Here is a 72,089-nt window from a genome sequence, read left to right on the forward strand (position 1 = left end):
TGATACATGGTGCAATGCAATTTAAAGGACTCATCCGTGTAGACAAATTCTTCTTCAAACTTATGCATATATGCATTAGCATAGGCTGGTGCTACATTAGAGCCCATTGCTGTACCACGTTCCTGTACAAAGAATTCATCCCTGAACAGAAAGAAATTTTCATGGAGAACAAGGGAGAATAATTCTAAGCAGAACTGAATCGATGGAGGTGATAGGTCAGATTGTGAAAGGAGATATGAGGTGGCCTCCAGTTCCATCCTGTGGGTTATAAAGGTGTAAAGGCTGTTAACATCCATAGTGACTAATATGCTTTCTGGTGGGAGGTAGGGGATGTTTATAATGATTTCTAGGAAGGATCTCGTGTCGAGTAGAAAGGCTCGTGTTTTCTTAGCCAGAGGTGTTAATATTTTCTCTAGATAAACTGCCAGAGGGGAAAGGATGGAGTCTGTAGAGGCCACGATCGGTCGGCCGGATGGGTTGGTTATTGATTTGTGAATCTTGGGTAGTGTATAAAATGCAGGAGTTATTGGATGGGAGTTGATCAGAAATGTGACTGTTTTGGAATCAATGGTTTTGAGGTTGAGGTATCTAGTAAGGACTGATTGGATTTTGGAATGGATTGTGCCAGTAGGGTCATGGGTGATATGTCTATAAGTGTTTCTGTCAGCTAGCTGGCGGTAGATCTCGTCAGTGTAAGATGTCTGGTCCATAACGACAGTAGCACCCCCTTGTTGGTTGGTTTGATCACTATGTGTTTGTTGTTTTGCAGGTTTCTGAGAGCCTGTTTTTCTTCATTGGTAAGGTTTTGGTGGGTGGGGAAGAAGCCCAGGCGTTGTTGATGCAAGAGGATCTTAACCTCCCTGTCAATAAGGGCTATTGTGGTTTCTGTTGCATGGTTAGATTGTGGGGGACTAAAGGGGCTCATATTACGTAGACCTAAGATGGTAATGGAGAGCTCCGGGACAGGGTCACCCCCGGGTGGAGGTACCCTGTTCATAGAGGTCTCAGTGAGTAGTCCAAAGTGGGTCTTGAGGCGTATAGACTGGTAGAAATGCTGAAGGTCCTTTTCCAACTGGAACGAGTCCCAGTTTGGCGTCAGACAGAAAGACAAGCCTGTCTGTAGGACTGAGAGTTCTGTAGGAGCGAGGGTGTAGCTTGAGATGTTTCTCACCAGTTTTGGTGTCTTACTTGGGAACGGGTCATCATCCTTTCGCCTCCTCGATCTCCTGGTAGGTCTGCGTTTCATCATCCTCCCTTCTGATTGTATAAAAAACGTGGTTTGTTCTACCCGGTGGAGTCACTGCCTGTACTGTAGGAATTTAGGTTGCGCTGTCCTGGGTGTTGACAGAGTGAGTAGAAGCCTGTAGATGCGTTCCATCGGTAGACCCGGTTATTGATGTAGTCCTTGTTGTCTCTGGAATTTCTGTCTCTTACACTCTTGGAGGATTTTCTGATGGTTCAGGAGTATTTTTTTGGCTTTGCTCTTGAGAGTGCTCCACTCAGTTGAGAATAGATTTGCAGAGAGTTGGGCCTCGGTGGCGGCAATGATCTCCTCGCTCTCTTTTATGGCTTTCTGTAAAAAATCAACCGTGAGGACAATAATATCAAGAGAACACTTATTTAGAATATTTTTAAACTTTTCACAATAGTGCAAGTTATCAGCAAATAAGGTGGGACGGAGGTGACTCCATTGCGCAGACGCCAGGAAGTGACAGTGATTCCCTGGCATCTGCGCAATAGAACCCTGCAACGCAGTGTACAGAGAGACGGGGGCCGGGATGAAGCAAAGCGCGCTCTATGTGAGCGGTGCTTTGCGCATGTTCGGGACGTCAAGGAGCACAGTGCACATCACAGGGCCCTATGACATGCAGGAGAGGGGGGGAATATGGTAACTAAGCATATAGGTGAGGATTTCGGGGAATAATAAACAGTTAGGCGGGGATTTCTTGGCGCTCGGGGGACGCCAAGCCTGTGCAAAACGGAGTTTATAAAAACACTTTTTTCTGCCATCAAACCTCTACTATGAGCCATACAGATATGTATAGATTTGCATTTCTATAACCTGTATGCCAATAGTAGAGGTCTGATATCTCCCAAGGGGTGACAGATTCCCTTTAAAGGCAAAATACTCCCACAGATATGGGTTGCTGAATACACACAGCTGCTTAAAGGCTAAATACTCCCACAGATATGGGTTTCAGAATACACACAGATGCTTAAAGGCAAAATACCTTGTATATATATATTTTGCTACTTTTGTACAACAAATACAGTTTGGAAAAAAACATTTGTTTTTGTCCCACTATATTCAGAGAGCCATGCACGGAGGCATAACAATCGCGGTTGAAGAGGGAGAGACTGTAACAGGACCCATGGAGTCAGGGGGCCTGCTGACGCCACCCCTTTGTCAGATGACTGTGCTTCCTTGGTTACACATTCAGCTCAAATGTATTGTGGCAAAGAGATCCACTAGCTCCCTGAGCCATAGAAGCTATAGTGGCCACCCGCCAATTAGATGCTGGCAGCTGACATCGGAATGCCCATCGCTAGTGGCGCATGAGGAAAATTAATAGGAATCATTTATTATTCTTGTGTTTAAATGTGTTTAATGAAAGCACCAGGTGGGATAACATTATTACAGGAAGGGATACGGATGGATGACATTATTAAAAAAAGACACAGGACAGAGGGCATTATTACGGAATTTGGCCAGGTTGGGGAACATTATTACAGGAAGAGGTTAGGATGCGGAACATTATTACAGGAATAGGCTTGGATGCGGAACATTATTACAGGATGGAGCGCATTACGACAGGAAAGGGCCAGAATGGGGGACATTATTACAGGATGGAGGACATTATTAAGTAAAGGGCCCAGGATAGGTGACATTAATACAAGACGAGGGACATTAATTACAGAATAGTGGACATTAATTCAGGATAGGGGTTAGGACAAAGGAAATTATTACAGGATGAGGGACATTATTACAGGGGCACATAGATCTGCCCAACATGTTGTTGCGAGCCCCGGTCAAAATTTTGCATTGGGGTCCATAGGACCCAGTCACGTCACAGGGAAAACGTTTTACAATCTTCTCTTAAAGGAGGTGTGTGAAGACTTATTTTTTGCGTGAAAAGATATAATTTTCTGTGCCAGCATTTTCTAGTATATTAGAGTTTTTGATTCTTTTTGATTACTTTGCATTACACTATGACATTAACTTTGTTCTGCAGGTCAATATGATAGTGAGAATACAAAATTTGTATATATTTTTTCTTTTTTACTATTCTCTATTACTACTCTTAAATGAATAAATAAAAATCATTTTATTTTTCTATTTTTGGGGGGGATGGGGTCCCATAACATTTATTTTTGCTTAGACAGTTTTGTAATGAGAGCTTATTTTTGGTGGGACTGATTGTAGCTTTCAGGACTGCCATTTTTGTCTGCATACGACTTTTTAATCACATTTCATTAGTGATGAGTGAGTGTGCTCGTCACTACTCGTCACTCACCCGAGTATCACTGTTCTTGAGAAGCTCGTTACTCGGCAAGTATTTTTTTAAAGCTGGGGCAGAAGCCCCGCATGTTTGGCGCTTTTTAGACAGTCAATAAACATGCGGGGATTGGCTGCCAGTCACTGTAATGCCGTAGCCATGTTGGTAGTGGCATTACTGTGATTGGCTGGCCGCAAAGCATCGTTCGGTCTATATAAGACCCGGGAGCCTATGCTCATCATAGTCTACCTCCAAAACAGGCACAGTAGGGAGAGCTGCTGCTGAGTGAGGGAGAGAATTTTACCTGTGTTTAGGCAGGGATTCCACACCACTTTTATTTCTGAAATCTGCATCAACAGTAGTGTTGAGCCACCCCCGTAGTGTTCGGGTTCGGTTCAGTACGTCGAACACCGGGATGTTCGAGGAACTGTTCGTCGAACTGTTCGTCGAACACCTTAGAACACCGTCGAACACCGTTAAAACCAATGGCAGGCAAACAAAAACACATAGGAACACATAGAAAACACCTTCAAAGGTGTCCAAAAGCTGACAAACTGCTCAGAAGACGCTTTCTTTAAAAAAGCCGGCCGGCAATTCAGCAGCGGCATACACCGGTACCCGACAATTTAGACATGAAGGAATAGAGAATCACACATAGATTAGATAGATAGAAACATGTCAGCCACATATATACGAAGTACAGTGACAGTGTTGCTTACTGTACTTGTCATTTAGTGTAAAGGATTTATTAAAAAATATAATAGTGTTTTCGTGCACCGTCTCTTTAAAAAAGCCGGCCGGCAATTCAGCAGCGGTACCCGACAATTTATAACAGACAGAATAGAGCTTCACACATAGATTAGATAGATAGAAACATGTCAGTCACATATATATGAAGTACTGTGACAGTGTTGCTTACTGTACTTGTCATTTACTGCAAAGGATTTATTAAAAAAATAATAGTGTTTTCATGCACCGTCTCTTTAAAAAAGCCGGCCGGCAATTCAGCATCTGTACCCGACAATTTATAACAGACAGAATAGAGCTTCACACATAGATTAGATAGATAGAAACATGTCAGTCACATATATAATAAGTACAGTGACAGTGTTGGTTACTGTACTTGTCATTTAGTATTAAAATAAAGGATTTATTATTAAAAAAAAATTGGCGTGGGGTTCCCCGTAATTTTAGTCTCTAGCGGAGGTTAAGCAGACAGCTGGGGCAGATGTTTGAAGCCTGGGAAGGGGGTAATACCCACGGAGCTTCCCAGGCTACTAATATCAGCCCCCAGCTGAATACCTAGCCTTTACTAGCTATTAAAATGGAGGACCCCCCCCCAAAAAATGACGTGGGGTCCCCCCTAATTTAATAGCTAGCAAAGGCTAGGCAGACAGCTGGGGGCTGATATTAATAGCCCAGGAAGGGAGCCATGAATATTGGCCCCCTCCCAGGCTAGAAACACCAGCCGTCAGCCGCCCCAGAAATGGCGCATCCATAGGATGAGCCAATTCTGACACTTAGCCTCGCTCTTCCACGCTGCCCTGGTGCGGTGGCAGGGGGTAATAGGGCTGGGGTTGATGTCAGCTTATAATGCCAGCTGACATCAAGCCCAGGTTAGTAATGGAGAGGCGTCTATAAGACACCCCCATTACTAACCCCATAGTCAAAGTTAAAAGAAAACACAAACACCCAGAATAAAGTCCTTTAATTGAAATAAAGACACAATTTTTTATTGTTCTAAATTAAACCATACTTACCATAACGCCCATTCCAGCTGAAGCCAACGATCTCCTGCAATAAAAGAAAAATAATAAAGCAACCTCATCCTTACCTTTCCATGGTTCCCAGGACAGCTTCAGCTCTGCTACATCGAGATGACAGGCTGGACCACAGCAGAACGCTGCCATCCAGCCTGTCATCCCGCAGACACTGAGAAGCGCAGGCATGCTTGCGCTCCTCAGTGTCTGACTGTGACGGCATCCAGATGAGCCGACAATGAACTCGGCTCACCTCATGTACGTCACTGACAGCGTGGGAAAATTCTCCTGCACTCAGCGCTTCAGCGTGAGAATTTTCCCACGCTGTCAGTGACGTGCATGAGGTGCGCCGAGTTCATTGGACATGACCTCGGCTCATCTGGATGCCGTCACAGCCAGACACTGAGTAGCGCAAGCATGCCTGCGCTTCTCAGTGTCTGCGGGATGACAGGCTGGATGGCAGCGTTCTGCTGCGGTCCAGCCTGTCATCTCGATGTAGCAGAGCTGAAGCTGTCGTGGGAGCCATGGAAAGGTAAGGATGATGTTGCTTTATTATTTTACTTTTATTGCAGGAGATCATTGGCTTCAGCTGGAATGGGCGTGGCGGTAAGTATGGTTTAATTTAGAACAATAAAGAATTGTGTGTTTATTTCAATTAAAGGACTTTTTTCTGGGTGTTTGTGTTTTTTTTAAATACTTTACTAGAAATTCATGGTGGTCATGCCTAATATTGGCGTGACCCCATGAATTAAAAAAAAATACGTGGGGCTTCGCCCTATTTTTGTGCCCAGCCAGGTACAACTAGGCAGCTGGGAGCTGGAATCCGCAGCGCAGGGAGGCCCAAGCTTTCTGCGCCCCACCCACTGCAAATTGCAGTCCGCAGCCGCCCCGGAAAATGGCGCGTTCATAGAAGCGCCGTCTTCTGGCGCTGTACCCAACTCATCCAGGGCCCTGGTGCGGTGGCTCACTGGGTAATAAAGGGGTTAAGGCCAGCTTGGCATTATCAGCTGGCCCTAAGCCCGAAATTCATGGGGTCACGCCAATATTAGACATGACCACCATGAATTTCTAGTAAAGTATTTAAAAAAACACAACACCCAGAATAAAGTCCTTTAATTGAAATAAACACACAATTCTTTATTGTTCTAAATTAAACCATACTTACCGTCACGCCCATTCCAGCTGAAGCCAATGTCTTCTGCAATAAAAGTAAAATAATTAAGCAACCTCATCCTTACCTTTCCATGGTTCCCACGACAGCTTCAGCTCTGCTACATCGAGATGACAGGCTGGACCGCAGCAGAAAGCTGCCATTCAGCCTGTCATCCCGCGGACACTCAGAAGCGCAGGCATGCTTGCGCTCCTCAGTGTCTCGCTGTGACGGCATAAAGATGAGACAAGCTCATGTCCAATGAACTCGGCGCACCTCATGCACGTCACTGACAGCGTGGGAGAATTCTCCTGCACTCAGCACTTCAGCGTGAAAATTCTCCCACGCTGTCAGTGACGTACATGAGGTCAGCTGAGTTCATTGGACATGAATGAGCTCACCTCATGCACGTCACTGACAGCGTGGGAAAATTCTCACGCTGAAGCGCTGAGTGCAGGAGAATTTTCCCACGTTGTCAGTGACGTGCATGAGGTGAGCTCATTCATGTCCAATGATCTCAGCTCACCTCATGCACGTCACTGACAGCGTGGGAAAATTCTCCTGCACTCAGCGCTACAGCGTGAGAATTCTCCCACGCTGTCAGTGACGTGCATGAGGTGAGCTCATTCATGTCCAATGAACTCAGCTGACCTCATGCACGTCACTGACAGCGTGGGAGAATTCTCACGCTGAAGTGCTGAGTGCAGGAGAATTCTCCCACGCTGTCAGTGACGTGCATGAGGTGCGCCGAGTTCATTGGACATGAACTCGTCTCATCTTTATGCCGTCACAGCCAGACACTGCAGAGCGCAAGCATGCCTGCGCTTCTCAGTGTCTGCGGGATGACAGGCTGGATGGCAGCGTTCTCCTGCGGTCCAGCCTGTTATCTCGATGTAGCAGAGCTGAAGCTGTCATGGGAACCATGGAAAGGTAAGGATGAGGTTGCTTTATTATTTTTCTTTTATTGCAGGAGATCGTTGGCTTCAGCTGGAATGGGCGTGACGGTAAGTATGGTTTAATTTAGAACAATAAAGGAATGTGTCTTTATTTCAATTAAAGGACTTTATTCTGGGTGTTTGTGTTTTCTTTTAACTTTGACTATGGGGTTAGTAATGGGGGTGTCTTATAGACGCCTCTCCATTACTAACCTGGGCTTGATGTCAGCTGGCATTATAAGCTGACATCAACCCCAACCCTATTACCCCCTGCCACCGCACCAGGGCAGCGTGGAAGAGCGAGGCTAAGTGCCAGAATTGGCGCATCCTATGGATGTGCCATTTCTGGGGCGGCTGACGGCTGGTGTTTCTAGCCTGGGAGGGGGCCAATATTCATGGCTCCCTTCCTGGGCTATTAATATCAGCCCCCAGCTGTCTGCCTAGCCTTTGCTAGCTATTAAATTAGGGGGGACCCCACGTCATTTTTTTGGGGGGGGGTCCTCCATTTTAATAGCTAGTAAAGGCTAGGTATTCAGCTGGGGGCTGATATTAGTAGCCTGGGAAGCTCCGTGGGTATTACCCCCTTCCCAGGCTTCAAACATCTGCCCCAGCTGTCTGCTTAACCTCCGCTAGAGACTAAAATTACGGGGAACCCCACGCCAATTTTTTTTAATAATAAATCCTTTATTTTAATACTAAATGACAAGTACAGTAACCAACACTGTCACTGTACTTATTATATATGTGACTGACATGTTTCTATCTATCTAATCTATGTGTGAAGCTCTATTCTGTCTGTTATAAATTGTCGGGTACAGATGCTGAATTGCAGGCCGGCTTTTTTAAAGAGACGGTGCATGAAAACACTAATATTTTTTTTAATAAATCCTTTGCAGTAAATGACAAGTACAGTAAGCAACACTGTTACAGTACTTCATATATATGTGACTGACATGTTTCTATCTACCTAATCTATGTGTGATTCTCTATTCTTTCTGTTATAAATTGTCGGGTACAGATGCTGAATTGCCAGCCGGCTTTTTTAAAGAGACGGTGCATGAAAACACTATTATTTTTTTTAATAAATCCTTTGCAGTAAATGACAAGTACAGTAAGCAACACTGTCACAGTACTTCATATATATGTGACTGACATGTTTCTATCTATCTAATCTATGTGTGAAGCTCTATTCTGTCTGTTATAAATTGTCGGGTACCGCTGCTGAATTGCCGGCGGCTTTTTTAAAGAGACGGTGCACGAAAACACTATTATGTTTTTTAATAAATCCTTTACACTAAATGACAAGTACAGTAAGCAACACTGTCACTGTACTTCGTATATATGTGGCTGACATGTTTCTATCTATCTAATCTATGTGTGATTCTCTATTCCTTCTATTCTAAATTGTCTGGTACAGATGCTGAATTGCCAGCCGGCTTTTTTAAAGAGACGGTGCATGAAAACACTATTATTTTTTTTGATAAATCCTTTACACTAAATGACAAGTACAGTAAGCAACACTGTCACTGTGCTTCTTATATGTGTGACTGACATGTTTCTATCTATCAAATCTATGTGTGATGCTCTATTCTTTCTATTCTAAATTGTCGGGCACCGGTGTATGCCGCTGCTGAATTGCCGGCTTTTCATGTTTCACTGTGAGCACTGTTCCCTTCGATTTGGGCAATCACTGTAATGCCACAACCACCATGGCTGTGGCATTACAGTGAGTGGCAGACAATCCCTGCATGATTGGTGCTCTAAATAGCGCCAGACATGCAGGACATGCTTTTGGTGCACGAACAGTTATCGAACATAACCTCGAACAGCCGAATTTTTTGCAAATCGTTCGAGTTCGTCGAACAACTCGAACACCACCCAAAACAGCTCGAATTTGAGATTGGCGAACAGTTCTAGTTGAACACCGCTCATCTCTAATCAACAGCCCTTATTATGGCTTGTTCTAATGAAAATTAATACTCCTGTTAGCAGTAGTTAGGGAGAGATTGTGGAGGAGTAGAGTAGGACAGAATAGGGTTCATTGCACGTCCTTTCTCCTGCTGGAACTCATATCCATTCTGAGGGCTACTAATAATCTTTTTGCTCTTAATCCTGCAGATTGCTGTGAAAAGACATATTACACACCATTTAAACTGCTCAAGTTGTGCATTAGAAGCATACAGCCAGACTTGGTTGACTGGAATAGCATCGATATATAGTGCAAGCAGTGAAAAAACTCCATTTGAGGTGTGCGATACTGCGATACAAATACTGCAAACTTTTCTCAGCATCAAAATGTTATGTTCTACACCAAAGATACTGCTCCATTTGTGCGTTAAAATCATACAGGCAGACTTGATTGGTTGCAATAGCATCGTTATATAGTGCAGAATGAAAAGACTCCACCTGATGTGTGCTAAATTTTCTGTGATACAAATACTGCAAACTTTTCTCAGCATCAAAAAATTCTACGTTATTTAAACTGCGCCAGTTGTGCATAGAAAACATAAATCCGGACTTGGCCAGTAACCAGTAACATCACTATATTGCTATTGCAGTGTAACAAGTCCAGCTGAGGTGGGCAAATTTTACTGAGATAAAAATACAGCACAGTTTTCTCAGCATCAGAAAATTCTATGCTATTTAAATTGCACCAGTTGTGTGTTGAAAACGTACATCCAGACTTGGTCGGTGACCAGTAGCATCGCTATGTTGCTATTGCACTGTAAGAAGTCTGTCTGCGGTGGGCAAATTTTACTGCGATAAAAATAATGCACAGTTTTCTCAGCAGGGAAATATGATACATACTTTAAAATGGGTAAGGCACGTGGTAAGGGACGGGGAAGTCTACGTGATGCTGATCAAGAGCGCAGAGGCCGTGGGCAAGGTGAAACTGTGCCTGCTGTAGGAGCACAACAAAACACAAATCATGTCAACCTAGCCTCCTGTCACACTTTTTAGGGGGGAACACCACTCTTGAGGCCAGAACAGTGTGAAAAGGATGTTGGTTGGATAGCAGATAATGCTTCCAGTCAGTTTGCCAGCACCACCCTGTCTTCCACATGGTCCAGTCTCAGTAGCCATGAGTCTAGACCACATAATCCTCACCCTGATCCTCCTTCCTCTCACCATGCCAAGTGCCTGGAGACAAGTGATCCTACACTTGGACACTTCAAAGAACTGTTCACATTTCCATTTATAGATTCTAGCCTCTCGCCCTGCCCACTTCAAGCAGCAAGGGAGGAGATCGAATGTAGCGATGCCCAAATATTTGAGCAGCCAAGGTCACAAGAAGGCAAAGGTGGGAAAGTGCAATTACTGTCGCAAGAGGTGTGTAGCACTGGCATCTCTGCCTCCTGCCCGGCAGAGACGCTGACCCCCTTTTTGCTGCGGCTCTGCTCCAGCGTCCTCCGCTCCCCCGGCTGTGTGTGCCCTTGGTGCGCACACCGAGCGCAGATCCCCGAGCATTGTGCTTAGGGCGCGCGCGCTCCCTGCTTCTTAAAGGGGCCGCGCATGCCGTCCTAATATGTCTCTGGCCAATGGCCAGAGGACAGCTGATATTTTAGCCACCTCCTCCAAAATGGAGGTGCCTGTGCAATGTTGTAGTTTGTGTGCTAACATTCTCTCCAGCCCTCAGGTCCCAGTGCTGTCCGCCAGCCTGTCTATCAGCTGTGCCCGCCAGCCTGCCTATCTGCCGTGCCCGCCAGCCTGCCTATCTGCCGTGCCCGCCAGCCTGCCTATCTGCCATGCACACCAGCCTGTCTATCAGCCATGCCTGCCAATCAGCCTGCTAGCTGAGCTTGTCCGTCAGTCAGCTCCGTCCACCTGCCTACCAGCCGTGCACATCTGTCTGTCCATTTGTTGTGCCAGTCTGCTTCGTCTATCAGCCCCGTGGGAGTTGCCTGCTCTCACACGAGGTCGGTCCCAGAGTGGCACCTGGTTCACCTTCCTGGTCCCTTCTTGGTTCACGGAGTCGACTAAGCCACCATGTAGCCAGGGTCGGAACAGGTAGGCACATAGTTACTCCCCTCTGGTCCCTCATTGCACCACGGCACAGTGGTTCCACTATCCGGACCCGTAACAGTGTGGATGATGGTGAGAGACAATTTCCAACAAGTCAGGGGGACTGGCGTGCGATGTCACCACGTGTTGGAACTCAACGTTAGATACTGTATGTTGGCAAGGCTTTGTGAGTAGCAGAGGGCAGTAGTTCAATACCAGCTCCAACATGGTCGTTGGTATTCCGGTCAGCCTCTGCACATAAGAGCTGATGAGTGGACATGGATGTCTGACATCTGTGCCTTTCTCCAAAATTTTGAGGACTCGACCAAGATGGTGAGCAACAACGGTGCCATAATCAGGGTAACCATCTGGCTACTCAGTCTACTGAAACACTCACTGCTCACAATTACAAGGAGGCATTGCAGGTGGAGCAATAAACTATACAGGGTGATGCTACACAGCCTAGGTGATAACCAGGAGGAACAGGAACTTGTTGCTTGTGCTACAGTCAGTACTACCCACACCACCTTCATCCCATCTGTTCAGCATGGATTGATTGAATGAAGACAAGGAGGAGAGGGAGGATGAGGAGGAGGAGATGGACAGTTGTCCTATTGGTGGGGACAGGGAAGGCTTGGCTGTTGGCAATCTGGCACACATGGCTGAGTTTATGTTGCGCTGCCTTACCAGTGACCCTCGCGTTGTAAGCATTTTGGCCAACACTAACCACTGGTTGGTCACCCTTCTAGACCCAAGCTACAAGGAGAACTTTCCATCTCTCCTTCCCATGGCAGAGAAGTCTACGAAAATGTTGCAGCACCAGAAGGCCCTAGTTGAAGATTAATTTAAAAAATTCCCCTCTGACAATGATGGCGGCAGAGGTCACAGTTCCTTGGACAACCAAGGAGTAGACACGAGGCAGCCAAAAACCAGATGCAACAGAGGCAGGGTAACACTATCAAAGGTCTGGGACAGTTTTCTCAGACCCTCCCACCGCCCAGGCCCTGATGTGTGGGTTACTCTTATAAGGAGGGAAAAGTTTTGGAAGATGCTGAAGGACTACTTTGCCGACCGTAGCAGCATCCTCTGTGATTCCAATTATTGGGTATCCAAGCTAGACAAGTGACATAAACTGTCTCTCTATGCCTTGGAGGTCCTGGCCTGCCCTTCCACTGGCGTTTTGTCAGAGTGGGTTTGTAATGCTGCTGGGGGTATTATGATTGATTGGTGCATCCGCCTGTCAACTGAAAATGCTGACAGGCTGACTCTCATCAAAATTTGGTGAACTACAATTGTCACCGAGAAGCAGTATGAGACTGAAGAACATTGGGCCCCCCAGAGGCTTTGATTCTGAGGGCCCACCTTTCTCCCCTGCTCAGGAGCCCCATAGCAGCTGCAAAGTTTGCGCTATGAACTCTCCTGATGGAGAACCCAGGGCCCACCAGAGGATTCTCCACTTCTCTGGTGGGCCCTTCCAACCCTGCTGAGAAGCAGCCCTGGCTAAGAAAAGTCTGTGTGAAGTTTTCTGGACACTCTATGGCTGCTTTGTCACTGTGTACTGGCTCCAGCAATCTATAATATTGCAATCTACAAGATACCTCCACTGGCTCCCAATTGCCCAGCGTATCCAGTTGAAACTATTAACACAGACCTACAAAGCCATTCATAACCTTTCTCCACCATACATCTCTGAACTAATCTCTCCTGATATATTCCCTTACGTATTCTCCAGTCTAACATGCTGGAGAACCTTGCACCTACTGCCACTCAGCATCTTCTGCTCCTTTGTGAGAAACTAATGTATGCTAATATCATGGCGTCGTGCCATAGTTCACTGGAAATAGTCCAGGCTGGTTGGAGCCAAAGTTATTTCCACAGAAAAGTACCAGCTGCAAGCTAAGGAGATGGTGGCCTCTATCATCATGAATAATTTGCTCATTGACTAGGAGACCGACTACTGGTGCTGTCTACCTTGTGAATATTGTGTTGAAGCTTGATTGACCCTGGACCTGCAATCCTATGCGTCGGGAAGACGTGTTCCATCCCAGGGTCCCACTGGGTCCTGGCTTCCACAATATTAACCCAGTGATGCGTCAGTGAGATGTACCGTCCCTGGCCACATTTACTTGTCCACGTGTCTGTGGTTAGGCGGTCTTTCCCACTAACTTCACTGGTGAGGGTAGGGGTAATGTTCTGAGACCTATGCTTGTATAAGGCGGGGATGACACCGGGAGAAATAGTGGTGGCTAGGGACCGAGGGCCAGTCACCATGAGGTTGCAGAAAGCTTCCGCCTCCACGAGCCTAAAAGGCTAAATTTCTAGTGCAAGCAGTTGAGAAATTTGGCAGTTTAGTAGTGTGGCCTGTGGGTGATTGGCTGCGTATTTGTGCTTGCGTTCAAAGGACTGGAGTAGGGACAACTTAACGATGCGCTGGGACAAGGATGTGGATGTGGTTGCTGATGGTGATGGTTGCAAGAGTGCCTCAACAGGTGCAGGGTAGGAGGTATTTTTGCCTGCATCATGGACAGAGGCTTGGCGTGCATGTATAACAGGGGAAGAGGCAGTGGTGTCACCCACAGACACTGATTCTGGACCCTGGCGTTTGGTCCATCGACTTCATCATCCACCACTTTGCCTTACACTTCTGCACCCTGGTCCTCCTCCTGACTTTCTGTCCATTGTGTCTCATCATCATCCACCTCTTGCAGCAGTAATTGCACTTTCCAGCCATTCGGGTGACTATGGCTGCTGAAATATTTGTGCATTGCTACATGAGATCTACTGTTGCCCTGCGGGCCGGGCGAGAGGCACGAGTCTATAAATGGAAAAGTGAACAGCTCTTTGGGTAACCCTGGACTCTAATCTCTCCTTCAAACCACATATCCAAGCTCTTTACACATCCGAGTGAACCGAGCGAGAGGCCAGAATCTATAAATGGAAATATGTACAAAACAGTTCTTCGGAGTGTCCAAGTGTTGGATCAGTTGTCTCAGGGCACTTGGAATGGTGGGAGGAAGGAGAATCAGGATGAGGAATATGCCGACTCAAAGTAAAAAAAATCTCCCTGATCCCCACCTTCCTCAACCACGAATCTACCAAACACTAGTGCATGCCCTCATCATCTCCCTCCTCGACGACTGCAACCTCCTGCTTTGTGACCTCCCATCTAACACTCTCGCACCCCTCCAATCTATCCTAAACTCTGTTGCCCAACTCACTATTTCCTGGCCTCTCCTCTCTTTCAATCTCTTCACCGGCTCCCCATTGCCCAGAGACTCCAGTTTAAAACTAGTGTTGAGCCACCCCCGTAGTGTTCGAGTTCGGTTCGGTTCGTCGAACACCCGTGTGTTCGCCGAACTGTTCGTCGAACTATTCGTCGAACACCTTCGAACACCGTTAAAACCAATGGCAGGCAAACAAAAACACATAGAAACACATAGAAAACACCTTCAAAGGTGTCCAAAAGCTGACAAACTGCTCAGAAGACATAACTAACACATGGAAAAGTGACAAGTACGTATAGTCATGCGAAAATAAAAGAGGTGGAGGAGTAAAAGGAGGGGGAGACACAGATATAGGCATGTCATGCCCTTCTAAAATCCAAAAAGTGAGAAGCCGACACGGCCAGTCCACTCCTGCCCGTGCCACCTCCGTGTCGCCGGGTTTGTGCCAGAGCCGCGGTGAACCCTGACGGCCAGCCCCCCTCTCCCAATACTGGTGCCTGTCCGCTGGTGGGTCGAGCGAGCCCCCCTGTGGTGGAGGCAGCTCTAAGCTTTTTAATTTAAATTGTCTCTCTAATTTGAATGAATACACTTTAAATCCATTTACAAGGATCTATTGGAGGGCAAGTCTCATGCCAGCAGCCGCGGTAATTCCAGCTCCAGTAGCGTCCACTAAAGCTGCTGCAGTTAAAAAGCTTTTATAAGGATCGAGCTCGGCTGTCCACCGCAAGGCATCCTACTGCCAGTCCCAGCCCCTATGCCTTGGGGTGCCTCCTGATGCTCTTCACTAAGTATCCCATGGTCCCGAAGCATTTCCTTTGAAAAAATTAAGTGTCTAAACTACAGGTGGTGCAGCTTGCTTAACAGCCGGGATAATCCGCTTACTAGCAGACACTGCTACTAGGCACAAAGTATTTCCTGGGCTAGATGCAGTTAAAAATTTGTAATTAGATACTCTCGTTGGATGCTGAGAAAGCATTCCATAGAGTCTCCTGGCACGCCATATATGATTCTCTTAAAAAGCTTGGGGTAGGGGTCTAGGGGACCCTTTTATAGCCAAAATCACGGCCCTGTATCGCAATACGTCACCTAGGCTGAAGATAAATGGAACTGTAGCACCCTGAGGGCTCGGTTGCTAAAGACGTATTGCACCTCACCCAGAGGTGTGATATCTCACTCTCAGGTAAGGATGGAGTGTGGATCAGGACCCGACACCTGCATGCATTACACCATATTGCCGTGGGGCAGGGCGACCAATATGCCCCTGAGATGGGCACGACAGTCCCTGTCCCTGGCTGGAGTGGGGGGAGGGAACACTGAGGAAGGGGAACCCTGTAGTGCAGGAGCAGGGAGGAAGCAGTTCCTGGGTGCATTGAGAAGGGAGTATAAAAGGTGGGCACCATCTTAGTTCAGTGCAGAGAAGTCTGAGCAGAAGTGGCAGGGAGCAGGGGCTCTGCATGAGCTCTGCTCCGGAGGCGGGCCTAGTAACAGAGGCCCAGGCCTGGAAGAGGGAGAAGGAAGGAAGAGGAGCGGAGAAGGCTCCAGGAACGAGGAATGAAGGGATCCCAGGGGTGCGGACGGGCGAGTCGCCACCGCACGCCCGAATCCACCTGCGTGGAGGGGTCAGGCCAAAGGGGGAGACCGGTCCCCGAACTAGTGGAGGCAGGAAACGACCCTCAGCTAGAAACCGGAGGCTCTGACATTTTATGTGGCGCAGCCCCTCGCTACACCCGCTAGGAAGGCACCACATAGGGTCAGGGAAACTGGCGCCAAGTTTACCAAGAGGAGGCCCGAGGCAGCCGGACAGAAGTGTTGGTAAGAAAGGCCAGACAAAGGACACACAAAGGGGGTCCTGTGAAGTGCTCCAAAGTTATCTGGGAGTTGTCTGAGCCCCTCACCTGGTGAGCACAGTACGACGTGGGCAGCCGTTACCTGCAGACGTGGTCTGGATAATAAGAACTGTGAGTAAAGGCACTGAACTGCATCACTGACTCCGTGTCGTTACTGCTGCTGCCCTGCACCATCACCCCCATCCTCCGCATACACTGCCCTGAGGCTATACTCCTCCCGTGGGGAGTTATGCTACGCTCTGCTGCACCCACAACACCAGCCTCAGTGGTCTGCCCTGTAGCGGCGGTTCACTCTGACCGCAATCCACGGGTGGCGTAGTCGGACATTTAAACATGAAAACCACATAAATAGTTCCGCCACTGGTTTGACCGCCCTGAGCCACGGAACTGGGTCGCCGCCACGAAGACTACAACCACCAGCATCCACCAAAAAGGGTCCGGCTCCGGGTGTCCCAAGGCCCAGGGGGTGCGTCAGAACATTTTCATCACCTTTCACAATCACCAATGGGACAAGGCAGTGATGTCCTCTGTCCCCTCTCTTATACATTCTAGTGACGGAGCACCTGCTCTCATCAATTCGCCATAACCCCAATATTAGGTGGATTGAGGTGGGAGGCACCGAGTACAAGTGCTCTCTATTTGCTGATGATGTCCTAGTATATATCACTCAATCACATATATCCATCCATGCTGTTATGGCTGAAATAGATCACTTTGTTATATGGTAAAATTTTAAAATCAATGCAGCGAAGTCTGAGGCCCTCGATGTCTCCCTCCCCAAATCCATATAGGATTCCATCCAGTCCAACTTTCCCTTTGCCTGGCCCTCACAGGGTATCAAATACTTAGGAATTCCTATTCATAGAGACCTCTCCCATCTATGTTATCTTAATTTTGGGCCCTTTATTGAACAACTCCATACAGACCACGGTTGGCAAGTTAGAACTGTAAGATTCACTACGTGAACCACTGGTGTTTTGTGGAAAAGCACATGTACACTGCGTTCCAAATTATTATACAAAAAGTGTTTAGGAGTGATAAGGGAAGAATTTGTTTGTTTGTCAGTTAAACTCATTGATGGTGATGTGTGTCAGGGCTCTTTATATCACTGAAAGCAATTGCAGACACCTGTGCTAATTAGTTCGGCAGGTGTGTCCAATGAAAGGCAAGACTACTTAAGAAGGCTCTCTCACATTATTAAGCAGCCTACATTTTCTGCCAAAATGGGAAAGAAAAAGGATGTGTCGGCTGCTGAGAAGCAACAAATTGTGGAGTGTTTAGGTCAAGGCATGACTACAATCAACATTGTGCGATGATCAGGATTAAGTGTCCTGGCAATCAAGAAGTATGTAGCTGATTCACAGTACACACGTGTGCGTGCTGATAAGGGCAAATTGAGGACTCTTTCCTACAGGCAATTACGTCAGGTTGAAAGAGCAGAGGCAAAAAAGCCTTGTCATAGCAGCAGACAAGTTTTTGAAGCTGCTTGTGCCTCCAACGTCCCCCGAACAACAAGATGCAGGGTCCTTCAGAGGTTTGCAGCTGTGCATGCGCCATCCTGTCGACCTCCTCTATCCACTTCACACAAGCAGAAACGGCTCCAGTGGGCCAAACATTACATGAAGACTGATTTCAAAACTGTTTTGTTCACGGATGAGTGCCGTGCAGCGCTCGATGGTCCAGATGGATGGAGTGGAGGATGGCTGGTTGATGGACACCCCACGCAAACACGGCTACAGCGCCAACAAGGAGGAGGTGGAGTAATGTTTTGGGCTGGAATCATGGGGAGAGAGATTGTCGGCCCCTTTAGGATCCCTGAAGGCGCTAAAGATGAACTCCATAATGTATGTGGATTTTCTCAAACAGCACTTCCTGCCATGGTTCAAGAAGAAGAACCGTGTATTTCACAGCAAGATCATTTTTCTGCATGATAATGCACCATCTCATGCTGCACATAAAACATCTGCATCTCTGGCTGATATGGGCATAAAAGGGGACAAACTTATGGTGTGACCCCCATGCTCCCCTGACCTCTACCCCATTCAGAACCTTTGGAGCATCATTAAAAGGAGTGTCTATGATGGCGGGAGGCAGTTCACATCTAAGCAACAGCTCTGGGAGGGTATTCTGTCCTCATGCAAAACAATTGAAGCAGAAACCATCCAAAACCTGACAAATTCAATGGACGAGAGAGTTCAGAAGCTCCTTTCGAACAAGGGGTCCTATGTGAAAATGTAACATCACCTAGAATAAAGTTTTGAGTTGAAAACTGTTTGATTTCAGTTTCTAACAACCTGCTAATGCTTATAATTTCAAAAATGACCATTTTTTTGGTCTTTATTAAAATGAAAAGGTTGATCGAAAAGTTTGGGGGATCTAAGAGTGTGGCAACCCAGTAGTCATGATTACTTCGAATTCTGACAATATGAGGGTCATGCTGCAGGTAGTGCAGCAAGAAGGCACTTATGTGCCTTGCGCATCTCGGAGCCCCAAAATTATTTTCCGGGCTAGATGCAGCTAAAAATTATTTTTAATTTTAAATCTGGTGAAGCTTTAGTATAGATGGCCTAATAGGATCAGTGCTGCACACTGCTACAAAGCCCAAATTATTTTCCAGTCAAGATACAGATAAACATGATTAGTAATTTGAAAGCTTAAAACGGTTGGTAGGGTGATTTTAACCAATCATCAAGCTTTTACTCTCCCCAGGATGACACAGGGGTAGAAAAGTCGTTTCGGATCCATGATTTGTTCATCTTTATGAACGTGAGTCTGTCTACATTATCAGTGGAGAGCCGCGTGCGCTTATCTGTCAGCACACCACCAGCAGCGCTGAACACACGTTCAGACAGAACGCTGGCTGCGGGGCATGACAAGATCTCCAAGGCGTAAGTGGCTAGCTCCGGCCATTTATCCAGATTGGAAGCCCAAAAAGAGCAAGGGTCCAGTGACACAGTCGTGGCTTCAATGTTTACTTGGAGATACTCCTGTACCATCGTCTCTAGGCGTTGACTATGTGTCAGACTTCTTGTCTCCTGTGGCCTTGCAAAGGATGGGCTAAAAAAGTGGTGAAATGATTCCGCAAAATTGATGTTACCAGCAGATACTGTGGTTCTGTTACAGTTTGAGTGCTGAACACTTGACGGTCCCACGGTTGGCAAGTTGGAACTGTGAGATTCACTACGTGCACCACTGGTATTTTGTGGAAAAGCACATGTAAGATTCTGCAACAGTCTCTGCTGATACTCCTGCATGCGTGCATCCCTTTCTATGGCAGGAATAATTTCTGCAAATTTACTTTTGTACCGGGGATCTAACAGTGTGGCAACCCAGTAGTCAGGATTATTTCTAATTCTCACAATTCGAGGGTCATGTTGCAGGTAGTGCAGCAAGAAGGCACTCATGTGTGTTGCGCATCCAGGAGCACCAAGTCCCTGTTGTGTTGGTGGCGAGGTAACAATCATGCTTCCTTCCTCTGTCCTCTCCCCCCAACCTCGCACAACAGAAATGTGATCAAGGTCTCCCTCATCTGATGAGTCTTCCATCAGTTCGTCCTCCACTTCTTCCTGGGCTCCTGCACCTTCCTCACTAGTTTGGCTGCTACCATGCGCCCTGGTAAAACCATCTCCCCCACCCTCACATGCCTGCCGCCTTGGTGCTGCCGACCGTCTGGACCTTGCAGATGTTAGCCCTTCCGCCTACAACTCCTCCTCCTCTACTTCCTCCACCTCCTCTTGTGCCACCACCTGACTCCGAATTCTGTTTAACATGTGCTCCAGCATGTAAATCACCGGAATAGTCATGCTGATAATGGCATCGTCAGCACTAAACATCTTCGTCGCCATTTCAAAACTGTGCAGAAGGGTGCATAGGTCCCTGATCTGAGACCACTCCTCCAGCGTGATTTGCCCCACCTCTGAATCTCGTTGGCCCAGGCTATACGTCAGAACGTATTGCACCAGGGCTTGTCGGTGCTGCCACAGTCGCTGCAACATGTGCAGAGTTGAATTCCACCGGGTAGGCACATCGCATTTTAGCCGGTGAAGTGGCAGGCCCAACGACTTCTGTAGAGATGTAAGTCGCTGAGCTGCGGGATGCGAACGGCGGAAGTGAGCACACAGCGACCGTGCCCTCTGCAGAAGGCCATCTAGTCTGGGATAGTGGGCTAAAAATTGCTGGACAACCAGGTTCAACACGTGAGCCATACAAGGCACGTGTGTGACATTGCCCCGGCGAAGGGCCGCACCCAGGTTTGCAGCATTGTCGCACACGGCCTTCCCTGGTTTCAGGTCCAGTGGAGACAACCATTCATGAAATTGGTTCTCCAGAGCTGACCACAACTCCTCAGCTGTGTGACTCACATTTCCCAGACATTTCAATGTAAAAACCGCCTGATGACGTTGAGCCCTACTGCCAGCATAGTAAGGAGGTGTGCAGGATCCCTTCTGCGCAGTTAGAAAGCTTGTGGCATGACCAGACAGGCTTTGGGTGCAGGTGGAAGACCGAGAGGAGGTTGAGGAGGCAGAAGCAGTGGAGGAACTTTGACATAAAGAGGATTGACGCACAACTCGTGGGGACGGCAAGACTTGGACAGCAGCCCCTTGTCCTGCTGTCACCATAGTTACCCAGTGCCCAGTCAGCGACATGTAACGCCCCTGTCCATGCCTACTCGTCCAAGTGTCTGTGGTGAAATGCACCCTGTCACACACAGAGTTTCTCAAAGAAGCGGTGATGTTGTGTGCGACATGCTGGTGGAGCGCAGGCACACCTTTCTTTGAGAAGTAGTGCCGACTGGGCATCTGGTACTGGGGCACTGCGACGGACATAAGGTCTCGAAAATCCTCTGTGTCCACCAGGCGGAAAGGCAGCATTTCTGTAGCCAAGAGCTTGCAGATGGTGACATTCAACCTCTTAGCTTTCTCATGGCTAGGAGGAAATGGTCTTTTACTTGTCCACATCTGAGGGACCGAGGGCTGGCTATTGTGCTTAGACGGGGTTGATAAGGGTGTCCCCGGCAAACTGCCGGTCTGTGAGGAAGATGCAGGCGGACATGTTAGGTTGCCTTGATCCAAAGGTGGTGCTATCGGTGTCGGACAGCGCTCAACACCAGCTGGTGTTACCACCTCCAAAGAAAATGATGACCTGCCAATCACGCTGGCTGTTGCGGGTAAAGAGGTGGCAGGTCTGCGCCCCAAAACAGGTGTGACTGCTGTCCCCCCAGTCACAGAGGATGAAGAGGCCGCGGATGCACAAGATATGGCAGACGGTGATTGGCCCGGCCGGCTAGGCCGCATTGTAGCACACTGAGCTTCCCACTGCAACTTATGCTTCATGTCCATGTGCCGGTTCATGCATGAAGTACTTAAACTATGTATTTTTTGGCCTCTACTTAGCTTTTGCTGACAAATGTTACAGATAACACGAGTTGGGTCATCTTTATCGATCTGAAAAAATGCCCAGGCTATGCAAGGCTTAGCACCCATGCGACCTGAAGAGCCACCACGACTTGTGGTGAGAGGCAGAGTTGTGTTTGAGGATGCAGTTGTTGACGTGCTTCCAGTACTACGTCTCTGTCCAGGAAGGCGCAACCTGACCTCGTCGTCACTAGCATCTTCCTCCACCTCCTCTGCTGAACTCATCTCTTGGCTGACTGTGGGTTGACAGTAAGTGGGATCTCCGACCTCATCATCATCACCCTGTGCGTTATCACACCCGTCGTCCTCAGAGCCAACCTGTTCCTGCCCTGACAAAAAACTAAAGTTGTCGCTCCAATCAGGTATTTGAGTCTTATCATCGTCTTCCTCATTGTCTCCACCAACAGGAGTTACAGTTTGGGAATGAGGGTCTACATTATGGATCCGACTCATAAAGATTCTGGGCATCAGTGCAGATCATTTCCTCGTCTGGATTCACAGAAGCGCTGGAGTCGACCTCTGATTCCCAGGCTATAGTATGAGTAAACAGCTCTGCAGACTCAACCATCTGTTCTACCTCACACTCAGACGGGCAGCTGGAGATTTGGGAGCTGTGAGGAAGCAAGTGCGATTTGGGTGACACCTTTGAGGACTGGAGTATTTGTGATGTTGAAGTTGATGTGGAGGAGAGCCCACTTAAAGGAGCACTTGATATCCGTTGAAGCACCTGCTGTTTTTGTGCCTCATCTGGAATTTGTAGCGATTGGCGTGGCCGTAAGAAAGGGATCTTATCACATTGTCCGCTAAAAGAAGTAGACATTTTAGTTTGGCTGGAAGATGGTCTTTCTTCTGCACCTACCCCACGGACACAACCTTTTTTCCCCTTCCCAACACGCCTATTCCCCTTTCCACCAGCAGCAGGCCTTTTTCCACTCATTTTGGTGGTTAACTAATTCACAACTCTGGAGTTGTTTGCACAAAAAAACAATGGATGGTAACCGAGCAGAGCTGAGTGGCCAAACTGTGGTATTAGGCCAAAACTATTGGCTGGGTTAGATGCAGAAAAAAATTATTTTTAATTTGCAACCTGATGGAGGTCAGTATAGATGGACTAATAGACCAAGTCCCACACACCGCTAGAAGCCCAAATATTTTTTCAGAGCTAGATGCAGAAAAAAATTATTTTTAATTTGCAACCTGATGGAGCTCAGTATAGATGGACTAATAGACCAAGTCCCACACACTGCTAGAAGCCCAAATATTTTTTCAGAGCTAGATGCAGAAAAAAATTATTTTTAATTTGCAACCTGATGGAGGTCAGTATAGATGGACTAATAGACCAAGTCCCACACACCGCTAGAAGCCCAAATATTTTTTCAGAGCTAGATGCAGAAAAAAATTATTTTTAATTTGCAACCTGATGTAGGTCAGTATAGATGGACTAATAGACCAAGTCCCACACACTGCTAGAAGCCCAAATATTTTTTCAGAGCTAGATGCAGAAAAAAATTATTTTTAATTTGCAACCTGATGGAGGTCAGTATAGATGGACTAATAGACCAAGTCCCACACACCGCTAGAAGCCCAAATATTTTTTCAGAGCTAGATGCAGAAAAAAATCATTTTTAATTTGCAACCTGATGGAGGTCAGTATAGATGGACTAATAGACCAAGTCCCACACACTGCTAGAAGCCCAAATATTTTTTCAGAGCTAGATGCAGAAAAAAATTATTTTTAATTTGCAACCTGATGGAGGTCAGTATAGATGGACTAATAGACCAAGTCCCACACACTGCTAGAAGCCCAAATATTTTTTCAGAGCTAGATGCAGAAAAAAATTATTTTTAATTTGCAACCTGATGGAGGTCAGTATAGATGGACTAATAGACCAAGTCCCACACACCGCTAGAAGCCCAAATATTTTTTCAGAGCTAGATGCAGAAAAAAATTATTTTTAATTTGCAACCTGATGGAGGTCAGTATAGATGGACTAATAGACCAAGTCCCACACACCGCTAGAAGCCCAAATATTTTTTCAGAGCTAGATGCAGAAAAAAATTATTTTTAATTTGCAACCTGATGTAGGTCAGTATAGATGGACTAATAGACCAAGTCCCACACACTGCTAGAAGCCCAAATATTTTTTCAGAGGTAGATGCAGAAAAAAATTATTTTTAATTTGCAACCTGATGGAGGTCAGTATAGATGGACTAATAGACCAAGTCCCACACACCGCTAGAAGCCCAAATATTTTTTCAGAGCTAGATGCAGAAAAAAATTATATTCAGTTTGCAACCTGATGGAGGTCAGTATAGATGGACTAATAGAATGATGCTATGCCCAAAAGATTTTACTTCACTAGGTGCAGTAAAAAAATTGGTATTCTATACACAGGTGTTATATCTTGCAACACAGATAGGCTACTCCACTGACTAACACACTCTGCAATAGGCCAAAAAGGATTAGCTTTGCTAGATTCAGCCAAATGCTGTGAAAAAAACTTGCACAGCACTGGCACAGACCTGCCTGGCAAAAACTGATAGGAACTCATGTAACCTAGTCCTGAAAAGGACTCCAATTACAATTAGTCTTTACTCCCACAACCTATCTATTTAAGAGCACAGACCTCCCTGATAAAAGTCGTAGGAAATGCTGTAACCTAGTCCTTAAAAGGACTGCAATCACAACTATTCCCTACTCCCAAGCTATCTGTATATTTGTGCGAAAATTGGCTTGAAATTAACAAGGTATAGCACACACAGCAACAGCGGTGCCGTCTAACACGCAGCTGCAGCAGTGAGAAAATGGTGGCGACGGGGAAAATGGCTTGGTCTTATAGGGCAAGGACATGTGACATACACTGCCAATCACACATGCCCTTGCTTGTGTGAAAAAAAGCACTTCGCTCCGTGTGTGCGCTGCTGATAGGCTGACAGATTGCACCTCCCCACTGCAAATGCGGGAAAGAGAAAAAAAAATGGAGATCTTCATTGTTCCTGCAGAGATCCATCCCCTGCCCCTCCCCCCGCCCCGCTGTACACTCAAACTGCGTATTAACATTAATTTTCATCATTACTGAGAAAAAATCCAGTTATGATTTTGGTGCACGAACAGTTATCGAACATAACCTCGAACAGCCGAATTTTTCTCAAATTGTTCGTGTTCGCCGACCGGCTCGAACACCGCCCAAAACAGCTCGAATTTGAGATTGGCGAACAGTTCGAGTAGAACAACGCTCATCTCTAATTAAAACTCTAACCTTTGCATGCGAAGCAATCCACAATCTGTCTCCTCCATACATCTGTGACCTAGTCTCCCGGTACTTACCTGCACATAACCTCCGATCCTCACAACATCTCCTTCTCTACTCCCCTCTTATCTCCTCTTCCCACAATTGAATACATGATACAAGATTTCTCCCGTGCATCCCTTCTACTCTGGAACTCTCTACCTCAACATTTCTGACTCTTACCTACTGTTGAAACCTTCAAAAGGCACCTTAAGACCCACCTCTTCTGACAAGCATACAACCTGCACTAACCCTTGCTCCACCATACCGCTGCACGACAAGCTCTATCCTCACCTACTGTATCCTCACCCATCCCTTGTAGACTTTGAGCCCTCGCGGGTAGGGTCCACTCCTCTCCTGTACCAGTCGCTGTCACATTTTTGTTCAAGATTATTGTAATTGTTTTTGCAATGTATACCACTTTTTCACATGTAAAGCGCCATGGAATAAATGGCGCTAAAGTAATAATAATAATGTGGTCCAGACTCACGGCTACTGAGACAGGATCATGTGGAAGACAGGGTGGTGGTGGCAAACTGACTGGAAGCATTATCTTCTATCCAACCAACAACCTTTTCACACGGCTCTGGCTTCAATAGTGGGGCCCCCTAAAAATTCGGACAGGAAGGTAGTTTGACACGATGTGGGTGTTTGCTGTGCTCCCTCAGCAGGCACAGTTTCATTTTGCCCATAGCCTCAGCCTCTGCCTGCACTATCACCATCATCATAACGTCCACTTTCCTGTTCCTTGCCACACACCTTGCCCATTTTAAATGGAGGTTAATATTTGTCACGTTGCCCAAAATGTCTGTATTATTACGGCAGTAATATAGAATCACGTCTGATGCCCACAGTCATGTCTTTTCAGCACTGTATGGATGTGTCTGATCATGTCTCACACACCACATGGCCAGATAAGGTAGTAAAATGTTAAAATGACATTTACCGGTGAATGTATTTTTCACCATTGAAAGCAATGCATAAGTGCAAAAACGCATCAAAAACGCTACGTGTGAACATAGCCCAAGGTGTGGAGGAGCATTTTTGTTTTTATTTCCTTTGCCTTATATACAAGTCATTACCCTGAAAAGGATGGTCCTTAATATTTTTCCCAGGAAAATCCATTTTGGTTTCGTTTTTGTATGTTTTATTGTGAGCCCATAACAGTGACAACCTAGGGGGCACCTAGGTAATAGCGATCATAATATTATCAATTTCAAAATGCCCTTCAGTAGGGTTATCAATAAGGGAACAACTAAAACATTAAACTTTAGGAGGGCGAAGTTTGATCAGCTGAAAGAAAACCTTCAACTTATAGACTGGGACAAAGTTCTTAATCAAGGAAATACGAATAGTAAATGGGAAACCTTCAAAATAATTCTGAATACTCAGTGCGAGAGGTATATACCGTATGGGAATAAAAGGGCCAGAAATAAGAGGAAACCAATATGGTTGAATAAGAACGTAAAAGGGGCGTTAAATAGCAAAAAAGAGGCATTCAAGAGATTAAAACAGGAAAACAGCAAGGAGGCACTAATGTGTTACAAGGAAAAAACGAGAACCTGCAAAAAACAAATAAAAATAGCAAAGGAGGAAACAGAGAGACGTATTGCTAGGGAAAGTAGATCAAATCCCAAACTGTTCTTTACGTATATAAATAGTAAAAGGATTAAATCGAATAATATTGGACCGATAAAAAGTGATGAAGGCAAAATCATAGAGAAAGATGAGGATAAAGCTAATCTATTAAATAAATTTTTTTTGTCAACTTTCACAAAGGAAATAGAACTAACAGGAGAAGTGAGAAGTGACAAGCTTAATCCTCCACTAAGTATGACAAATCTAACCCAAGCTGGGGTACAGAAACGCCTCAGTAACATTAAAATAAACAAATCACCAGGACCTGATGGCATACACCCACGGGTACTAAGGGAACTAAGTAATGTGATAGACAGACCGTTATATCTTATATTTAAGGACTCTGTTGAGACTGGGTCTGTACCACTTGATTGGCGACAGGCGAATGTAGTGCCAATATTCAAAAAGGGAGCGAAAAGTGACGCCGGAAACTATCGGCCGGTGAGTCTGACGTCCGTTGTGGGCAAAATTTTTGAAGGCTTTATTAATGAGGCAATCATGGAGCATCTTGATGCTAATAATCTATTAACCCCGAACCAACATGGATTCATGAGGAATCGCTCCTGCCAAACTAACCTGATTGACTTCTACGAGGAGGTTAGCTCTCGAGTAGATCAGGGGGAACCAGTGGATGTCGTGTATCTCGACTTCTCAAAAGCGTTCGATAGCGTGCCACATAATAGGTTGGTATACAAAATGAGAATGATGGGGCTGGGGGAAAATGTTTGCAAGTGGGTAGCTAACTGGCTAAAGGATAGAAGGCAGAGGGTGGTTATAAATGGAATATACTCAGATTGGGTAAGCGTCACTAGTGGGGTACCACAGGGGTCTGTACTAGGCCCAATGTTATTTAATATCTTTATTAACGACATAGTCAACGGGATAAATAGTAAAATATCAATATTTGCAGATGACACAAAGTTATGTAAAACAATTAATACAAAAGAGGATAGTGAAGACCTACAGAGGGATTTGGATAAGCTGGGTAGGTGGAGCATTAAATGGCAAATGAGGTTTAACGAGGAGAAATGTAAGGTCATACATATGGGAAGGAAAAATGGAAGTCACCAGTACTCACTGAATGGGAAATCATTGGGGAATTCAGAGATGGAGAAGGACTTGGGCATCTTGATTGATAGCAAACTAAATTGGAGTGCCCAAAGTCAGGCCGCTGCTGTAAGGGCAAACAGGGTAATGGGATGTATCAGAAGAGGTATAGCTGCAAAGGATGAGAACATTGTTCTTCCACTGTACAAAGCTCTGGTCAGACCACACTTGGAATACTGTGCTCAGTTATGGGCCCCAATATATAGAAAGGATATAAATGAGCTTGAAAAGGTACAAAGAAGGGCAACAAAATTAATAAGGGGAATGGAGGGACTGCAATACCCAGAGAGGTTGGCCAAACTATGACTATTCAGCCTGGAAAAGAGAAGGTTGAGGGGGGACATAATAAATGTGTACAAATATGTTAGGGGACAGTATAGAGACCTTGCCCGGGATTTGTTCAAAAGGAGGGATATTACGGTAACAAGAGGGCATTCACTAAGACTGCAAGAGAAAAGGTTTCAGCACCAGCATAGGAAGGGGTTCTTTACGGTAAGAGCAGTGAGAATATGGAATTCACTGAGTGAGGAGACGGTAATGTCGGATTCACTAAACCAGTTCAAGCGGGGACTGGATGCTTTTCTAGATACCAGGCAGATTTCAGCATATACTTAAAAATAAAATAAAATAGTAGGTTGATACAGGGATTTATTCTGACTGCTGGTTTCAGAGTCGGGAGGGAATTTTTCCTCAGGTGAAGATTGGCTAAATCATTTGGGGTTTTTGCCCTCCTCTGGATCAACTTTAGCAATTACAGAACTAACAGGTCGAACTTGATGGACGCAAGTCTTTATTCGGCTTTACTAACTATGTAACATTGTTCACAGCAGTGACCTGGGAGTCAGAGATGATTCCAGGGGTCTTCCCTATTCTGTTCCCATGTCATTTCAGCACTGTTCCCATCGATTTTGGCAATTTTTAGGCCCCGTGCAGACCTCCGAGGGGCGCCGGAAAAATGCTCGAGTTTCCCATAGACTTACATTGGGCTCGTTGCTCGGGTCAAGCACTCGAGCATTCCAATTTGCTCGACTCAAGCAATGAGTACCTGAGCATTTTAGTGCTCGATCACCACTAAATATAACCTTATAGTCCTTGCTGCTGCAATGTAAAAAAAATAATATACTATTCCCTATTAATACTGCTGTTAGCTGCATTTAGTATAGGGACAAGTGCTAGGTATCATCTATTGGAAATGAGTGTTCATTCTGGTCGCATACATCTCTTCCACTGTCTATAACTTGATTGCTTTTTTTCAAAAGACTCATTAACAGATTTGTGTTTTTTACTGTGATCTGCACTCAGAAATCCATCAAAGCAGGCAGAGTTGCTTGCGTTCCTCCACAGTTTGGTGCTGCCACGTACCAAAAAAAAACTTTTCAGGGCCAATGCAAATCTATTTGATATTCTACAATATTATCTCTTACCTGCAATTCGTGTACTGTGAGCTGTCGCAGTAGGGATAGCGTATTACAGGCATTTAGTCAGAGATTATTGCCTCATAGTACTTGCTACTGCAATGGGAAAAAAATAAATACATAAAAAAGTCTATTCTATTCCCTATTAATATTGCTGTTAGCTGCATTTAATATAGGGACAGGTGCTAGGTATCATATGCTGGAAATGAGTATTCATTCTGGTTACATACATCTCTTCCACTATCTATAACTTGATTGCTTTTTTCAAAAAACTCATTGACAGATTCGTGATTTTTCCAGTGATCTGTACTCAGAAATTCATCAAAGTAGGAAAAATTAACTGATTTAATGTGTCCATTCACAGTTTCTCTTTAGCATCTGTATGTAAGAGGTAGTGGTGGGAGACTTTACGCTACTGGAGCTGGAATTACCACTTCAGAACTCTCCAGTGCTTTGTTTCTACCCATTTTTGGATGCTTTTGAAGTATGTTTAGGGTCATTGTCCTACTGGAAGACCCATGACCTAGGATGCAAACCCAACTTTCTAACACTGGGCACTACATTGCGACCTGTGACCCAAAATCCTTTGGGAAGCTTCACATTTCATTATGCCATGCACACAGTCAAGGCACTCAGTGCCTTTAATTGTAGACCTCATTCCATTTACCGTAAACAGTTGAATGATGTGCTTTAACAAAAAGCTCTACCTTGATCTCATCTGCCCACAAGATACCTGCTGGCCGTCTATAAATAATGTAGGCCACCTGCTAGTATTCTATAAATTGTGAGGGCCGCCTGCTGGCCATACAAGTTTCAAACATTGCAGAATATGTATGAAAAAGAACATTTGACCACCTCAGATGGATACATTATATTGCAGTAGCAATATCCGGCTATGTAAAGCATAGCAGTTGTTGGCCCTCCTAAAATGCTTAGTGAGGTCTGGCTGCGGGCCCTCTAAAATTTGACTGAGGGCCGTCGAATGGCCCTCTGACAATAGTGAGGGGTACTTGCTGGCCCTCTAACAATAGTAAGGGCTGCCTGTTGGCCCTCTACAAATAGTGAGGGCCGCCTGATGGCCCTGAAAAAAAATGGGGCTATCAGATACCCTCCTTCATAAATGAAACAGTATGTGTCTGAACATGTCTCATACATCACATGGCCAGATAAGGTATTAAAGTGTTAAAATACATTTACTGGTGAATTTTTTTTCACCTTTGAAAGCAATGCGAACTTGCAAAAGCACTACGTGTGAACATAGCCCAAGGTGTGGAGGAACATTTTTTTTTTCTCTTATTTATTTTGCCTTATATACAAGTCATTATCCTAGAAAGAATGTTTCTTAACATTCTTTCCAGTAAAATCCATTTTAGCTTTTGTGTTGTATGTTTTTTTGTCAGTCCTTATAATTGGCATAATAGTCTGACAACGTTGTTCCCAGCCGCAACCTGGGAGTCAGAAATGCTTCCAGGGGTCTTCCTCATGCTGTTCCCATGCCATTTCAGCACTATTTCATCGATTTGAGCAATTTTTAGATGCCTCCAGAACTCTAATTGCTTGTTACTTGGTTTGAGCACCCGAGCATTACAATTTGCTTTTTTAGTGCTCGCTCATCACTATATTTAATTTTTTATGAGGCTGAATGACCAAAAACTGGCAATTCTGGCATTGTTTTTGGTGTTTTTGTTTTATAGCTGTCACTGAACGAGATAAATAATGATAGTTTTCTACTATGGGTTGATACAATTACAGTGATATTTAATTTATACCCATTTTTCACATTGTTCTACTTTTGCACTAGAAAATCACTTTTGACAGAAAAGTCATTTATGGAGTTGTATAAGGGCTTGTTTTGTTGGGGCACAGGCTGTGAGATTTCTTGGTACCACTTTTTTCAATGTTTATTTTTTTAGCGGTGTTCACCTTGTAAGATAAATTATATAATATTTTACATTATCTGTTATTACACATGCGGTGGTACCAAATATGTGATGTAGTTAGGGTCTGGTTTTTTTTTACAAGATTGAATACATTTTTTTTGAAGGAGGTTACTGGGATTTTGCGGTAGGTGCTTTTACTTTTTTATATTAAAAGCTTAAAACAATTTATTTTACAATATTTACTAATCCCTTAAGGAGACTTCAACACAGAGTATTGTATTACACTATCTTGTCAGTATTGAATGACAGGGAGCCTATCAGGCTCTGCATTTGGGTGGATATGATAGGCTTTAGTGTATGACAGACCCAGGGGCCATTTTAAGGCCCCGAGTTGCCATAGAAACCCTTCAGCAACCTACGCTTGCACGGCAGTGGTGCAGAAGGGATTACAGAGGGAGTGATTTCCCTCTATTAAACTCCACTATTAATAGCGGCATATAAGGAGTTAAACTGTAGGATCACTGATCATAGCTGTTATAGCAGGATCCCAGCCCAGCTCCTGCAGCTGATTGTGCCAGTACAGAAGCTGTAACGTATGATCAGAGTGATGTGCCTATTTGTCATAGACCACAAACTGATATGTGCCTATGACATATGTACTAGTTATAAAGCACTAATGGGTTAAAAGGCATAAACCACCAAGGGTCTCATTTTTTTTATATTTTCTATTTGATGGCTAATACAGTACAAAAATATATTTTTCCAGTATGTTCTCCTGTTGCACTTGTTAGAACAAGTTTCCTTACAGATTGCACAACTCTTCTGTCCAGAAAATGGCAGCTGATGGAGGGTCATGTGACCAGAACTTCCTACAAATGAAAAAAAAACACTCTACCTGGTAAAGCTGTTTTTCAATTGGAAGAGGCTGATTATTATTATTATTATTATCTTGAATTAATTCTTCATAGGAAGAACAGAAAAATAAACAGTAATTTTGCCATTATTTTTCTATGGGGCAAATTTCACACAATTCAACATGCTGCACAAGTAAAATGTTAACCTTATTATGTAGGTCTATATGGTGAAACTAAATTTATATCGTTTTATTTACACTTTGTTACTTTTGCCTAATAAATATACTATTTGAAAAAAAAATGTTTTTCTGAGTCTTCATGTTCTGTGAGCCATACGTTTTACATCTGCACTTTGTTCTGTAAAGGTTTTATTTCTGGTGTGACAAATTGTACTTTTCATTGGTACCATTTGTGGTACATATGACTTTGTGATTATTTTTTGTTTTATTTTTTTTGTGAGCGGAGATGAAGAATAACAACAATTCTGGCTTTATTTTTCATATTTTCTTTTTTTTTTTACAGTGCTCACCATGCAGTTCAAATATTGAAATAGTTTTATAGTACAGGTTACAGAATTGGCAATACCAAACATGTCATTCTATTTGTGAGGGTTAATTTTATAATCCCCACTCCATCCCCACAACATGTGCATACATTATAAATTATTCTTCGTCATAATGTATAATGAGTGTTTGTATGCTAAAGGGTAAATAATATATCAATTCTTGTGCTTTCTTGTATTTAGCTTAATATCCATTGTTTAAGTGGAAAATAACACATTCTATGGCGCAACTATGCAAGAATAAAGTATGACATAGACGTACATATATCTCTCTGCATCTACCTGCTTTTTTAGTTAGTTGCATTTTTTTCCCTTACCAAAATGCCAACTTCTATTTCTTTTAAAATTACATTTCAATAGTCTAGCGATTTGAAACACTGTGAAGAGAGAAAAGAAAGGAAACACTGATTTTAGAGAATTCATAATGTTGGCTGTAGTAACATTTCTTATAATCCTGTATTCATGATTCACCCTATGGTATTCAAAACAGAGATGCAAAGTGCTCTGGTTTATGGCAGTCAAGTAAATTATTTAATCACTACTCACTAATGATGTGATAAATTGAAAGCAACCACCATTAGAGATTTACTTCTAATTTTATGTGCTGTCATCTGATTTGTATGCTTCGTTCATTGCCTAAAGTCTGAAGAAACATAAAAATTAGTCTAACCAATCAATCTTATCTCCATCCTGCAGGAAACACTTTGTGAAACACTTGAACTGTCCAATCTAACTGTGACGGGTGCTGCTGTGCCAATATGTTTTCTATTTGTTATGCTATTGCAAGATACTCAACACTTGACTTGTCCTCCTGGGTTAATTTTAGCAGGTCAGATAGTATGGTAGATGGAAAGTACATTTCTATATAAAGCTGGTAATATATTGTTATATGGTAATAAAAAAAAGTTTATATGTCAACTTTGTAAATTTTTAGAGTAGAGCAAATAGATTTGCAGGATTCTGGTCCATCCACCATGTCGGTAGTCTATGTAAGCCAGACCTAAGGACTATGAACCTGTTGATTCCAGGTCTTTTTGTAGATCTCCACAGGTGGTCCTTGGATCTTGGACAACTCTACTGATAATTCTTGTCACTCCTCTATCTGAAATCTTGCGGGGAGCATCTGGTCATGGATGGTTTATTGTCAAATGATGCTCTTTCCACTTCCATATGATGGCTCTAACAGTGCTCGCTGGAATATTCAGTAGTTTAGAAACTCTTCTGTAACCAATGTCATCCGTATGTTTTGTAACAATAAGGTTGTGAAAGTCTTGAGACTGCTCATTGGTTTTACCCATCATGAGATGTTTCTTGTGTGGCACCTTGGTAAAAAGACACCTTTTTATAGGCCATCAGTTGAACCAGCTGATATTATTTTTCATTAAGTGGCAGGATTGTTTTTCAAAATAATGAAAGATTTCAGCTGGTGTCATGACTTTCCATTACCTTTTGCACCTCTCTTTCTTCATGTGTTCAATACTTTTTACCTGTGTAATTTCCCATTATTACACACTAGATGGTGGCCCGATTCTAACATATCAGGTATTCTAGAATATGTATGCGGCCGACCGGGCGCAATGAGCAGAGCGGTGTTTAAATTTGGCGCCAATATCGTTGATTGGTCGCGGCCACGACCAATCAGCGAGCCCTGTTAGGGAGGACCGGAGAGCGTGTTTAAATTTGGCGCCCAAATCGCTGATTGGTCGCGGCCGGCGGTTGCGACTAATCAGCAGAACGGTGTTTAAATTTGGCGCCAATATCGCTGATTGGTCACGGCCGGCAGCCGCGACCAATCAGCGAATCGTATTAGTGAGGACCGGGGAGCGGCGCTGCCTGTGGGGGTACTTCCGCTGCGAGCAGCCAGGAGATGACCGGCTGCTTGCAGCAGAAGTATCCCGACCGGCGGCGCCGCTCCCCGTCCTCCCTTCACACTTGCTGTCGGGAGATCAGCGGCCCTAGCTGCTGATCTCCCGACGGTAGGTGCATGGAGGTCAGTGGCGCCGCCGGTTGGGGTACTTCTGCTGTGAGTAGCCGGGAGATGACAGCAGATGAGCCGCTAACGGCCGCCATCTTTTTCTGAAATCCCGTGTCGCTGATTGGCCGTGGCAGGACCAATCAGCGACGCGGAATTTCCTGGACATAAGGACAGACAGACAGACGGGATAAGACAATTATATATATTAAATAACATAACATATCTATGGTTTGATTTCTTTGCTTGTGTGGATTGGATGGTTTGTTACCAACATCTGGTGATAATTTCATTTCAATAAACCTTTAGAAATATATTTACTTGGAAAATTGGTGATGTCTTCAATATTTATTTCACCCACTGTATGTATAAAGGAATTGTCCATTCACTGAGATCATTAAGTAAAAATATATACAGTGCTTTGAAAAAGTATTCGTGCCTAATGAACTTTTCCATATTTTTTCATGTTATATCCATAAACTTAAATGTATTTTATTGGGATTTTATGTGATATACCAGCACTAAGTAGCACGTTTTTGTGAAAGGAAATGGTACATAGCTTTCTAATTATTTGACAAACATTTATCTGAAAATTGTAACGTGCATTTGTGTTCAGCCCCCCTAAGTCAATACTTTGTAGGGCCACCTTTCACTAAAATTACTGCTGCAAGAGTTTTGGGGTATGTCTCTACCAGCTTTGCACATCTAGAGGCTCAAATTTGTGCCTATTCTTCTTTGCAAACTAGCTCAGTGAAATTGGATGGTGAGCATCTGTGAATAGCAATTTTCAAGTCTTGCCACAGATTTTCATTGGGATTTATTTCTGGACTTTGACTGGGCCATTCAAACACATGCATATGTTTTTATCTAAACCATTTTATTGTAGCTCTGACAGTATGTTTAGAGTAGTTGTCCTGCTGGAAGGTGAACCTATGCTAGAGTCTCAAGTATTTTGCAGCATATAACATGTTTTCCTCTTGCATTGCCCTGAATTTAGCTTCATGCATCTTCCCATCAAATGTCACCAGCTTCCCTGACCCTGTTGAACAAAAGCATCCCCACTGCATGATGCTGCCACCACCATGTTTGATGGTGGAGATGGTATTTTCAGGATGATGTGCAGTGTTAGTTTTCCACTACACAGCATTTTGCCAAAAGTTCTACTTTGGCCTCATCTGACCAGAAAACCTTTTTCCATATGCTAGCTTTCTCCTCTACATGGCTTTTGGCAAACTGCAAATAGGACTTCTTATGGCTTCCTTTCAAAAATGGCTATCTTTTTACCACTTTTCCATAAAGGCCAAATTTGTGAAGTGTACAACGCATATTTGTCCTGTGGAGAGACTCTCCCACTTCAGCTGTGGATCTCTGTAGCTCCTCAAGAGTGACCAGGGGCCTCCTGGCTGCTTCTGCTTTTCTCCTTGCTCTGAAAGTCTTGGTAGGCTTGCAGTTGTGCTATACTTCTTCCATTTTTGGATGATGAATTGAACAGTGCTCCATGAGATGTTCAGAGCTTGGGCTATTTTTCTATAACCACACCCTGCTTTACTCTTTTGCACAACTTTATCCCTGACCTGTGTGTTGTGTTCCTTGATTTTTATGTTGCTGTTTGTGCCCTAATGTTCTCAAAAAACCTCTGAGGCTTTCACAGAACAGTTGTAGTTATACTGAAAATAAATTACACTCAGGTGGACTCAATTTATAAATTCTGTGACTTCTGGAAACAATTGGTCACTCAGGATTTTATTTAGGGGTAACAGACTACATGAGGCTGAATACAAATGCATGTTACAATTTTCAGATTTATATTTTTAAAATAATTAGAAAACTAGGCATCATTTCCTTTGCACTTCACAAATACTTGCTACTTTGTGTTGGTATATCGCATAAAATCTAAATAAAATACATTTAATTTTGTGGGAGTAATGTAAAAAAATGAGGAAAATTTTCACGGGGTATGATCAAGGCACTGTAATAGTATGACAAAGCTAAAGTCTAGATTTGCATTATTATGGCAGCAGCTAACAAGTTGAGTGACTAAAAGAGGGTGTAGGTATTACACAATTTATGTCCTGCAAAACTCTGCTGCCCCAAATTAAGTCAATTAAGTGCAACAGTAGCATTGCTGATTCATATTGCACAATTACTGAATCAAAATTCGACTTCTGTACGTCTCGCTGTTGCAGATGCATTAAATTGCACAAATGGTGTAACTTATTCCTATAAATTTTATCATATGATTGTTGAGGAACTTCAAATTCAAACAAAGGTTTAATGACTAAAGTGATGGTCTAGTCTACAATATCTAGATGTGTAGTACTAATCTTCTTGGGAGTTATAGACACTTTTCTTGGGAGAATAAATACACTGCTCAAAAAATAAAGGGAACACTTAAACAACAGAATATAACTCCAAGTGAATCAAACTTCTGTGAAATGAAACTGTCCACTTAGCAAGCAACACTGATTGACAATCAATTTCACATGCTGTTGTGCAAATGGAATAAACAATAGATGGAAATTATTGGCAATTATCAAGACACCCTCAATAAAGGAGTGGTTCTGCAGGTGGGGACCACAGACCACATCTCAGTACCAATGCTTTCTGGCTGATGTTTTGGTCACTTTTGAATGTTGGTTGTGCTTTCACCCTCATGGTAGCATGAGATGGACTCTACAACCCACAGAAGTTGCTCAGGTAGTGCAGCTCATCCAGGATGGCACATCAATGCGAGCTGTGGCAAGAAGGTTTGCTGTGTCTGTCAGCGTAGTGTCCAGAGGCTGGAGGCGCTACCAGGAGACAGCCCAGTACACCAGGAGACATGGAGTGGGCCGTAGGAGGGCAACAACCCAGCAGCAGGACCGCTACCTCCGCCTTTGTGCAAGGAGGAACAAGAGGAGAACTGCCAGAGCCCTGTAAAATTACCCCCAGCAGGCCACAAATGTGTATGTGTCTGCACAAATGGTTAGAAACCGACTCCATGAGGGTGGTATGAGGGCCCGACGTCCACAGATGGGGGTTGTGCTCACAGCCAAACACCGTGCAGGACGCTTGGCATTTGCCACAGAGCACAAAGATTGGCAAAGTTGCCACTGGTGCCCTGTGCTCTTCACAGATGAAAGCAGGTTCACACTGAGCACATGTGACAGCCGTGACAGAGTCTGGAGATGCCGTGGAGAGCGATCTGCTGCCTGCAAAATCCTTCAGCATGACTGGTTTGGCAGTGGGTCAGTAATGGTGTGGGGTGGCATTACTTTGGAGGGCCACAAAGCCCTCCATGTGCTCGCCAAAGGTAGCCTGACTGCCATTAGATACCGAGATAAGATCCTCAGACCCCTTGTGAGACCATATGCTGGTGCGGTTGGCCCTAGGTTCCTCCTAATGCAGGACAATGCCAGACCTCATGTGGCTGGAGTGTGTCAGCAGTTCCTGCAAGATGAAGGCATTGAAGCTATGGACTGGCCCTCCCGTTCCCCAGACCTGAATCCGATTGAGCACATCTGGGACATCATGTTTCACTCCATCCACCAACGTCACGTTGCACCACAGACTGTCCAGGAGTTAGCAGATGCTTTAGTCCAGGTCAGGGAGGAAATCCCACAGGAGACCATCCGCAACCTCATCAGGAGCATGCCCAGGCATTGTAGGGAGGTCATACAGGCATGTGGAGGCCACACACAATACTGAGCCTCATTTTGACTTGTTTTAAGGACATTACATCAAAGTTGGATCAGCCTGTAGTGTGTTTTTGCACTTTAATTTTGGGGGTGACTGCAAATCCAGACCTCCATTGGTTAATAAATTTGATTTCCATTGATGATTTTTGTGTGATTTTGTTGTCAGCACATTCAACTTTGTACAGAACAAAGTATTCAATTCGAATATTTCATTCATTCAGATCTAGGATGTGTTATTTGAGTGTTCTCTTTATTTTTTTGAGCAGTGTATATTATTGATATGATTGAATTCGTCTTGACTCATAATTGCTTCTACTTTGATGAACAGTTATCTGCAGATGTTGACTGCCTTTTCTTTTTATACTTACTAGAAATACAGATGCTATTCGTGTGCTGTCCTGTTTTTATTGACTGATAGGTAAAAGGTGCAGTAACTTTTTTTTCTCATCAGTGAGAAAAATCTGATGAAACTCGGACCAAACTCTGATGAAATTCTTATGAAAATCACTGATTAAACTCAATCCATTTCTCCCGTACGTCAAAAAAATGTACCCAAATGCACTCACTCTAAAAGCGCAGACAGACGACCGTATTTCTCGTGCTAGGATCGCATCGCATTGAATGGACTGGCCCGGCATCTCTCCTGACCTGAGCATGACAGCATGGTGTATTTCTATGCAGCTGTCATGCTCAGGTCAGTAGAGCGGACAGCCGGTACGAGGATTGCTATGCGATCCTCGCCAGAGAAATACGGACGTTTGTCAGCCATATCACTACCTGTATGGGGCTATCATCAGCATGTAGTGATATTGCTGATTACTTGTTTCTATTCCCTAATACATGATTACTTATCATTTGCCTTGGCACTTTATACCATTATTTGCTGCTATCATGCACTAGCACTTTATTGGTAACGTGCTATTAATTTCTATTGATATTTTGCTACTATAAGATTGGTATCTTCCCAATATACTATCTAGCAGTGTATCTTTACACCCACTTAATTTTTTCATGTGTTTGGAGACTTGTTGCTATACACACCCTGACAGAAGTTATGTCGCTTATCCATGTTATGTGAATAAAAGCTTATAACCTGACGCTAAATTCATCCATTGGTTTTATAAATTACTCTTTTGAAAGCTGAAACCCTCCCAAATTTGGTTTAGGTAAAGAAAATAAATTGGCATCAATACTGAAATATTGATCATTTAATGAACACAGAATGGTCAAATTTTTGCAAGACAAAAGTTTTGTCGCCTGGTCATATAATGCACTCAATCCTAGTTTACATCCTCACCAGTGCTCAGTAAATGATCCGTTAATTAGTGGGTGTGTATAAAAAGAAACCCAGAACCCCAGACCTTCGCTTGAACTGCAACTTGAGCTCTGACAACATGACCAACATACACCCTGCGACAAAAGCCTTGATTATCAAGAGGCTGAAGACCAGATCCACTGCAGAGGTGGCTGGCACCTTTAATGTGTCTCAGTGCCAAGTACAAAGAATTAAAAAAAGATTTGAAGAGACTGGAGATGTGTTTGACAAACCCAGGTCTGGCAGACCCCGCAAGACAACTGCTCAGGAGGAACGTTTGTTGGTTAGAAAATCCAAAGCTAGCCCCTCTTCCTCTGCAGCAGAGCTCCAACAGGCCTGGTCACCTCAAGTCCCTGTGTCAACTAGAACAGTTTGTAGGATTCTGTCTTGAAATGGCCTCCATGGTCGAATCAGTGCCCAGAAGCCAGGACTAAACAAAAGGCAAATAAAAAAACGTGTGGCATTTGCAAAAGTCCCACAGCCTGCTAAGCAGATGGATGCTCGAAAAGTGGCAGAAGGTGGATTTCTCTGATGAATCTTCAGTAGAATTACATCACAGCCATCGCAAATACTGCAGGAGACCTACTGGAGCCCGTATGGATCCAAAATACACCAAGAAAACAGTTAAATTTGGTGGTGGAAAGATCATGTTCTGGGGTTACATTAAGTATGGGGGTGTGCGAAACATTTGCAAGGTGGAAGGCAATATTAATAGCCTAAAATATCAAGAAGTATTAGCTACCTCTTACGTTCCAAATCATAAAAGGGGTCAAATTCTGCAGCAGGATGGTGCACGATCTCATCCATCCATCTCTGCAACAAAGTTGCTCCATGCAAAAAATAACAAGGTGCTCAAGGACTGGCCAGCCCAGTCAACAGACATAAACATTATTGAGCATGTTTGGGGTAGGATGAAAGAGGAAGCTTGGAAGACAAAACCAAAGAATCTAGATGAACTCTTGGAGGCATGTAAGACGGCATTCTTTGCTATTCCTGATGACTTCATTAATAAATTGTATGAATCATTGTTGAACCGCATGGATGGAGTCCTTCAAGCTCATGGAAGTCACACACTATATTAAAACATGACTAATAGCACCACAACTTCATTCACCAATGTTATGCAACATATATTTGTATTTTAAGATAAGTATTTGTTTAAATATCACTTTACTTTCTGTTGGCGACAAAACTTTTGTCTTGCCAAAATCTGACCCTTCTGTGTTCATTAAATGATCAATATTTCAGCATTGATGGCAATTTATTTTCTTAACCTAAGCCAAATTTGGGAGGGTTTCAGCTTTCAAAAGAGTAATTTATAAAACCAATGGATGAATTTAACGTCAGGTTATAAACTTTTATTTACATAACATGGATAAGCGACATAACTTCTGTCAGGGAGTGTATATGCACTCCTATACTGTTGGCGTTCATTAGTTTTCTTTATGTATATCTAGACAGTGTCTCTTATGTATTTGAAGCCTTTGCAAGGTTATAATTATATTGTAGATATCTGTCAGACAGGATTGGCTGGTACCTCACATGAGAGGCACCAATGTTTTTTATTTGTTCATGTCATGTCTTTTCATATAGGTTATCAATAAAATTAATATTTTTTAAGATTACCTGGGCTGTCACACTGCTTATCTATTCCTTATGATCAGGGTGTTTAGAGGCATTTTTTTGATTTCCAGTGAGTTGTTTCTGTGACACTATAACTGCTCCTAGCAGAGGTGTATCTAGAGGGGAGCAGCTGGGGCATATTCCATGGGCGCAGCTGTCAGGGGGCGATGTCGGGCTGCCTAATGCGGTGGTCCAAGGTGTCTCCTCCGGTGGCTGCATTCTGTCACCCCTCTCTGACCGAGATTCGGCAGTTCTCTGAGCAGACTGTCAAGCTGACAGCCTGCTCAGAGAAGCTGCAGGGTGCCGGCTCCCAGCGTTCAATTGTACTTGCGTCTTTTAGACGCAAGGACGATTGAAGCTCTCACTGTTGGCTTACAGCGACATCAGCAGCATGATCAGATCATGTGATCGCGTTGCTGACGTCACTTGCCGGCGACCAGAAGAGAGAAGACCATTGGTGGTAAGTGCTCCTCTGGCTATGGAGCTGAAGACACTGAAGATTCAGCCTGGGGGGGAGGGATATTTATTAATTGTGCAGGGGGCTATTTATTAATTGTGCAGGGGGCTATTAATTGGGCAGGGGGCTATTTATTAATTGTGCAGGCAGCTATTTATTAATTATACAGGGGGATATTAATTGTGCAGGGGGGCTATTTATTAATTGTGCAGGGGGATATTAATTGTGCAGGTGGCTATTTATTAATTGTGCAGGGAGCTACGTATTCAGTGTGGAGGGAGGATTTATTAATTATGCAGGGGGTCTATTAATTGTGCAGGGGGCTATTTACTAATTGTGCAGGGGGGCTATTAATTGTTCAGGGGGCTATTTATTAATTGTGCAGGCAGGGGCTATTTATTCAGTGTGGAGGGGGGGATTTATTCAGTGTGGAGGGGGTATTTATTCAGTGTGAAGGGGGGATTTATTCAGTGTGAAGGAGGGAGATTTAATCTGTGGTGAGCGAGTGGGGGGTGAGTGCAGACACATTATTGGTAGCAAGGGGAAAAATGTGCGCAGACACAGTATGGGAAGCGAGGGTGAAGGGATGTGTGTGGACACAGTATGGGGAGTTGGGGGGATGTGTGAGGAGGCAATATGAGGAGATAGGGTGAAACATGTAAGGAGACTATTGAGGGGAATAGTGTAAGGAGACAGTAAGGGGGAAGAAAAGTGTGAGTGGGCACAGAATAGAGACTGATTAGTGTGTGGGGGGGGAGCATGGGGAGAACAGTGTAAGGTCACAGCCAGGAGGGAACAGTATGCTAAGGAGGGGGAATGTGATGAGGGGGCACAGCATAGAGTCTGGGTCCTACAGGCGGGACACAGTGTAATAGGATAGTGTGAAAAGGGGGCCCAGTATGGAAAGGAGAGGGCAGTGTGGAGGACATGTACCATAAGAGGGACAGTTGGGAGGTGATATTTTGCGCAGGGAATATAGTGAGGGGAAATTATATATTCAGGGGCTCAGCGTAGGGCAGATATTTTTATAAAGGAGCATTATAATGACACTGCTATCTTTAAGGGCATCGTGTGGGGATGTGCTGCAGAAGACCAGAGAAGATGGAAGCCTGCAGAGACGGAGCTGTGGATGAGAAAAGTTATCATGGGGTCTGGACAAGATGAAGAAGAAAAGAAAGAGAATGACTCCTTTTTCTCATGCGTTTCCGCGGCGCCATTTCCATTGCGAAAACGCATTAAAAATGCATGTTAAGTTGTCTGTCATGTTTCCCAATGATAATCCGCATGTGCAGTGCACATGCTGCGGAAATTTCCGCTCGGATTATCATTGCGGAAAAATCCACAGCACAACAATTTTTTGTGCGTAATCGCGGCAAAATTGCTGCCATTGACTTGCATTGAACCACATAACATCCGTATGCATACATGCATGCATGCGAATGTTATGCGCCTCTACGATCAACCTATGATAAGTTATCGCAAAAAACAGGTATCTAATAAAAATATTTTCCATTATGATTTTACCTTTCTCCAGAGCCCACACACGGTATAGCTGCCGTCTGCTATTTTGTTACTTTTGCGCCACAGCCCCCCAGAGGGGCTCACAGCTATGGGAAAATATTCATATTGTTCCCTAGCTGACCCTGTCACTAAAAATATAGGTGCCATTATTATCGGAATTATGGAACTTACAATATTCAATATTTCGTGTCAGTGCCCAAAAGTCTGTAAATTGTCGCAAGCCTGTGTCTAATTATCCCCTGCCTCGGCCAGGGGAAAATACACTTGCATCTTAAGTGGGTTGGTAGCACCTCTCTTGTGCCAGCATTTGTTTACAAGCCCCTTCTGCTGTGAGTGATAATTTGCAGAGAGATCACTCTTTAGATTGTCAGCTCTTCTCTTGTAATAAATACTATAGGAGAGGGGTGAGAGGGGCTTCAGGGAGAAATTGTTAATATTTTCTTAAAATCTCCATGACACTGTCATTTTTCAGTAACTCTTCCTAGAAATTGATGTAAATGTAAGTAAACAACTAGCTGTTACTATTCCTCTTACTGATAGTAAAACAACATAGATTCTAACAGACATGTCCTATCAGCCATCTTGTTGTGGTTTGCTGGCTTCTAGTCTTTTCCTCTGGTGCTGGGTGTCTTGGTCACGTGATCTCTTCACTCTATTACTCAGCACCTGTCTCCCTTTCCCCGCTGGACATCAGTGTTTGTTACATTTGTGTTCTGGCTAAGTTGCCTTAAGTTCTTTGTGCTTTGGACAATTGATATCCTGGGACTTCTTGTTCCACCAGTTTTGTTCCCTTTAACCTTCGTTTCTGCAACTAACTTTTCTGTTAGGAGGTCTCCTGTTTTTGCTCCCAGTCCTTAGATCTTTTAGGGACCCCTTTCCCCTTCCTCCAGGTCTTCATTTGAGTTCAGTGCAGGAGTTTCGGTGGGGCTATTTACAAGGAATAGGGCACCCACCCCAGCGTAGGGTTAAGCTGAATCTCAGTGCAGGGACAGCTTTTCCCTCCTATTCCTTAGTTCTAAGTTGCAGAACATAAGTATGTACTGCCCCGTTTAAAAAAAAAAAAGTTTTTTTTCTGTTTTTTCTCCTCTGCTCTTCCTGGTTTTTTTTCAGTATGAGTACCATCCAGGAGCTTGCTCAACGCTTGCAAGGGTTGACTCTGGAGGTTGCCGGTCTTCAGCAGTACGTGAGTAAAAACCCTGCAGAGTGCTATGAAGAACCTAAGGTAGGATTACCTGAGTGTTTCTCGGGGAAACGACAGGATTTTTTTTTCATTTAAAAATGCTTGTTTGTTGTATTTTTGGCTCAGACCTAGATCTTCTGGGAGTGAACTACAGCGTGTAGAGATTATTATGTCTCTATTGCGTAAAGAGCCTCAAATCTGGGCGTTTTCCTTGTCTCCTGATGATCATTGTTTGAGATCTATGGAGGAATTTTTTGATGCCATGGGTTTGCTATATGATGATCCTGATCGGGTTACATCAGCTGAGGTAGAGCTCAGACGTCTCAAACAGGGTTCTCTTGAAGCTGAGAGTTATTGCACCCTGTTCAGACGATGGTCTGCAGAGGTCAGGTGGAACGACCCTGCACTCAAGTTTCAGTTTCTGGCAGGCTTGATTGAAAGGGTTAAAGATTTGCTCATTGCATTCCCTGCACCTGATACTTTTCAAGTTGCCATGCAGTTAGCTATCCGTGTGGATAGAAGGTTGAGGGCCAGACAGTATGAGGAGAAATTTCCTGTATTGCTGGATTCTGTTTCTCACAATATTCCTGCCGACACTGGGGAACCTATGCAGGTGGGGGCAATGTTTTCCTGTTCCAAGGAGAGGGACAGGAAGTTCTCTGAGGGACTTTGCTTGTATTGCAGCAAGCCTGATCATTTTTTAAAGCAATGCGAGGTTCGCTTAAGGAAACAAAGAAAATGGTCAGCAGAAATAACACTCCCGTTCGCATTGCGTTTTTACATTCTGCTGGGGTGTTTTTTCCTGGTAATACCACCTGTCAGGGTCGTTCAATTGAGTTTCAGGTTATGGTGGATTGTGGTTCTGCACTTAATTTGATTGATCAACAATTTCTCGAAAAGTATAAGTTTGATTCTGAACCTTTCTTGTCTCCTTTTCCTGTGGTGGCGATTGATAATACTCCCCTGGAGCATGGTTGCATTCTTCAAAAGGTCACTGGGTTTCCGTTTACTATGAATATGGAACATCAGGAGCAGATTGACTTATTTGTACTTGCTAAGTTGCCTTCTCCAGTCGTCCTGGGGTTGCCCTGGTTAAAAGTGCATAATCCTTTACTGGACTGGTCGTCTGGTTCCATAAGATCCTGGGGTCAGGGGTGTTATGGTAAGTGTTGTAATGTTCACATTGCAGCTGTTGTGACGGGGGAGTTATCTGAACCCATTCAGGATTTTTGGAGGGTTTTTTTGGAGGTGGAGTCGAAAGCTTTACGACCTCATAGAGATTACGATTGCGCTATTGACTTCGTCCCTGATGCTAAGCTCCCTAAGAGTCGGTTGTTTAATCTGACAATTCCCGGGAGGGAGGCTTTGAAGGAATACCTTCAGACTAGTTTAGCTGCAGGTCATATAAGACCCTCTAAGTCTCTAGTGGCGGTTGGGTTCTTTTCTGTCAAAAAGAAGGATTGGAGTCTTAGGCCATGTCTGGATTTTCAGGAGATTAATAAGATCACTGTGCGCAATCCTTACCCCTTACCACTTATTCCGGATTTGTTTAACCAATTGACCGGAACTAAATGGTTTTCTAAGATTGACCTTCGTGGGGCATATAATTTGCTGCAGGTGACGGACGAAGATGAATGGAAGACAGCTTTTAACACCCCGGAAGGTCATTTTGAATGTTTGGTGATGCCTTTTGGGCTTACTAACGCCCCTGCATTTTTTCAAAATTTCATCAATGACATTCTGAGACCCTTGATCGGTAGGAGTGTTATTGTTTATCTGGATGACATTTATTCATCAGATCTTGAGTCTCATTGGCAGAGAGTCCGCAAAGTTCTTCAGATACTGAGAGATAACACACTCTTTGCTAAATTGGAGAAGTGTCAGTTTGCTATTCAGAAAATTCGTTTTTTGGGTTACATTGTCTCTTGTGATGGTTTTGAGATGGACCCGGTGAAAGTTCAGGCTGTGCTGGAGTGGCCGAGGCCTGAGGGATTGAAGCCCGTACAGAGGTTTTTGGGGTTTGCCAATTATTACAGGAGATTCATAAAGAATTTCTCTGTCATCGCTAAACCCATTACTCATCTCACCAAGAAGGGTGCTAATACAGTCCAATGGTCCACTGAGGCTATTGAAGCTTTTGAGTATCTCAAGGAGAGGTTCAGCTCTGCTCCTGTTCTTATCCAGACGGATGAGACAAAGCCATTTTTGGTTAAGGTGGATGCCTCATCTATAGGCATAGGGGCAGTTCTGTCCCAGGAGGGTGAGAATGGGCTGCGTCCCTGTGCTTTCTTTTCAAAAAAATTGACAGAGCTCAACTATGATATTGGGAATCGTGAGTTGTTGGCTATTAAACTCGCGTTCGAGCATTGGCGACATTTTTTGGAGGGGGCTCGACATCCTATACAGGTTTTCACTGATCATAAGAATTTGATTTATCTGGACGCAGCAAAACATTTGAATGCCCGTCAGGCTAGGCGGGCACTGTTTTTTGCCCGGTTCAATTTTTTCCATAACCTTTGTCCAGGGGACAAAGAATGTTAAGGCTGACGCTTTGTCTCGTAGTTTCTCTCCAGCGGTGAATGCTGAGAGGGAGGAGTGTATTTTGCAGAGAGGGGTGGTGGTGACCTCATTGGATTCTGAGTTGGAGAATAGCATCCTAGGAGCTCAGAGTGTGGCACCAACTAACACTCCGCGTGGTAAATTGTTTGTGCCTAGAGCCTTGAGGAGAGCGTTGTTTGTTGAATGTCATGAGTCTTGGTTGGCAGGTCACCTAGGGATTTTGGAAACTAGGAAGTCTATCGGTTGGAGTTTTTGGTGGCCAGGGTGGCAAAGGGAAGTCATCAAGTGGGTGTGTCAGTGTTCCAGGTGCGCTAGGTCGAAGGCCTCTCACGCTCCAGCTGCGGGGTTTCTGTGCCCCTTGGAAGTTCCTAGTTCGCCATGGATGCACCTTGCCATGGATTTTATCACCGATCTGCCTTTATCGGAGGGTTTTTCTGTCATCTGGGTTGTTGTGGACCGGTTTAGTAAAATGTGTCATCTGGTTCCGTTCAACAAGTTACCTTGCACCAACACTCTTGCTAAGGCTTTTATGAAGGAGATTGTCAGGCTCCATGGTGTTCCCACGGACATTGTTTCCGATAGAGGACCATAGTTTGTGGCTCGCATTTGGCGTGCTTTTTGTGACAGATTGAAAATTAATTTGTCATTCTCGTCGGGGTATCATCCAGAGTCCAATGGACAGACTGAAAGAAACAACCAGGATGCCGAGCAGTTTTTGAGACATTTTGTGGCAGACAATCAGTAAATGTGGTCAGAATTTCTACCACTTGCGGAGTTTGCCCTTAATAATCATACTTCTTCCTCGGCTGGTTGTTCTCCTTTTTTTTGTTGTACTGGCAGGTATCCATCTTTTGGTCCATTTTCCAAAGTTGGGGCTGCTGTACCGGAGGAGGATAATTTTTCTGGTGATTTGGAGAGGGTTTGGACAAGCGTACGCCTGAACCTTAAAGAGGCTAACAGAAGATCAAAAAGGTATTTTGACAAAAAAGAAAGGAGTCCTTGTTTGCTGTTGGGGATAAGGTTTGGTTGTCCTCTAGGAATCTTCGCTTGAAAATTCCTTCTAAAAAACTGGGGCCTAAATTTGTGGGTCCTTTCAAAGTGGTTCAGATTGTCAACTCGGCAGCGGTGAGGTTGGGCATTCCGTCGCCATGGAGGATTAATTCTGTGTTTCATGTGTCATTACTTAAGAAGGCAGACACGCCTGATAAGCAGGCGAAGTCTACTGTTCCTCCTGTTGATGAGGATGGTGAATTTGAGATTTCTCGCATTTTGGATTCCAGTAGGCATAGAGGAAGATTACAGTATCTTGTGTCCTGGAGAGGTTTCGGCCCCGAGGATAATATCTGGGTGAAGGCCGAGGATGTCTCGGCCTCAAGGCTAATTAAAGCTTTTCACAGGAGATTTCCTGGTAAGTCTCGGCCTAGAGGATCCGGAGGATCCTCGTAAAAGGGGAGGTAGTGTTAGAATCTATGTTGTTTTACTATCGGCCATCTTGTTGTGGTTTGCTGGCTTCTAGTCTTTTCCTCTGGTGCTGGGTGTCTTGGTCTCGTGATCTCTTCACTCTTTATTACTCAACACCTATCTCCCATTCCCCGCTGGACATCAGTGTTTGTTACGCTTGTGCTCTGGCTAAGTTGCCTTGTTAAGTTCTTTGTGCTTTGGACAATTGATATCCTGGGACTTCTTGTTCCACCAGTTTTGTTCCCTTTAATCTTCGTTTCTGCAACTAACTTTTCTGTTAGGAGGTCTCCTGTTTTTGCTCCCAGTCCTTAGATCTTTTAGGGACCCTTTTTCCCTTTCTCCAGGTCTTCGTTTGAGTTCAGTGCAGGAGTTTCGGTGGGGCTATTTACAAGGAATAGGGCACCCACCCCAGCGTAGGGTTAAGCTGAATCTCAGTGCAGGGACAGCTTTTCCCCCCTATTCCTTAGTTCTAAGTTGCAGAACATAACAATGTCCATACGTACACTGGTCAACATTGAAATTACAACCAGAAGGAAAAGCCATGGGTTTATGTAAATCACAGGATCAAACAATATGATACTGATGAAGAAAAGGAAGCAAAATTTTAAAATCTTCAAATCCAAATCAGTTCTTATACTTTGCACTGACGAGGGCCAATAGCACGAAACACCATGTCTGCAAATTGAGATTCTGATTTGGCTTTTATCCTAAGTCATATTGCATGACTCGCTTAAAGGGTTTATTGTGACTTGTAGAATTGCAGCTTCCAACATGTGGCGCTATAGAGTTCAAGTCCTCTTTTTCTCTGAAGAGGCAATTTGCATATCAAATTTTCAAAACATTTAAATTCACATAGTTTCTACTGATAGCAGTCTAGGTATGTAAGTGCTTACATTTCTGCGCTTGACGATTATACATGATGCTGAATAAATCGAGAGTTTGTTAAAAAAATGTCATTATTTACATATCAATAAAATGTCTATCGATCCTGTGATTTTCATAATTTTTTGCCATTCTAGTGAAGCAGTTTCAATGTTGAGGAGTGTATTTTGATATTATCAGTGTAAAATTGTAAAGGGATATCCATTCTTCAAATGTGTCATTATCTAAAGTCTAGATTTACTTTTGAAGTTTCTATTTCTGCACTCTGCCAGCTGCACTGAATACAGTACTCCACAGTGATTAACTTCTGATATACTTGGAATTTTCTATAGGAATGATATTATATTCTTTATGTACTATAATTTACATTTGGAGGCACATATTGCATTGGAAATAAAAGATTTATTTCTAAAATGCAGATAAAAGAATAGATATTTGAAAAAGAATGTTTTCAGACATCTACAGAGGCAAGATTTTTCAAACATTTTTGCCTTTTATAAAAGGTTTCATACTTAAATGGATCACTGTTGGAAGACTAATTTATGCAGTAACACATACCTTGGTAAAGGAAGAAGGGATAATTGAGCTGAAAATGAATGCAGTTATTATGGCTTTTTACAATTCTGTTGCTCCTGCTGAATAAAGATTAACTCAATTCCTTTTTTTATCACAAACACGAATAAATACTAACATTTTTTTTTCTGCTTGTCCTATTGAAAGTAACAAACTAGTAAATTTGGATGTAACACAAAAACTGTTTCAATCTTGTTCATTGCTGGAAACTAAAGAATCACAACCATTTCACTGAGAGACATTGCAGGAATCAGCTAAGCATAGTAGGTGTCAGTACTCGAGAACCTCAATAACCGCTGCTTTTCCACGGCAGTTACAGTCAGCTGGTAATTTTTATCCACAGTTGTCAATATTGTAGGAATATGACCATTTAAATTACTAAGTCAGCAGCAGAAGCAGTTTGTTTTAGGACATAGCCGTGAGGCCACGACTTATAGTTCCCTCCATGATGTCTAATAAATAGTGATGAGCGAGCACTAAAATACTTGGGTACTCGTTGTTCGAGTCAAGCAAATGGGAATGCTCGAGTGCTCGGTACGAGTAACAAGCCCAATGTAAGTCTATGGGAAACTCGAGCATTTTTCTGGCGCCCCCACCTACCCCCCCAGGGGTCTGTAAAGGGCCTAAAAATTGCCCAAATAAATGGTAACAGTGCTCAAATGGCATGGGAACAGCACGGGGAAGACCCCTGGAAGCATTTCTGACACCCAGATCACTGCTGTCAACAATGTTGTCAGAGTAATTACGCCACTTTTACGGACTCACAATAAAACATGCAAAAACGAAACCAAAATGGATTTTCCTGGGAAATATGTGAAAGAACATCCTGACCAGGGTAATGTCTCGTATATAAGGCAAAATAAATATACAAAAACAAAAATGCTCTTCCACACCTTGGGCTATGCTCACACGTAGCGTTTTTGATGCGTTTTTGTACTTTTGCATTGCTTTCAACCAAGACAAATGCATTCACTGGGAAATGTAATTTTAACATTTTGCAACCTTATCTGGCCACGTGGTGTGACACATCATCAGATACATGCATGCTGTTATGATAGGCTACAAGCACTAAGGAAAGACAGGAGTTCTGTCCCTACAATAGAACTAAGCTAGATCCCTACGATGTAACGGGGAACCTGATCCTGCGATCATACCCGCTAAATTCCTCAGTTAGTCTGAACGAAGACCTATAGATGTGAGGGAGGGATCCCTACAAGAACTAGGGACTGGGAGAAAGATGGACACCTCCTAGCAAAAATTGTAGCAGTAAAAAGACAAACACACAACATAGAACATAAAGGTCAAACGACCTAGCTAAACTGACTGAGAAAGGTTACAAAGCACCTGGCTAGCTTAAGAGTAGAAATTACAATGAAGTCCCCGGAGATCAATTTTAGAGAACCACTTGGCCCCCACTAACTGGTTAAACAAATCAGGAATCAATGGCAGTGGGTAGGGATTACGTACAGTAATTTTATTAATCTCGTGAAAGTCCAGACAAGGACGTAAACCGCCGTCCTTTTTTTTAACAAAAAAAAATCCAACAGCCACAGGTGACTTAGAGGGTCTGATATGACCGGCGGCCAAGCTCGTCTGTATGTATTCCTCCAAAGCCTTTCTCTCAGGAATAGTAAGATTAAATAAATGACTTTTAGGAAGAGTCGCTCCAGGGACAAATTCAATGGTACAATCATAGTCTCTATGGGGAGGCAAAATTTGCGACTCCTCCTCAGAAAAAACTTTCCAAAAATCCTGAATAGGTACAGGTAATTCCCCTTTATCCACAACTTAAATGCGCCCGTTACAACACTTGTCATAACACTTCGGGCTCCAGGACTTAATTTCATTAGTAGACCAATCCAGTAGAGGATTGTGCAATTTTAACCAGGGTAACCCCAAAATTACTGGAGAAGGCTAATTATTTAATACTACCAAATCCAAATTTTCTTGGTGAATACCATTAATAGTGAGGGGAAATTCATAAACCTTGTGAGTAACACATTTCAAGGGAGAGCCATCGACTGAAACCACGGCAATAGGGGATGACAAAGGTTTGGGTTTTAATTTAAGTTTTTCCAAGAATCCCCCATCAATCACATTCAGAGTAGAACCACAATCCACAAATACCTGAAATTCAATTAATTCTTCCTGAGCTGCAGTAGTAGCAGAAAGAAATACCCCCTTAGTGTTTAAACAGGCTATACGGGCGTAACTGACCTTTTTTTTTTTCTTTGTTCATACGAAGCACACAGTTCTTAATGAAATGGTCAGATTTTCCACAATAAAAGCACAAACCTTCAGAAAACCTGCGGGCGTTTTCCTGAGAGCGGGGTGACATCGCCCCAATCTCCATCGGCTCTCCAATGTCAGTACAGACCCTCTCAAGACTAGGAGCTGACATGGCAAAGGATTTACTCTCATTAACCCTTGCACGCAGTCTCCTGTCCACCCGTATAGCTAATTGCATTGCCTCCTGCAAGTTTCCAGGTGTAGGATAAGCAATAAGCAGATCCTTAACCCTTTCACCTAGCCCAGCAAGAAACAAACTTTTCAGAGCTGAATCATTCCACCCCACCTGAGCAGACCACCGACGGAAGTGAGTACAATAATTTTCCACATTACCTGATCCCTGTCTCAAAAGTCTCAATTCCGTCTCAGCTGATGAGACACGATCAGGATCATCATACAACAACCCCAAAGCAGAAAAAAAACTATCCACTGATCTAAAGCACGGATCACTAGGTTGGAGAGAAAAGGCCCATCCCTGAGTTTCTTTGCGCAAAAGTGACATTATGAACCCTATGCGCTGTGATTCATCACCAGAGGATCTGGGTCTCAAACGAAAATACAATAAACAAGCATTTTTAAAGGAAAAAAAATCTTGTTGTTCACCAAAAATAAATCAGGCAATCGTACCTTTGGCTCCACAAAATGCGCTCCAGAACAGCTACTCACGTGTTGTTGGAGCTCGGCCACCTCCAGAGAGAGTCCCTGCAGGCGTTGAGCCAAATCCTGAACCGACACCATGATGGAAACTGGAGGTCTTTCCTTAGAGATATTTTTGGGCTGGACTTACTGTTATGATAGGCTACAAGCACTAAGGAAAGACAGGAGATCTGTCCCTACAATAGAACTAAGCTAGATCCCTACGATGTAACGGGGAACCTGATCCTGCGATCAAACCCGCTAAAGTCCTCAGCTAGTTTGAACGAAGACCTATAGATGTGAGGGAGGGATCCCTACAAGAACTAGGGACTGGGAGAAAGATGGACACCTCCTAGCAGAAATTGTAGCAGTAAAAAGACAAACACACAACATAGAACATAAAGGTAAAACGACCTAGCTAAACTGACTGAGAAAGGATACAAAGCACCTGGCTAGATTAAGAGTAGAAATTACAATGAAGTCCAGCATGGCCAGAAGGGCGGAGCAGGATTAAATAGGCAAAAAGGTCATGTGACCAGCAAAATAGAAAAAACCTAACAGGAGAGTTCTAACACATACAGTGCTGAAAAGACATGGGAACAGCATGGGGAAAACCCCTGGAAGCATTTCTGACTCCCAGGTCACTGCCTAAAAGTGTGCCTATCATAAGTGACCCTTGGCGCATGCAAAGATGCCTCCCGCCATGCACCTGTCGTTGCAGACTTGCAACAATCACCGTCCACGTTCTTGTCCCAGTGCAGCGTTCAGTTGTCCCTTGGAATGCAGCCAGCCACCCACCGCAGGCCGCAATAGTAAACTGCCAGATTACTCAGCAGCTGCTTGCACTTGAAATATGGCCTTGTAGGCTCATGGAGGCGGAAGCTGTCCACAACCTCATGGTGGCGGCGGCCGGGTGTCCATACTCAGTCCGCAGCCGCCACTATTTCTCCCGGTGTCGACTCAGCCTTCCACAAGCGCGGGTCCCAGAACATCACTTGTGCCCTCCCCAGTGCACTTACTGGGAAGGACCGCCTAACCACAAACACGTGGACAGGTGAATGTGGCCAGGGGCGGTGCGGAGCCAGTCCAGATTAAAAAAGCAGCCATAGAGTGTCCGGGAACCTTCCCACACACTTTTCTTAGCCAGGGCTGCTTCTCGGCAGATTTGGACGGGCCCACCAGAGAATCCTCGGGTGGGCCCTGGCTTCTCCATCAGGAGAGTACATAGTGCCGAGGTGAGGTCATGATTAGAGATGAGCGTTGTTCTACTCGAACTGTTCGCCAATCTCAAATTCGAGTTGTTTTGGGTGGTGTTCGAGCCGTTCGGCGAACACGAACAATTTGAGAAAAATTCGGCTGTTCGAGGTTATGTTCGATAACTGTTCGTGCACCAAAATCATAACTGGATTTTTTCTCAGTAATGATGAAAATTAATGTTAATACGCAGTTTGAGTGTACAGCGGGGTGGGGGGAGGGGCAGGGGATGGATCTCTGCAGGAACAATGAAGATCTCCATTTTTTTTTCTCTTTCCCGCATTTGCAGTGGGGAGGTGCAATCTGTCAGCCTATCAGCAGCGCACACACGGAGCGAAGTGCTTTTTTTCACACAAGCAAGGGCATGTGTCATTGGCAGTGTATGTCACATGTCCTTGCCCTATAAGACCAAGCCATTTTCCCCGTCGCCACCATTTTCTCACTGCTGCAGCTGCATGTTAGACGGCACTGCTGTTGCTGTGTGCGCTATACCTTGTTAATTTCAAGCCAATTTTCGCACAAATCTACAGATAGCTTGGGAGTAGGGAATAATTGTGATTGCAGTCCTTTTAAGGACTAGGTTACAGCATTTCCTACGACTTTTATCAGGCAGGTCTGTGCTCTTAAATAGATAGATTGTGGGAGTAAAGACTAATTGTAATTGGAGTCCTTTTCAGGACTAGGTTACATCAGTTCCTATCAGTTTTTGCCAGGCAGGTCTGTGCCAGTGCTGTGCAAGTTTTTTTCACAGCATTTGGCTGAATCTAGCAAAGCTAATCCTTTTTGGCCTATTGCAGAGTGTGTTAGTCAGTGGAGTAGCCTATCTGTGTTGCAAGATATACCACCTGTGTATAGAATACCAATTTTTTTACTGCACCTAGTGAAGTAAAATCTTTTGGGCATAGCATCATTCTATTAGTCCATCTATACTGACCTCCATCAGGTTGCAAATTGAATATAATTTTTTTCTGCATCTAGCTCTGAAAAAATATTGGGCTTCTAGCTGTGTGTGGAACTTGTTCTATTAATCCATCTATACAGACCTCCATCAGGTTGCAAACTGAATATATTTTTTTCTGCATCTACCTCTGAAAAAATATTGGGCTTCTAGCTGTGTGTGGGACTTGTTCTATTAATCCATCTATACAGACCTCCATCAGGTTGCAAACTGAATATATTTTTTTCTGCATCTACCTCTGAAAAAATATTGGGCTTCTAGCTGTGTGTGGGACTTGTTCTATTAATCCATCTATACAGGCCTCCATCAGGTTGCAAACTGAATATATTTTTTTCTGCTTCTACCTCTGAAAAAATATTGGGCTTCTAGCTGTGTGTGGGACTTGTTGTATTAGTCCATCTATACTGACCTCCATCAGGTTGCAAACTGAATATATTTTTTTCTGCATCTACCTCTGAAAAAATATTGGGCTTCTAACTGTGTGTTGGACTTGTTCTATTAATCCATCTATACAGACCTCCATCAGGTTGCAAACTGAATATATTTTTTTCTGCATCTACCTCTGAAAAAATATTGGGCTTCTAGCTGTGTATGGGACTTGTTCTATTAATCCATCTATACAGACCTCCATCAGGTTGCAAACTGAATATATTTTTTTCTGCATCTACCTCTGAAAAAATATTGGGCTTCTAGCTGTGTGTGGGACTTGTTCTATTAATCCATCTATACAGACCTCCATCAGGTTGCAAACTGAATATATTTTTTTCTGCATCTACCTCTGAAAAAATATTGGGCTTCTAGCTGTGTGTGGGACTTGTTGTATTAGTCCATCTATACTGACCTCCATCAGGTTGCAAACTGAATATATTTTTTTCTGCATCTACCTCTGAAAAAATATTGGGCTTCTAGCTGTGTGTGGGACTTGTTCTATTAATCCATCTATACAGACCTCCATCAGGTTGCAAACTGAATATATTTTTTTCTGCATCTACCTCTGAAAAAATATTGGGCTTCTAGCTGTGTGTGGGACTTGTTCTATTAATCCATCTATACAGACCTCCATCAGGTTGCAAACTGAATATATTTTTTTCTGCATCTACCTCTGAAAAAATATTGGGCTTCTAGCTGTGTGTGGGACTTGTTGTATTAGTCCATCTATACTGACCTCCATCAGGTTGCAAACTGAATATATTTTTTTCTGCATCTACCTCTGAAAAAATATTGGGCTTCTAGCTGTGTGTGGGACTTGTTCTATTAATCCATCTATACAGACCTCCATCAGGTTGCAAACTGAATATATTTTTGTCTGCATCTAGCTCTAAAAAAATATTTGGCCTTCTATCTGTGTGTGGGACTTGTTCTATTAGTCCATCTCTACTGACCTCCATAAGGTTGCAAACTGAATATAATTTTTTTCTGCATCTACCTCTGAAAAAATATTTGGGCTTCTAGCTGTGTGTGGGACTTGTTCTATTAGTCCATCTATACTGACCTCCATAAGGTTGCAAACTGAATATAATTTTTTTCTGCATCTAGCACTGAAAAAATATTTGGCCTTCTAGCAGTGTGTGGGACTTGTTCTATTAGTCATCTATACTGACCTCCATCAGGTTGCAAATTCAAAATAATTTTTTGTCTGCATCTACCTCTGAAAAAATATTTGGCCTTCTAGCAGTGTGTGGGACTTGTTCTATTAGTCCATCTATACTGACCTCCATCAGGTTGCAAACTGAATATAATTTTTTTCTGCATCTAACTCTGAAAAAATATTTGGCCCTCTTGCAGTGTGTGGGTCTCATTGTATTAGGCCATCTATACCAAGCTCCACCAGCTTTTCAATTAATAATAATTTTTCGCTGCATCTAGCCCTGAAAATAATTTTTCTTCCCAATAGTGGTAGCAATAGAAATATGGGGCGCGCTCCTGGCTTACAAAAATATACGGTTCATAACAAAAAACACCAGCTTAGCGCACTGCATTAATAAGATGGCATCATCGTCTCTCCCAGTGCTAGGCCTACTACCCAGGCTAGCATTCCTGTGCCTAAAACACAATGTATGGGTCCGCGCTAGCCACTATGCTGAGGGGTCTAAAGCTGCTGCTAACGCTTTATAACAATTCAGTTGGCAAATTTTCACAGAGCTCTTCCACAATGCCCACCCATCAGGACAACAGTTGCCCACCTTCCCTATGGGATCTAGTGGCGAATAGTTGATGCCATTAATCAGAGCGTCAGTTGCCCCGTCGACGTGGCAAGCATACGGTAAGGCATGGGAAGAGTGGACACGACTAGTAGCAGGCAGACGGGTTGACCAATGTGAACAAGCCAGATCACAAGTCACCATAGAATTTCTCCACCAGCTAATGATGAGGGGCATATCAGGGGCGTCAGCACAGCGGTGTCTGACCGGAGTAGCATTTCACTTCCAACTACTGAATTGGGGAGATGTGACAAAGATTCATCATAAGACAATCCATAAAAGGGTGGAAAAGGGGTCAGCCAAGTCAGGAGTGTAGACGTCCCGTCCCGTGTCACTAAAACTGATTTCTCACATCATGTCCCTAACACCATTAACATGACACTCACAATTTGAAGCAACACTACTGTCTACTGCATTTGTGATCGCCTTCTTCGGGGCGCTATGCATAAGCGAATTAGTCCCTCAATCCAAAATTAGCACCAGTGGAGGCTTATTACACCAGGACGTAGTCATAGGCAATAATGCAATACGTCTACGCATACACAAATCGAAAATGGTTCCAGCGGGCAGGGGCACTTGGGTACTTCTACAACCCACAAACGGTACACTGAGTCGGGTAACAATAATAAAACCATATCTAACCATCAGATCACAAAGTAATTTGTTCCTATCACACATTGATGGGACGCCATTATCAAGATACCAGTTCCAAGCTATATTTAATAAATGCATAACATCGGCAGGGAACCACCCCAAAGATTACGGGACACACTCATTCCGCATAGGCGCGGCCACAGAAGCAGCAAGAGCAGGACTGTCAGAAACGGAAGTTCAGAGGATAGAGAGATGGTGATCCACGTGTTTGGCAAGATACATAAGACCGGACTTGTTATCCTAACGTGGTTTGTTTCTTTTACAGGTGACGCTAAGCCAACAGTGTGGGTGATAGGCCACTCGTATATATATTGGGCAGATTAAAGGGCGAAAGTCCGCCCAGGCGGGAGGAAATTAGAGTTTCATAACACATATTTCAACTGGAGAGGTATTAGAGGCCTGCTATGGCCACAGGTACTAATGGAGGTAATCAAGGTAGGGAGAGAGGCAAGATGTCTGGTCATCTTAGTTATACAGGCCGGGGGAAACAACCTAGGTCATCACAAGAGCGCATAACTAATGGCAATAATGAAACTAGACACTGAGCGCTTCAGAGAATTTTTCACAAAACTAGCTATAGTATGGTCAGAGATTGTGCCGATAGCGGTATGGCAAGGTGCGCGAGACATCACGGCCATCGAACGGACAAGGCGGGTAATAAATATTCGGATGGCAAAATTTAGAAGAGACAGAGGCGGTGTAGTGGTACGACACCGACAACTGGAAGGAGATAAAGCAGGCCTCATATGGCCCGACGGTGTTCACTTAATGGATATTGGACTGGACATATTCCTATCAGGACTCCAGGACGGAGTGGAACAAGCGTTAAGAGTGATGGGTGGGGGTCAGAGTCCTGCATACGAGTACGCAGGATCCTCCGTGGCCTGGAAATAGAAAGGACATGTTGGAGAGTTACACTTGTTGGCCAAGTTGCCGGAGTGGAGACCCAGGGCATGCTGCAACAAGCTGAATTATTTTAGAAATAAAATGTCTTTCTAATGGAATGAGTATAAAGAGTTAATAAAGCTGTGACCGATCCTCACCCATCCAGTTGTAAGAGTTACATTATTGTATTGTCAAGGAAAGGGGGGCGGTAGGGGGGCTGAGCGTCTGGGTTTGGTTGGGGGTCCCCACAGTCTGCCTAGGCTAGATGCATTTAAAAATTCTTATTAGATGCACAGGCGGTGCAGCTTGCTTCGCAGCTGGGCTACTACGCCCAAAGTATTGCCTAGGCTAGATGCAGTTAAAAATTCTACGCTGACTAGCAGACACTGAAGATTTGGAGCAGACCTCTGAGTAAACAGCTCTTCAGACTCAATCATCTGTGTTACCCCAAGCCATAGTGTATGTAGTTTCTTACAGTTAAAAGGGGGGGGGAGCGACCTAACCCACCTGGAATTGACGATGCCAACGTCACGTAAGACACAGCAAGGGGACTCCAAAAAGAGTTTCCATTTTTTCCCAAAATTGTGGCACAGACACCACTTAACCCTAGAACGCATACCTGGGGCCTCGCAGTCCCGCCCTGTTAATTGTTTTCTATTTTCTGCAAGATTACTTTAGTTAAAATTTTGAAACTCTAGGTATTCTTCATGTATATAGTTGTATGTCATTTGAGTTTGAGTTATTCAATGTTATTTGCACACGGGCCTAAAAGGCCCCAGGTATATGAAAGTGTAGATTTTTATGGTCATGCGTTCTAGGGTTAAGTGGCATCAATTGCCCCACAGTTGCTTAAAACGGTTGGTGAGGTGATATTACCAAATCCTCAAGCTTTTAGCCTCCCAAGGATAACACAGGATTAGAAAAGTCCTTGCGAATCCATGATTTGTTCATCTTTATGAACGTGAGTCTGTCTACATTCTCAGTGGACAGCAGCGTGTGCTTATCTGTCAGCACACCATCAGCAGCGCTGAACACACGTTCAGAGAGAACACTGGCTGCAGGGCATGACAAGATCTCCAAGGCGTGAGTGGCGAGCTCCGGCCATTTTTCCAGATTGGAATACCAAAATGAGCAAGGGTCCAGTGACACAGTCATGGCTTCGATGTTCACTTGGAGATACTCCTGCACCATCCTCTCTAGACATTGACTATGTGTCAGACTTCTTGTCTCCTGTGGCCTTGCAAAGGATGGTCTAAAAAAGTGGAGAAACGATTTCACAAAATTGCTGTTACCAGCAGATACTGTGTTACTGTTACGGTTTGAGTGATGAAGACTCGACAGTCCCGCGGTTGGCAAGTTAGAACTGTGAGATTCACTTCGTGCACCACTGGTGTTTTGTGGAAAAGCACATGTAAGATTCTGCAACAGCGTCTGCAGATACTCCTGCATGCGTCAATCCCTTTTTATGGCAGGAATTATTTCAGCAAATTTACTTTTGTACCGGGGATCTAAGAGTGTGGCAACCCAGTAGTCGAGATTACTTCGAATTCTGCAATCTGAGGGTCATGTTGCAGGTAGTGCAGCAAGAAGGCACTCATGTGTCTTGCGCATCCAGGAGGACCAAGTCCTTGTTGTGTTGGTAGCGAGGTAAGAATCATGCTTCTTTCCTCTGCCCTCTCCCCCCAACCTCGCACAACAGAAATGTGATCAAGGTCTCCCTCATCTGATGAGTCTTCCATGCCCATCGCCAGTTCATCCTCAACTTCTTCCTCGGCTCCTGCACCTTCCTCAACAGTTTGGCTGCTACCATGCGCCCTGTTTAATCCCTCTCCCCCACCCTCCCATGCCTGCCTCCTTGGTGCTGCCAACCGTCTGGACCTTGGAGATGTTATCCCTTCCGCATACGACTCCTGCTCTACTTCCTCCACCTCCTCTTGTCCGACCACCTGACTCTGAATTCTGTTTAATGTGTGCTCCAGCATGTAAATCACCGGAATAGTTATGCTGATAATGGCATCGTCGTCAGCACTAAACATCTTCGTCGCCATTTCAAAACTGTGCAGAAAGGTGTGTGGCGCCCCTGAGGGTGCAGTCACCACAGAGTTACTGCATCTCACCCAGAGGTGTGGTATCTCACCCTCAGGTAAGGAAGGCGTATGGCTCGGGACCCTAACACCTGCATCCAACACATACCCGCAGTGGGGTTAGGGCGAGATTGCTCCTAAGGGAGAGCACAGTCCCAGGTCCCTAGCTGGTGGGAGGATCCTATGTAGTGGGTGCTTAGGGGAGCAGCTTAGGGGAGCACATGACAGGGAGAGTATAAATAGGAAGCCATCTTAGAAAGAGCAAGCCAGTCAGAGGAGGAAAAGTGACAGGAGCAGAGGCTCGGCATGAGCTCTGCTCCGGAGGCGGGCCTAGCCTGGGAGGCCCAGGACTGAAGGAGAGAAGAGAGAAGAGAGGAGTGGGAGCAGGAAGGCTCCAGGAACCGAAGGAACCCTAAGGCTACGGGCCACCTGTACTCCCGCTGCTACCAGGAGGTAGAGGGGTCAGGCCAGATAAGCGGAACCGGTCCCTCAACTAGAGGAGAAACAGCAAGGCTCAACTAGAAACCGGAGGCTGCAGCATTTCATGTACTGCAGGCAAAAGTCCACACCAGTCTCACTAAGAAGGTAGCCACATAGGACCCAGGGGACGGAACACAAGTAGCCCGCCAAGGCCCGAGGATACCGGATAGAAGTGTCACTGGGTGTGAGGTGCAGGGAGAAGGCCAGAGAAAGGACACACAGAAGGGGGTCCTGCTAAGTACTCCGGAGCTATCTGAGGGTGGACTGAGCCCCTCACTGAGTACGCACAGCACGACGGGTGAGATAGCTCTGGTACCTGTAATCTGGACTGCAACAACTGTGAGTAAAGATCTTGGGACTGCATCACACGGACTCTGTGTTCATTACTGACTCCCTGCACTACAACCACCATCATCCACCCACACTGCCCTGAAGCTACACTCTTCCTGTGGTGAGTAATAATACCATTGCAGCAAAACCACCAGCTTCAGAGGACTGTTCCGCAGCGGCGGCCCCTTTGGCCGCACTCCACAGGTGGCGTAGTCGGACATTATAAAATCCATATATACAAATTACCGTTGGATTGACCGCACTGGGTCACGGACCGGGTCACCGCCACAGGGACTACAACCCCCAGCGTCTACCGGCCCGGCTCCGGGTACCCCACGGCCCAGGGGGCGCGTCAACTTCATAGGTCCCTGATCTGAGACCACTCCTGCTGTGTGATTTTCCCCACCTCTGGATCTCGTTGGCCCAGGCTATACGTCAGAAACTATTGCACCAGGGCTTGTCGGTGCTGCCACAGTCGCTGCAACATGTGCAGAGTTGAATTCCACCGTGTCGGCACATCGCATTTCAGCCGGTGAACTGGCAGGCCCAACGACTTCTGTAGAGATGTAAGTCGTTGAGCTGCGGGATGCGAACGGCGGAAGTGAGCACACAGCGACCGTGCCCTCTGCAGAAGGCCATCTAGTCCGGGATAGTGGGCTAAAAATTTATGGACAACCAGGTTCAACACGTGAGCCATACAAGGCACGTGTGTAACATTGCCCCGGCGAAGGGCCGCACCCAGGTTTGCAGCATTGTCGCACACGGCCTTCCCTGGTTGCAGGTCCAGTGGAGACAACCATTCATGAAACTGGGTCTCCAGAGCTGACCACAAGTCCTCAGCTGTGTGACTCACATTTCCCAGACATTTCAAAGTAAACACTGATGCCATTGAGCCCTGCTGCCAGCATAGTAAGGAGGTGCGCAGTTAGAAAGCAGGTGGCATTACCAGACAGGCTTTGGGTGCAGGTGGAGGACCGAGAGGAGGTTGAGGAGGCAGAAGCAGTGGAGGAACTTCTAGATAAAGAGGATTGACGTACAACTCGCGGGGACGGCAAGACTTGGACAGCAGCCCCTTGTCCTGCTGTCACCATAGTTACCCACTGCCCTGTCAGCGACATGTAACGCCCCTGTCCATGCCTACTCGTCCAAGTGTCTGTGGTGAAATGCACCCTGTCACACACAGAGTTTCTCAAAGAAGCGGTGATGTTGTGTGCGACATGCTGGTGGAGCGCAGGCACACCTTTCTTTGAGAAGTAGTGCCGACTGGGCATCTGGTACTGGGGCACTGCGACGGACATAAGGTCTCAAAAATCCACTGTGTCCTCCAGGCGGAAAGGCAGCATTTCTGTAGCCAACAGCTTGCAGATGGTGAAATTCAACCTCTTAGCTTTCTCATGGCTAGGAGGAAATGGTCTTTTTCTTCTCCACATCTGAGGGACCGAGGGCTGGCTGTTGTGCTTTGACGGGGTTGAGTAGGGTGTCCCTGGCAAACTGCCGGTCTGTGAGGAAGATGCAGGCGGACATGTTAGGTTGCCTTGATCCAAAGGTGGTGCTCTCGATGTCAGAGAGCTCTCAACACCAGCAGGTGTTTCCACTTCCCAATGAACTGATGACCTGCCAATCACACTGGCTGTTGCAGGTAAAGAGGTGGCAGGTCTGCGTCCAAAAACATGTGTGACCGCTGTCCCCCCAGTCAACAGAGGATGAAGAGGCCGCGGATGCACAAGATGGGGCAGACGGTGGTTGGCCCAGCCTGCTAGGCCGCATTGTAGCACAGTGAGCTTCCCACTGCAACTTATGCTTCATATCCATGTGACGGTACATGCATGAAGTACTCAAACTATGGATTTTTTGGCCTCTACTTAGCTTTTGGTGACAAATATTACAGATAACACGAGTTGGGTCATCCTTATCGATCTGAATAAATGCCCAGGCTATGCAAGGCTTAGAGCCCATGCGACCTGAAGAGCCACTACGACTTGTGGTCAGAGGCGGAGTTGTGGTTGAGGATGCAGTTGTTGACGTGCTTCCAGTACTCCGTCTCTGTCCAGGAAGGCGCAACCTAACCTCGTCGTCAATAGCATCTGTGACGCCCCACTGCGCTTGGTATCACAGATCCTAGAAGAGTGTATTGATGGAATCCTCCACAAGAGGCCCCCATAAACATTCACACATCTCCACCTTCCACCTCAGACCAGCAGAGGGAGCCCGTTAGGGATATAAATAGGGAAGGTGGAGCTAGGCAGTTCAGTTCCTCTGAAGAGTTCCTGCAGTAGAGAAGCCTAAGAGAGGTCAGTCTGCAGTGGAGCTCAGTCTAGTCTAGAGAACTCAGTTAATAGTTCAGCAGTGGAGCACGAGACTCCTGCTAGCTAGATTCAGGGAGCCCAGATAGAGCTTAAGGTGTGCCGGCGTCATAAGATCGGTGAAGCGCGGCAAGCTGCCGTTAGTGTGTATAGCCTATTGAGGGCCCGAGTAGGCCGAAGGCGAGTGGCGAGTTAGTACATAAGGGGCAGAGGAGCTTAACCAGCTCACCCCGAAGCATTTACCGGACACCGGATCCGAGCTTACCGGGATCTCTATGACCCAGTAAGGCATAACCGGAATCCCTGGAGAACTACAAGTCCCAGGATCGCTAAGGTGCTGATACGTAACAGAGCCAGGAGACGCTTAGGCCCCGCATACTGGGAGCGTGAACTTCAAGAGAAGGCCCTACCACAAGGTCAGCCAGCGCAGGACAGAGACAAAGTTAGGCCTAGCTCCAGGCAGGTCAGAAACTTACTGCGCAGAGGCAAGAAACAGGAGGCCCTACACCCGCTCATTGGGGAGGATCCTGATATGCACCCTTCACCCTACAGTGCTCCAGGATGTGCCTGAATTTCCTCCAGTAAAAGGTACTGAAGTGACTACCGTGTCCGTTTCCGTTCTTGCTCTGACCCAGCTGGGTCTCGCCTGTCCTGCATTCCCCCTGCATACGCTGCCCTGAGACCTAGCTTCACCTGTGGGGAGCTATACCATCGAGCTGCCTTATCACGGGCCTCAGTGGACTGCTGCAGCGCTGGTGCTTCTCACCAGATACCACAGGTGGTGTCACAAACTCTTATAAAATTAACAATTATCCACCCTTTTAAAGAGTGACCCCAGGGTACGGGCCAGGGAGCCGACCACCGCGACATCCCAAAGGCCAGGCAAAGGCCCGGGTGACCTCATCGACTGGCTGACTGTGGGTTGACAGTAAGTGGGATCTCCAACCTTGTCATCATCACCCTGTGTGTTATCACACCCGTCGTCCTCAAAGCCAACCTCTTCCTGCCCTGACCGAAAAGTCAAGTTATCGCTCCAATCAGGTATTTGAGTCTCATCATCGTCTTCATCATTGTCTCCACCAACAGGAGTTACAGTTTGGGAACGAGGGTCTACATTATGCTCAGAACCTTCTTCATCTGGTCTTGGATCCGACTTATAAAGATTCTGGGCATCAGTGCAGATCATTTCCTCATCTGGATTAACAGAAGCTCTGGAGCAGACCTCCGTTTCCCAGGCTATAGTATGAGTAAACAGCTGTGCAGACTCAACCATCTGTGTTACCCCATACTCAGACGGGCAGCTGGAGACTTGGGAGCTGTGAGGAAGCAAGTGCGATTGGGGTGACACCTCTGAGGACTGGAGTATTTGTGATGTTGAAGTTGAGGTGGAGGAGAGCCCACTTGAAGGAGCACTTGATATCCGCTGAAGCACCTGCTGTTTTTGTGCCTCATCTGGAATTTGTAGCGATGGGCGTGTCCGTAACAAAGGGATCGTATCACATTGTCCACGAAAAGAAGTCGACATGTTAGTTTGGCTGGAAGATGGTCTTTCTTCTGCAGATGTTATCCCCCCCCACCGCGGGGGGCTCGACCCACCAGCGGACAGGCACCAGTATTAGGAGAGGGGGGCTGGCCGTCAGGGTCCACCGCGGCTCTGGCACAAACCCGGCGACACGGAGGTGGCACGGGCAGGAACGGACTGGCCGTGTCGGCTTCTCACTTTTTGGATTTTAGAAGGGCATGACATGCCTATATCTGTGTCTCCCCCTCCTTTTACTCCTGCACCTCTTTTATTTTCGCATGACTATATGTACTTGTCACTTTTCCATGTGTTAGTTATGTCTTCTGAGCAGTTTGTCAGCTTTTGGACACCTTTGAAGGTGTTTTCTATGTGTTTCTATGTGTTTTTGTTTGCCTGCCATTGGTTTTAACGGTGTTCGAAGGTGTTCGACGAACAGTTCGGCGAACACACGGGTGTTCGACGAACCAAACCGAACTCGAACACTACGGGGGTGGCTCAACACTAGTCATGATGATGAGCGAGGCCACCATCTGCTAAGTTTTCTGTTACTTGGAATGCAAGCGCAACTATGCAGCCAGCTGTCCACAACCTCATGGTGGCGGCTGGATGTCCATACTCGATCCCGCCACTATTTCTCCCGGTATCGTCTCCGCCTTCCACAAGCGCGGGTCCCTGAACTTTACTGCTGGTACATTTCTGTGGGAATCTGCTTGACTCCTACCAGCCTGGAATATTTCCAGTAAACTATGGTACGACGCCATGGTATTAGCACTGCCCCCAGTACCAGTAGCAAAGCCATCTCCAATTTCCTTCCAGGAATTTTATTTGGTAGACTGAGTGGCTGCCCAAATACATTAGTTTCTCACAAAGGAGCTGAAGATAGAGTGGCAGTAGCTGCAAGTTTCTCCAGCCTGTCAGATATCAGAGGGTGAACGGCAGCACATTGGCTCAGTTGTTAGCACTGAAGCCTTGCAGCGCTGGGATCCTGGGTTCAAATCCCAGCAAGGACAACATCTGCAAATATTTTGTATGTTCTCCCCGTGTTTGTGTGGGTTTCCACCTCCGTAAAAAAAAGCAGCCATAGAGTGTCCGGGAGCCTTCCCACATACTTTTTTTAGCCAGGACTGCTTCTCGTCAGGGTTGGACGGTCCCACCAGAGAATCCTCAGGTGGGCCCTGGCTTCTCCATCAGCAGAGTTCATGATAGCACAAACTTTGCATCTGCTATGGGGCTCTTGAGCAGGGGAGAAACGTGAGCCCTCAGAATCAAATCCTCTGGTGGGCTCAATGTTTTTCTGTCTGAAACTGCTTCTCAGTGGGAGTTGTATTTCACCACAGCTATATTCTTTAGCTCGGTGAAAGGACTGGCATAGAGGGACACCATATCTACTCCGGCTGTCATTTCTCCATCACCAGGTTCCGCCCATTGTCACATATGACCATACCTGGCTGTATGTTCAGCCGTGAGAGCCACAGATCAGGCTTCTGTGTTACAGCTTTCAACAGCTCTGCAGCGGTGAGTGGTTTGTCACCTAAGCATTAAACATGTTATCTTCATCACAGCCTGTTGCCTCTTGGCCAAGGCAGTGCTGCAGTGCTTTCAGCTTGTGACTGATGTGGTCATTTCGGAGATGGAGGCCGAACTGGAGGAGGAAGTGCGGGAGCTGAACAATGTAATTACATTTAGTTTACATTGGCCAGTCTGGTATTGATACTAAAGAGATCCTACTGTGTTTTTATTTTTTATCATTTTATTTTTTTTTTACGTTATTTTTTAAGACAAATGCATTCACCGGGAAATGTCATTTTAACATTTTACAACCTTATCTGGCCATGTGGTGTTTGACACATCATCAGACACATCCTGTTTCATTTATGATGGAGAGACTCTGAAAGTCACAAAGCCTACTTTTATAGGGCCATCAGACAGCCCTTACTATTTTTAAAGGGCGATCAGGCAGCCCTTACTATTTTTAAAGGGCCAGCAGTTGGCCCTCACTATTGTTAGAGAGCCATCAGCCGGCTATGCTTTGTTGTTAAGATTATTATGAGTGGGTCTCCTATACTGTTATTGCGTATGCAGTGACTGCAATGGTGGTCAATAATTTGGACGCAACCCAATACCCCTTTGAAGAGACATAGAGGAGGGTCTCAGTAAAAAAAAATTTCCCATTATAAAGGAGCGGGTCTCCTATAGTGGTAATGCCCATGCTGTGACTGCAAGGGCTGCCAAAATTTGGGAAAAACCCCATTAACAATTAAAAGATATATAGAGCAGGGCCACAGTAACGAGTATGACATGTTCCCATTAGAAAGTAGAGGGTCTGCTATTCAGTTATAGGGTATGCAGTGAGTGCAACGGCTGCCAAAATTTAGTAAAAACCCTACTAACAATTTAAAGCCACATAGAGCTGGGCCACAGTAACGACATGTTCCCATTAGGAAGGAGAGGGTCTGCTATACAGTTAAATGGTATGCAAAGAATGCAACAGCTGCCAAAAACTTGGAGGAACTCCAATGCCCCTTGCAAGAGACATAGAGGTCGGAGGGCCTCCTGAAAACAATGTTCCCATTATTAGGAAGTGTGTCTCTCATACTGTTTGCCTATGCAGTGAAGCAACAGCTGCCAAAAATTTGGAGGAACTCCAATGCCTCTTGCAAGAGACGTAGAGGTCGGAGGGCCTCCTGAAAACAATGTTCCCATTATTAGGAAGTGTGTCTCCTATACTGTTTCCTTATGCAGTGAAGCAATGGCTGCCAAAAATTTGGAGGAACTCCAATGCTCCTTGCAAGAGACGTAGAGGTCGGAGGGCCTCCTAAAAATAATGATCCCATTATTAAGAAGTGGCCCTCCCATACTGTTTGCCTATGCAGTGAAGCAACGGCTGCCAAAAATTTGGAGGAACTCCAATGTCCCTTGCAAGAGACGTAGATATGTTGATATGGTACATATGGTGGTGATATGGTGGTGGAGGAAGAGGATGCAGAGAAGGAGGAGGACAAGAGCAGATAGACAAAATCAGGAAGTGTATACCCACGTCTGGGTGTGAAGACAGAGGTGCATGGGAATAGAGTTAGACCTCCCAAAAAAAGACACAGTATTTGAGTTTATGTTACGTTGCTCTCATTCGGTGGTGTTGAGAAGTCTGGCCCAATCCAGCCCTTGCTCACTTTTATAAGAGTCAGCTTGTCAGCATTTTCAGTTGACAGGCGGATGCACCTATAGGTTATAATTCCACTGGCGGCACTAAAAACCCGCTCTGACAAAACGCAAGCGGCAGGGCAGACCAGGACCTCCAAGGCATAGAGAGCCAGTTCATGCCACGTGTCTACCTGGAATACCCAATAATTATAAGGCACAGAGGAATCACGGCGGACATTGGTACTGTCGGCAAGGCACTCCCTCAGCATCTTCCGCAACTTTTCCCTACTTGGGAGAGTACCCCGCGCATCAGGGTTTGTGTGATGGAAGGGCCTGAGAAAACTGTCCCAGAACTTTGACAGTATTCCTCTGCCTCTACTGGATTGCATTTGTGTCTCTCTCACCTGTACTCCTTGGTTGTCCAACGAACTGTGACCTCTGCCGCCAGCGTTTCCAGATGGGAATTTTTTTAATAATTCCGCAACAAGGGCTTTCTGGTACTACCCAATTTTATTAGGCCTGTCCTGCATGGGAATAAGAGACAGAAAGTTCTCCTTATAGCGTGGGTCTAGAAGTGTCACCAACCAATAATGACTGTCACCCAAAATTTGGACAAAGTGAGGGTCACGGGAAAGGCAGCGTAACATAAACTCAGCCATGTGTGCCAGACTGAAAAGAGGCAAGACTTCTGGGTTCTCACCAAGAGGGCGACTGATCATGCTCTCCCGCTCATCCTCCTCCTCTTCCTCTCCTCCCTGTCCTCAGGCCATACACGCTGAACAGATGGTATGACAGTTGTGCAGGTAGTACTGGCTATAGCGCTGGAAACTAGCTTCTGTTCCTATTCCTCCTTCTCTTCCTCATTGTCACTCAATCCACGTTGGAATGAGATGAGGTTGGACTGTGTGGAATCACCCTTTATGGTTCCTTGCACCATCTCATTGTGCTCCGCCTGCAATGCATTCTCTTTAATTGTGAGCAGAGAGCATTCCAGAAGACAAAGAAGCGGGATGGTGATGCTAATTATGGCGTCATCGCCGCTCACCATCTTGGTGGAGTCCTCAATGTTTTGGAGGATGGTACATATGTCTGACATCCATGTCCACTCCTCAGGTTATATGTGTGGAGTTTGACCTGAAACCAACGGCCTTGTTGATGCTGGTAGTCAACAACTGCCCTCTTCTGCTCACAAATCCTGCCCAACATCTGCAATGTAGAGTTCCAATGCATGGGTACGTCGCAGATCAATCAGTGAGCTGGAAGCCGCAAATGCTGCTGAAGCACGGCAAGGGCGGCGGCAGCTATAGCTGACTTTCTAAAGTGGGCACACAGGCGGCGCACTTTGACAAGCAGATCTGGCAGATCCGAGTAGGTTTTGAGGAACCGCTGAACCACGATGCTAAGCACCTGGGTCAGGCATGGTACATGTGTCAGCTTGTCTTGCCTTCGAACTGCCACCAGGCTCCGGCCATTGTCACACACGACCATACCTGGCTGTAGGGTCAGCAGTGTCAGCCATAGATCTGCCTGCTCTTTCAGAGCTTTTTCCACAACTCTTCAGCGTTGTGTGGTTTGTCATATTAGCTTCAGCACAGCCTGTTGCCACTTGGCGGAAGCAGTGCTGCAGTGCTTACAGCTTGCGACTGATTTGGTCATTTCAGAGATGGAGGCTGAAGAGGAGGAGGAGGTTCAGGAGCTGTAGAATGTGGGGGCAACCCTGATTGACCCAGGGCCCGCAATCCTCAGCGTCGGGATGACGTGTTCCGTCCCAAGGTCCGACTGGGTCTCGGCTTCCACTATATTAACCCAGTGTGCCGTCAGCGAGATGTACCATCCCTGCCCACAAGCACTTGTCCATGTGTCCATGGTTAGGTGGACTTTCCCAGTAACTGCATTGTTGAGGGCACATCTAATGTTGTGGGACACGTGCTCGTGTAATGCGGGGACGGCACACCGGGAGAAATAGTGGCTGTTGGGTACCGAGTACCGAGGGACAGCCGCCGCCATCAGGTTGTGGAAAGTTTCCATCTCCACGAGCCTAAAAGGCAACATTTAGAGCGCGCAAAAGCATTCGCGAAATGTGTGAATTTAGTAGTGTGGCCTGTGGGGCAGTGGCTGTGTATTTGTGCTTGCGTTCCTAGGACTGGGGTATGGATAACTGAACGCTGCCCTGGGACAAGGACATGGACTTGCTTGCTGATGATGCTAGTTGAGAGTGTTCAACAACAGGTGCAGGGCGGGAGGCATCTTGGCATGCGCCATGGACCGGGGATTGGTGTGCACGCACAACAGCGGAACAAGCAGTGGTGTCACCCATAGACACTGCTGCTGGACCCTGGGGTTCGGCCTTCTTAGTCGGGTGCTTTGCCGCCATGTGCCTGATCATGCTGGTGGTGGTCAGGCTGCTAGTTTTGCTAGCCCTGCTGATGCTAGCCTGGCAGGTGGTGCAAATGGCCTTTTTAGGTTTATTTACAGAGTCTTTAAAAAACAACCAGACTCGGGAATACCTAACAGTTGTACTGGCAACTTCCGTCGTGTTGGCGTTACGAGGAACACTTTCCCGCCTTGTGTCTACGGCCACCACACTGCTTCTTCCTGCCTGTTGTGGTGCCAAGCCTCCCTCCCCCTATGTGCTGCTCTCCTCGCTCTGTATGTCCCCCTGCCAGGTTGGGTCAGTTACTATATAATCCACCACCGCGTCTTCCACTTCCGCACCCTGTTCCTCCTCCTGACTTTTTGGCAATTGTGTCTCATCATCTTCATCATTCACCTCTTGCGACAGTAATTGCACTTTCCCACCATAGCCTTCGTGTGACCGTGGCTGCTCAAATATTTGGGCATCGCTACACGCATTCTCCTCTTGACTTGCTTGAAGCTGGCAGGGCTAGAGACCCGAGTCTACAAATGGAAAAGTGAACAGCTCTTCTGAGTGTCCAAGTGTGGAATCAGTTGTCTCCGGGCACTTGGCATGGTGGGAAGAAGGAGGATCAGGGTGAGGAATATGCGGTCCAGACTCACAGCTACTAAGACTTGACCGTGTGGAAGACAGGGTGGTGGTGGCAAAGTGACTTGAAGCATTATCCACTATCCAACCAACAACCTTTTGACACTGCTCTGTGTTCAATAGTGGTGTTCTGCGGTCCCCTAGTAATTGGGACAGGAAGGTCGAGCGACAAAATGTGGGTGTTTGTTGTGGCACAATTTCAGCTTGCCCACGGCCACGTCCTCGGTCTCGGCCCCTGCATGCACCATCATCTTCACGTCCACTTCCATGTCCCTTGCCACGCACCTTGCCCATTTTTAAAGGAGGACAATATTTTCCACGTTCATGAGAAATGGCTGATTTTGGAACGCAGTTATATGTGATACGTCTGACAGAAAGCCACAATTTTAAATGGCAGGCCTGTAATTTGCTAATACTATCCTTCACAGACACCTAGTGTGAATAGCTTGACCGACACACTGTAACGGAATGAAAATGGGAGAAATGGCTGATTTTGGAACACTCTTATATGTGATATGTCTGACAAAGAACCACAGTTTTAAATAATAGGCCT

Source organism: Phyllobates terribilis, unplaced genomic scaffold (assembly GCF_046119375.1).
Source record: "Phyllobates terribilis strain yellow unplaced genomic scaffold, ASM4611937v1 Scaffold_1__5_contigs__length_1240528914, whole genome shotgun sequence".
Classification (NCBI taxonomy): domain Eukaryota; kingdom Metazoa; phylum Chordata; class Amphibia; order Anura; family Dendrobatidae; genus Phyllobates; species Phyllobates terribilis.